The sequence below is a fragment of the Oncorhynchus mykiss genome, chromosome 6, assembly GCF_013265735.2.
Source record: "Oncorhynchus mykiss isolate Arlee chromosome 6, USDA_OmykA_1.1, whole genome shotgun sequence".
In the NCBI taxonomy this organism is placed as follows: Eukaryota; Metazoa; Chordata; class Actinopteri; order Salmoniformes; family Salmonidae; genus Oncorhynchus; species Oncorhynchus mykiss.
The window spans coordinates 28963493-29035581 of NC_048570.1; the positions used below are offsets into that span (position 1 = coordinate 28963493).

General features: G+C 44.1%; 2 protein-coding genes across 4 annotated transcripts in view; both read right to left on the reverse strand.

The window, feature by feature from the left end:
• Window positions 1-25914: 25914 nt before the first annotated feature.
• On the reverse strand, window positions 25915-47224 carry LOC110525678 (transcriptional activator MN1). 2 transcript variants are annotated; one of them, XM_036979788.1, is made up of 3 exons: window positions 46349-47224; window positions 42552-46214; window positions 25915-27573 (listed from the first exon to the last, which is right to left on the reverse strand). In XM_036979788.1, exons 2-3 carry the CDS (start codon window positions 46135-46137, stop codon window positions 27362-27364), a joined length of 3798 nt encoding a protein of 1265 aa, XP_036835683.1. In that variant the 5' UTR covers window positions 46138-46214; window positions 46349-47224; the 3' UTR covers window positions 25915-27361. The 2 variants fall into 2 exon arrangements, with proteins under 2 accessions (XP_036835683.1, XP_021461696.1); XM_021606021.2 differs by having other exon boundaries at window positions 42552-47224.
• Window positions 47225-59715: 12491 nt separating this feature from the next.
• Window positions 59716-72089, reverse strand: part of LOC110525679 (phosphatidylinositol transfer protein beta isoform) — a 46805-nt gene continuing 34431 nt past the window's right edge. The window contains exons 8-12 of one of the 2 annotated variants that reach the window (XM_021606024.2): window positions 70555-70632; window positions 67888-67998; window positions 66141-66263; window positions 64298-64376; window positions 59716-62518 (exon numbers count right to left, since the gene is read on the reverse strand). In XM_021606024.2, the coding sequence (XP_021461699.1) occupies window positions 64329-64376; window positions 66141-66263; window positions 67888-67998; window positions 70555-70632 (360 nt within the window). In that variant the 3' untranslated portion in view covers window positions 59716-62518; window positions 64298-64328. The remainder of the gene's footprint in view (window positions 62519-64297; window positions 64377-66140; window positions 66264-67887; window positions 67999-70554; window positions 70633-72089) is intronic. The other variant, XM_021606022.2, reaches the window with a different exon arrangement.

Below are 72089 nucleotides of genomic sequence, written 5' to 3' on the forward strand. Positions count from 1 at the left end.
TCTACACACTGAACTCCTGATCCACAACAATTGAAGCACCACCTCTAATTCCAGCCCTTGGGACTGACTAGAAGGTTGTATCTGAGCAAACATAGTTCTGAGATAATACGCTTTCACATCCCAGAACTGTTTTGTAGTGAATTCTTCTTTCATAACTCATCACGGTCCCCACCTTTAAAGGTACCTGAAGTGTAGTATCAAAAATACATTTGGAAATCCGTTTTTTTAGGGGGCGGCTGCAATCGCAGATAGAACCTTTTGGCTCTGAAATGTTGACGTGGGTTCAGCCAAAGTTCTATCTGGCACAGAATGCTACAATTAATTCCATTTCAATAGAAAAGCACAGACGTGCTTCCTTCTTTATAATCACATCATCAAATACATTCATTCATGTTCATCACTCATTTGTTAAAGCGATAGTGTATTTGTCATTTGATGGAACTATAGTCTATGCAGAACTAGCAACATTGCTAAAGCTCAGCTCTGGATGATATACTTCTCTGACACCCAAAGTCAGTAAACTACTTGCTAGTTATCAATAACATGTGGTAAGTTTGTCATTTCTGTGAAATACCCCTTCCATGGAGGTTTTCGTATTGATAGAGAACAAGACAAAAACAGCAGTGCCTCTCCTAAGGGCCTTAAACAGTCTCCAAGGCCCCTGTATTTATTTATTTTACTATAAAGATCTGACGTTATTGTTATTCTTCTAAAAAAGTGGTGAAAAAAATATATTTAAAAAGAGGACCAGAACCTACGATATGAATAATCAAGGACTTGGAACTATAAGGTTGTATCTGCAAAATGTATAGTTTTGAGATAATAATTAGTCCCAGATCTCAGAACTGTTTTGTGATGTCTTTCTCTTTCATGACTCAATGAGTATATCACCTTTGTGTGATTGGATTATAGAACCAAGTTAAAAGGTGTTCGTGCAGATAGAACTTTTCTGATTTTTCCATCTTAATTTGAATAACACATTTTTAACCAAAATGTCAGATAGAATCTTATAGTCCCAAAGTCAGGAATTTCTAATAGACCATCAGGGACCCAGCGCAGCCAATCACATCACAGCTCATGCTGTTTAGTGGAGAGCAACACACATCTCAGTGAACAGAGATGGAGAGGGAATTAAAAGAAAGCAGAGAAACTCATTCACCAGCAGTGTAAACTCCTGTTTCCATGACACCTTGGTAGAGTTCAGGTGCATAGAAGCCCCCCACCCCCCCCCGTCTCAGCCCCCCTACACCCACAGTCACACGCCTCAAACTGCACTTGGCGGAGCAGATCCAGAGGAAAGATGCTCCACAGGCAGAGTGGAGAGACAACTCCAGCAGGATGCTGAGATCCAGGGGAGAGGCACTAGAATTAGCCCCAGCGTGGGGTGCAGGAGCAGGGGGGGGGGGGGGGTATAGCATGGAGTGGGCGGCTGCGGGGGCTGTGAGAGCTCGAGGGTGGTGACAGCACACATCTACTGAGACACCATTCTGCACACTCACCAGGCTGTGTCAAATTAAACTTCTCAGCTCACACTTCCTAAACACACGTCTCTTAACACACAAACATAGACTAAGCATGCACACATAACTTACACTGAGTGCATAAAGCATTAAGAACACCTGCTCTTTCCACTGACCAGGAGAATCCAGGTGAAAGCTATGATCCCTTATTGATGTCACTTGTTAAATCCATTTCAAACATTTTAGATGAAGTGAAGGAGACAGATTTGTAAGCCTTGAGACACTTGAGACATAGATTGTGTATGTGTGCCATTCAGAGGGTGAATGGTAAGACAAAAGATTTAAGTGACCATGAACGAGGTATGGTAGTAGGTGCCAGGTGCACCGGTTTGTGTCAAGAACTGCAACACTGATGGGTTTTTAAACACTCAACAGTTTCCCGTGTGTATCAAGAATAGTCCACCACCCAAAGGACATCCAGCCAACTTGACACAACTGTGTGAAGCATTGAAGTCAACATGGGCCAGCATCCCTGTGGAACGCTTTCGACACCTTGTAGAGTCCATGGCCCAATGAATTGAGGGTGTTCTGAGGGCAAAAGGTAGGGGTGCAACTTAATATTAGGAAGGTGTTCTAAATGTTTTGTATACTCAGTGTACATTTATTAGCACACACAGACACATATACACACACTCAAGCAAGCACACTTGTCTACACTTACAAACCCTTAAGTGATTTACACATTATGAGACCATTGGGAGCCTCAGCTCCTTTCATGAATGGCCCAGTGTCACTACGGAGCGTATGTGTCTCAGTGTCCCATTTAGACTCCTGCAGAGCAAGGATCCCAACCTGCCGTTGTGAGTGTGTTGGAGCAGAGGGCAGACGGGTAGAATCAGATTATAGAGCTGTCTGACCTCTCTCGCAGGCCGCTCACTTTGGCCTGTGCCCAGGGCCAGCACAGAATGAGTGTTTGTTGTCGGTATTAGGAGCTAAACGGCTTAACGGTTAGCAGACGTGCTTCTGGAGGGTCCAGCACAGTCTTGACTAGCTGCCAGAGTCTCTGAGCCAAGGCAATTCAAGGGACCTACACAGAGTGAAAGGGGAGGAGAGAGAGGGTGGGAGAAGAAAGGGATGGAAGAATAATTTGATCATAAAGAGTAGATACAGGTGTGTTAGACTTGGCTGTGGGAATGTGGGAATAAAAGCTTAAATGCAATAAAATGTGAATGGCTAAAAGCATTACATTTGACTGCCTAATGCTTGAACTAAACAGTTGAGAAGAACTGGGCCCAATTCAATCAAAATCTGTAACAGATTTGTGGAATTAAATAGAATACATTTTTCAAAATAAATTAAGAACAACATTCCTACAAACTTCCTACAAAACAAGAACACACAGTAACTAACTAAGTGTAAATACATTTTCATACATGCCTCTTTACATGTATGTTTGTTTCCCACAGAAAAAACAACTATTTTATTGAGTGGATGGATCCAAACATTCCTTCTTGTGGTGTAAAAAATAATGATGCTTCTTTGCTTATTCCGGAAACCTGTTTTCTGGGTTTCATTGAATTGAGACCAATGTCTTTGTCTTCAACAGGGACCAGCCATCTTGTAGCCTCTTCAGTTCCAGCTCAATGTCTAGTAAAGCAGTTTTTTATTACCTGTGGGGCACCACAGCTAGCATTTAACCTTCCATAAACATCACTGTGAAGTTGTGCACTCTGTGGCGTTGCGCTGTGACCGCTTCCTGCTGTGTCCTGGGACCAGACTGCCCTGTGTTTCACTCACTCCACTGACTTCCTGTGCCATTTCTCCTCTTCCTGTCTGGGTTTGATGTCTCTGTATGAAGAGAAGGAGAGAGAGAGCACACTGCTCACAGGGGATAGACCACTGGGTTCAGTAGCAGCTCCTCTTCTGTGTAGATGATCCTATTTCTCAAATGAGGACTATAAAACTACAGGCTTGGAGTATACTTACTCTCATAGCATTACATCAGAGTCAATATTTTAGAAGTATCTTTGTTACTATTGGCACTGACCTGGGTACACAAAAACAAGGTTAACGTGTACACAAACTAAACCAAAAGCAAACCACAGAGACAGATTAAGTTGAACCACTACTAATACACTGTGTCAACTCTGCACACAAAGATGAAAAAACCTTCAGTAATCCTCACATGGGCCCTAGATTACCCTAATCTCCAGCTTTTGTTGTTGCTGGAGCCCAAGGGAGGGTGTGACGGGGTCAGGGTTGAAAATTAAGAGCCTGGATGGATAGAGGGAGGGAGCCGTGCATTTGGCCGAAATCCACGGCCCTCCTCTCCAAGCCAGTGATAAGAGAGGATAGAGGAGGGAGGAGACGAGGGCCCCTCTGGAAACATAAACAGGTCTCAGACACACAGAGGTCAAGGGTCAATGCGGGAACTTCCAACAGTGTAACACCTATCCCTGTTCTAGAACTCCTCACACACTCACACACACACACACACACACACACACACACACCACTGGACTCACACTAATGGAATTTTGTTGTTCATCGTACAATCTCAGGAAAGGGTACCCAATCCAGAAACCCTAATACATGTTAAACTGGTTTTTTTTGCAACATTCTTTTAGTTTCATGCTGGTATAAACCTTGTTGACCTGAGTGGATGACTAAAGATCATGCTTTATTGCACAGTACCTTCCTGGGTCTTGCAGTAACTGTCCTGCTCCCCTCCCTGAGCAGCACTGTGGTAGAAACATCCCCTGAATGCAGACGGACAGGAACCTGAGAGGTACAAAGAGCAGTGTGAGTAAGACGTACTTCTTCACCTAGCTACTACCTCCCTCCACACCCACGCTCTCCATCTCCACCCACACCCACACCACCATCCACAGACTGAGGTGTGAAGATTTTCCCCCTCCAGACAAATACCTGTAGGATTATAAAGGCAGGCTCTGAAACAGGCCTGGCCAATTGAGCCGTGGCTGTGTGTAAAAACAACAGCCAAACCAGAGCAGAAATCCCCTTGCTTTATGTCAGAGGAGACTGTGGGAGATGAGGTTGCACTAGCATGTCTTCTCCTCTGTGACCCTGGGGGGTGATAGGTGGAGAACACTGGCATTCATTGTTTGCCCATCCCTCCCCCTCCTGCCTTCCCCTCCAAGTACCCAACCCAGCTGAAGAGTGAGTTAACTCTTGCCTGCGGTCACTCCACCTTGCTGGAACCCGATCCTTCTCTCCTCTGTGTCTCCTGGGCCAGTCGGCAAGAGGTTAACGCTGCAGTCTCTGCCTGTCTGCCTGCCTGTCTGTCTGTCTGCCTGGATGATTCATTGCCATAAGGCCTACAGTAAATAGGTCCAAAACATCATGGAATGCTATAGGTGTTAGCTGCAAAATATGTATTCATGTGTTTGTCAATGGGTCTGCACGTACAGTAAATGTGTATTATTGTAAGCTATCTGTATGTCTTTGTGGTCTGTCTATGTCTTTATTTATGCATGTATGTTTGTACCCATAGGCACGTGTGTTTGTGTGTTTCCCTGCACACGTGTGACTGTTTGTGTTTGTGATAGAGTGTACAGAGAGAGCACGTCTCTTTGTCTTGTCCCCTGTGCTAAGGGGCAGAGCAGGGGAGCAGGGCCTGGCCATTGACTCATAAATCACAGGAGAGGATGGAGAGTAACAGCTCAAATTAAGATAAAACCTCCTTAATTATCACCTAAACAGCCTGGCGTCCCCTCTCTCCCCAGGCTATCTGTCACACACCCAGCAGGCCCAGGCACCAGGGGACAAGCTGCTCTGACAGACAGACAGAGTGGAGGGAGCTGGCCCCACACACACAAAGACTGGGAACACAAGACTGCACAATATCAGTACACAATGGCCCACAGCAGTAATACATGAACACACAAACTCATTAAAATGTACAAACATACACTGGAGTCAAAAACACAGTTGTAAAAAGACTCATATGAATAATGACAATTCAAAACAATCTTTCCCATCTAGATTCAGCTGTCAACAAAACAGGTCACAAATCATCCCTCATTGTCTCTCCCCTCCCTACATCCCCTCCCCCTTTCTCTCTCTGCTTATTCACCGTGCCAATTATCATTAGCCTAATGACTTCTCAGTGGTACTCACTCCTCTCCCTCTTCAAAGACTATCTCTACCTTGCCCTCCTCCCTCTCCCTCAATTTGTTTCCCAATGAAAAGTCCTTAAATTCCAGGTGACTGCCCCCTGTCACAAACACACATAGTGCAGGAAAAAAGTATTTGATCCCCTGTTGATTTTGTACATTTGCCCACTGACAAAGAAATTATCTGTCTATAATTTTAATGGTAGGGTTATTTGAACAGTGAGAGACAGAATAACAACAACAAAATCCAGAAAAACACATGTCAAAAATGTTTTAAATTGATTTGTATTTTAATGAAATAAGTATTTGACCCCCCTGCAAAACATGACTTAGTACTTGGTGGCAAAACCCTTGTTGGCAGTCACAGAGGTCAGACGTTTCTTGTAGTTGGCCACCAGGTTTGCACACATCTCAGGAGGGATTTTGTCCCACTCCTCTTTGCAGATCTTCTCCAAGTCATTAAGGTTTTGAGGCTGACGTTTGGCAAACCCGAACCTTCAGCTCCCTCCACAGATTTTCTATGGGATTATGGTCTGGAGACTGGCTAGGCCACTCCAGGACCTTAATGTGCCTCTTCTTGAGCCACTCCTTTGTTGCCTTGGCCATGTGTTTTGGGTCATTGTCATGCTGGAATACCCATACACGACCCATTTTCAATGCCCTGGCTGGGGGATTTGACAGTACATGCCCCGTCCATCGTCCCTTTGATGCGGTGAAGTTGTCCTGTCCCCTCAGCATAAAAACACCCCCAAAGCATAATGTTTCCACCTCCATGTTTGACGGTGGGGATGGTGTTCTTGGGGTCATAGGCAGCATTCCTCCTCCTCCAAACACGGTGAGTTGAGTTGATGCCAAAGAGCTCCATTTTGGTCTCATCTGACCACAACACTTTCACCCAGTTGTCCTCTGAATCATTCAGATGTTCATTGGCAACCTTCAGACGGGCATGTATATGTGCTTTCTTGAGCAGGGGGACCTTGCGGGCGCTGCAGGATTTTAGTCCTTCGCGGCGTAGTGTGTTACCAATTGTTTTCTTGGTGACTATGGTCTCAGCTGCCTTTGACAAGATCCTCCCGTGTAGTTCTGGTCTGATTCCTCACCGTTCTCATGATCATTGCAACTCCACGAGGTGAGATCTTGCATGGAGCCCCAGGCCGAGGGAGATTGACAGTTCTTTTGTGTTTCTTCCATTTGCGAATAATCACACCAACTGTTGTCACCTTCTCACCAAGCTGCTTGGCGATGGTCTTGTAGCCCATTCCAGCCTTGTGTAGGTCTACAATCTTGTCCCTGACATCCTTGGAGGGCTCTTTGGTCTTGGCCATGGTGGAGAGTTTGGAATCTGATTGATTGATTGCTTCTGTGGACAGGTGTCTTTTATACAGGTAACAAACTGAGATTAGGAGCACTCCCTTTAAGAGTGTGTTCCTAATCTCAGCTCGTTGCCTGTATAAAAGACACCTGGGAGCCAGAAATCTTTCTGATTGAGAGGTGGTCAAATACTTATTTCCCTCATTAAAATGCAAATCAATTTATAACATTTTTGACGTGTGTTTTTCTGGATTTTGTTGTTGTTATTATTCTGTCTCTCACTGTTCAAATAACCCTACCATTAAGATTATAGACTGATCATTCCTTTGTCAGTGGGCAAACGTACAACATCAGCAGGGGATCAAATACTTTTTCCCCTCACTGTACACCCTCCTCTCCCACTCCCCAAGGATGCCTAATGGAGTAGTAGGTTGAGACGTTAGGTGGGCTAGGCCTCCTGCTCAGGGCTGGAGAAGACCAGTGAAGTGTGTGTGCGTACAAGAGAGAGAGAGAGAGAGGGTGAGAGAAAGAGAGAGAGAGAGAGAGAGAGCGAGAGAGAGAGAGGGTGAGAGAAAGAGAGAGAGAGAAAGAGAGAGAGAGAGAGAGACAGAGAGACAGAGAGAGAGAGAGACAGAGAGAGAGAGAGAGAGAGAGAGAGACAGAGAGAGAGAGAGAGAGAGAGAGAGAGACAGAGAGACAGAGAGAGAGAGAGACAGAGAGAGAGAGAGAGAGAGAGAGAGAGAGAGAGAGAGACAGAGAGAGAGAGAGAGAGAGAGAGAGAGAGAGAGAGAGAGAGAGAGAGAGAGAGAGAGAGCACATCATTACAACACTGTATATCGCCATAATATGACCTTTGAAATGTCTCCATTACTTTTGTGTGATGTTATTCATTTTGTATTGTTTATTTCACTTTTGTTTATTATCTATCGACTTGCTTTGGAAAATGTAAACATGTGTTTCCCATGCCAATAAAGCCTTTTTAATTGAGTTGAATTGAGAAGGAATTAGAGAAATAGAAAAAGCGAGCGCGAGAGAGTTTGCAGTAGACCAAAGACCCCGTTTTGGCATTCAGTGTCTGAATGTTCTTTTTTCTACCTTATCTCCTTTTTTTCTCTTGAAGGGAGAGTATTGATTTTATATTAGGCCTGAGATGCTTTTTATTTCTCTGTTTTTACAAAGCAAGTGAGTAAGAGAGAGGGGAAGAGAGAGGGACGGAGTGAAATTTGTTATGCATTAAATAAAGTGTGGGTGAAACAGAGAAGAATACCTCCCCGCTCTCCCTCCATAGAAAAAGACCATTCCCTAGGGAACAACCTGAGTCATAGTGCTCTATTCAATCTGTAACGCTGAAGCGTTACATATTGCGCACTATACATTCGAAGGTCATTTCTGATTGAGTCGACATATGCAGTGTTAACCATGACTGCAGTCTCCACTAAAGCAGGAACATTGCCTTTAAATTTCAATCACGCAGTAACGCTGAACTTCTGCGATACGGATTGAATAGAGCCCCTAGTGAGCCAGGAATCGTGAATTTCTCTCCACCAAACAATTTCTCTCCTCACTCGCTCTCTCTCCCTGAGGAACAGGGTAAGCAAGCAGCAAGCAAGCATGCAGCCTGGTCTCATGCCTTCTTATAATTTATTGATTGGTTCCATTGATGTGTGATCGTCTGATGACAAATATTTAACATCCTGCTCCATTATTGATTAGAATACTCAGAGTGAATGAGAAATTCACACTGAAGCTTGTTGTTTGAGTTAGGATTCAGCTGCCCCCTAGTATTTCATCTTACCATCCACTGGCACTGTCCAGAAAACTGAATTTCTGGCCATTGGAATGTGGAGAATCAAGATGAAAGTGAATGATAAATCAACATAATTATGGTAGGTTATGTATGTGGGTGTTTATTTTGGCAGCAGGCTACACAGAGAATGGAACAGCTGGATAGGGGAAACAGTTGAAGTCGCACAAAATGTAATATAAGGTTACATATATAGTTGGAATGATACAATTTCATGTACAACAACTAAGGACCTACATCACTAGACTGAGAGCGCTTCCGTTTTTTTTTAAATGTCAGTTTTTGGAGGATTTGTTCATGTTTTTTCCAGAGCCCCCATACTGCACAACGAGGACAAGGAAATAAATAGCGAGTTGCCGTATGATTCTCAAAAACAAGTGAAATCGCAAAAAAAAAAAAGTGTCTGGACCGTTCTGTAACATAAAGGTTTTCAGAGACATGTGCTTGGAAGAAAGCAGACTTCTCCTTAATGGTACAGACACTGAGAAATGGGACTGCTGATATTTTACTTATCACAGGACGCCACGTTCCTTCTCCTGCTAGAACAAAAGATGTCCCATCTGTGCACCGACCTGGTACCAACAAACCTGCTGTTTCTACTTGTAGAATTGCAACGCTCTTCAGCGGCAGAGAACTTGACTTTGAGCCAATCAGAGAGCACAAAACTCCACGTGTCGGAGCCGACAGATGTGACAAAATACAACACAGCTACATAATAGATCATTTTTCATAGAGCAAGTCTTTACATACTTTACATCTAGCTAAGGAGTTTTGTGCTTGAAGGAGGGTTTTTCTTGTTGGGTTCAATTTGATAATGTGCACCTGCTCATTAGTTATTTAGCTAGCTAAAGTTAGGTTGCTAACTGTCACACACACTGCAGCACAATGCACACAACACTAAGTACCAAGATAGCTATCTAACAAGATGAAGAAACTGCCAGTGCCAGTTTGCTTGCTAGCTAATGGTAACATAGCCATTTAGCACAACATTTTATTATAATGTTGCTAGCTGCACTAGTTATCTAGTTGTGGCAAACTGGTTAGTATCAACAAGAGCTTACTATAAATTCTAGCTAGCTAGCAACAACATGAGCACAACTTGCTAGTTAGCTTCCATTAACTACAGTATGCACAAGCCAAACAGCTACTACCACATTGTGGCCTGGAGTGTTTAAACAAAGCAAATTGGAGGTGAAAACAGTTCTATGTAAACAACAAAAAGTTACCTACCGACACTCTGGTCAGAGGTGCGAAGTACGTATCATATTTCTTGGTGTGCCTGACAGTTTAAAGTTAGTCTTTTTTGGAGCAGACCATTGGTATGTGGGTGCTGTCCCAGCAGTGAGTGAGTGGATATGAGATTATGAGTGGGGTCCTGAGCCAGCTCGGAGGTGAGGGGGTGAGGTGGTGACAGCTAGGCTTGGACGGTATCCAGATTTTCATGCCATCAATCCGGGATTTACCAGCATAGCAAAAGTAATAGCGAAATCACACAGACACTATAAACTAAATGCTAACGAGCGAAACTAACAAACTAATTTCAAAGACAGGCAAATCCAGCTCATAAACTTACACAAGCATATCTAGTAGCTACCGAATGTAATTTGAACAAAGTTGTGATGCATGCTTATCTGAAGGACGAGTAGCCTGTGTACAACTATAACTTCATCACCTCATGTGCACCGCGCAACACAGAATCGGCAATATTTATAGAACACTATGGACTCCCACCTTCTCACATTATGCACTTTACAACGAACACTTGACTGGCTCAACTGTTCTGGGGAACTACGGTAAGCTTCATAATGTAAAATAATGTGACAGTGAAATGAAGAATGAAATCGTCTTTATCTCCTAATATATTGCACAAGTTGACTGCAGTTATTAACTTAAAAAGTAGCAACAAATATTGAAATTTTAAAACTTAACGGAAATAGCTTTGATGGTATTGACTATATTGAAAAACCGTCCTGTGGCCTTTTCCAAATACCCCGGTATACGGTATACCGCCCAAGCCTCGTGGCAACGGCGGCAGCAGTAGCGTCAGTGCAGTGATTAATGGTAGGGGACGTGCCCCACTAATTGTGGTCCCTGACACAGGCACACTTCCCCCACACAAAGCCGGACAAGGCTGGAGCATGGTGCCATGCTCAATCACCTTCCCCTGGAACCCTCTGTTATGTGGTGTGGTACAGGGTTCAGCTAGAGGAGAGGTCACCCAGGATATCATCATACAACCACAGTTAGACAAAGGAGGGAACAGAGGAATCCGCCCTTACACACTTACACGCTCACGGTTAAGGCTTTAATAAGGACATTAACAGACCTAAGTGGCCATGCCGGCTACCTTCAGTGCTTTCATCAGCTCTCTCTCCTAACATCAACTAACCACACTATAGACTCCCTCTCAGTAAACGGTGCATAAATTACCCTTACATGCAAATGCTGCGTGTTTCTTTCCGACCTGTCAGACATCTTTTGTGAGAGCAGACAGATGGAAGTAGTCATGAATCCCCTTTAGTGGAGGGATCCAGACACTGAGCTCCATCATGAATCCCCTTTATAGGGGGATCCAGGCAGCCAGCTCCCTCATCCCAGCCATAGGAGGTGAAGACCACAGCGGAAAACACTCCACAGAGCGCTGGGCTTCTATCATTTGTTACCAGCTGGTGAAGTCTGGAATGATGGCCTAAGGTGATGGGAATATTGTACTTTCAGTATTATGCCTCAATGTTCTCTGCTGCTAAACTTTACTTTATTTTACTTTTTGTATTTATTTTAGATCCGGTATGAATTTTTGACATTCTCATAAAGCCTGGCTATATTCTATATGGTCCGAAGACTGTGTGATCTTTACACCGCTGTACCCCATCTCTGTCCCCCTCTGTGTGTATGTGCGTGTATGTGTGTGCGTGGGTATAATAAATGAAGTAATAGTTAATAATTGTGTGGGTGCATGGGTGTATGGCGATCAGAACATTCCAGTGCTGTACCTTCGTCCCGCCAAAACCCCATGTTCCTCAGTCAAGCCATTCAAGCCTGTGCCCCCCTGTGTCCCAATCTGGCCCCCCAGGCCCCTGTGTGCCTCCCACAGAAAGTCCACAATGCTGTTCAAACAATAGGCCAAGGGACAAAGAGCACATTTACACAAGTAGAGCTTTCTTGAAAGCAAAAAGGCACCGTTTGGAAGAAGTCCAAACCTCTCTCCCGAAAAACCAGAGCCCCCCCCCTCAATGATGGAGACGTGGGAGCCAAATATACAACGCCAAGCCCCAGCCCACTCCTCCAATCCAAAGCACCCCAAATCAGCCAAACCCCCTCTTTACAGGACAAAGACCCTTAGAGCCCCAGTGTATGTGAGTGCTCTGGTGGATGCCATAAAGACCGTGGAGACCTCTGAGAGGACAACTCTTTCTCCATTTCTCCCCCTCTGCCTGGTTCTACCCTCGACCTTGTTCACTCTTATTTTATTCATATACATATTGTCTTCATAGTCCCTCTCTTTTTTTTTCTCCTCAGTGGTTGAGCATTTGTCAGGCACTGGAAGGTTCAAAAGTTGGAGAGGAGATAGGAGAGGGGGGCCAGGGAGGCTGAATTTATGTCAACACAGTGGTATTTTCCCAAAGATGCATATCACCTCTATCCAAATAAGATGTATTTATAGGAGTGCATGGAGAGCTGCCTGAGAGCAGAGCGCTTGGCTCTGGTCTGTGGCCATGGCCCCCCGGCTCCATGGATGGTCTTCATGGCTACTGAAATTGTTATTCTTTAGATGCATGTTGGCTGGGAAACTCATGAGTTCTCAGGCTACCACACAGCATTCTCTCCCTCCCAAGATGGCCGCTATGCAGCCCAGACCATTGAAGGAAACCCATACATCTTGACATCAGCCAATATCCCAAGCTCCTCTCCCACAGGGATAACGTCAGTGAGACATGAGGCATGGTCTGGCCTACTGTGTTTCCCTCATCTACCATCAGCTGGTGACATATGTATTTCAGTCTGCCTCTTGAAGCATATAGCAGTTTGTGTTTCATTTCATGAGATCTTACCTTCATCTGGAGCCATGAAACATCACAGCCTTGGCATTTAGGGGCCATCACAACAATAGACATAGACCTTCTCCTGGGGGGGGGGGGGGGGGGGGGGGGGGGCAGCCTGGGCAGTGAGACATGTTATGGGCACCATGCAGTTCCTGTACTGCCACTTGAGGACAGGGAGGTAAATCAGACAGACAGAGACAGAGACAGACAGAGACAGAGACAGAGACAGAGACAGAGACAGAGACAGACAGACAGACAGACAGACAGACAGACAGACAGACAGACAGACAGACAGACAGACAGACAGACAGACAGACAGACAGACAGACAGACAGTAAGGTGAGACAGGTAAACCAGACAGACATACAGGTACAGTAAGGTGAGACAGGTAAACCAGACAGACAGACAGACAGACAGACAGACAGACAGACAGACAGACAGACAGACAGACAGACAGGACAGACAGACAGAGGTACAGTAAGGTGAGACAGGTAGACCAGAAAGACAGACAGGTTCAGTAAGGTAAGGCAGGTAAACCAGACAGACAGACAGACAGCCAGACAGGTACAGTAAGGTGAGACAGGTAAAACAAGCAGACAGGTACAGAAAGGTAAGATGGATAGTTGAAGTCAGAAGTTTAGATATATATATATATATACAGTACCTTAGCCAAATACATTTAAACTCAGTTTCACAATTCCTGACATTTAATCAAAGTAAAAATTCCCTGCTTTAGGTCAGTTAGGATCACCACTTTCATCACATTCCCAGTGGGTCAGAAGTTTACATGCACATAATTTTCCTGCCTCATGATGCCATCTATTTTGTGAAGTGCACCAGTCCCTCCTGCAGCAAAGCACCCCCACAACATGATGCTGCCTCCCCCTGTGCTTCATGGTTGGGATGGTGTTCTTCAGCCTGCAAGCCTCCCCCTTTTTCCTCCAAATATAACAATGGTCATTATGGCCAAACAGTTCTATTTTTGTTTAATCTGACCAGAGGACATTTCTCCAAAAAGTATAATCTTTGTCCCCATGTGCAGTTGCAAACCGTAGTCTGGCTTTTTTATGGCGGTTTTGGAGCAGTGGCTTCTTCCTTTCTGAGCGGCCTTTCAGGTGATGTCGATATAGGACTCGTTTTACTGTGGATGTAGATCATTTTGTACCTGTTTCCTCCAGCATCTTCACAAGGTCCTTTGCTGTTGTTCTGGGATTGATTTGCACTTTTCGCACCAAAGTACGTTCATCTCTAGGAGACAGAACGGATCTCCTTCCTGAGCGGTATGACGGCTGCGTGGTCCCATGATGTTTATACTTGCGTACTATTGTTTGTACAGATGAATGTGGTACCTTCAGGTATTTGGAAATTGCTCCCAAGGATGAACCAGACTTGTGGAGGTCTACAATTTTTTTGGCTGATTTCTTTTGATTTTCCCATGATGTCAAGCAAAGAGGCACTGAGTTTGAAGGTGGGCCTTGAAATACATCAACATTTACACCTCCAATTGACTCAAATTATGTTAATTAGCCTATCAGAAGCTTCTGAAGCAATGACATAATTTTCTGGAATTTTCCAAGCTTTTTAAAGGCAATGTCATGTATTGTCATGTTGTGTCTTTCTGTCCTTTCCTTTCACCCTGTCTCCCTCTGCTGGTCGTATTAGGTTACCTTTTCTCCCCCGCTTTCCCCCAGCTGTTCCTTGTCTCCTCTTGACTACCTCGTCACCCCTTCTCCCACCTGTTCCCCTTTTCCCTCTGATTAGTCCCCTATATCTCTCTCTGTTTTTGTTCCTGTCCTTGTCGGATTCTTGTTTGTTGTGTTTCATGCCTGAGCCAGACTATCGTCATGTTTGCTGTAACCTTGTCCTGTCCTGTCGGAATCTGCCGGTCTATCTGAGCCTACCTATGTTTGGTTATTAAAGAAGCTCTGTTTAAGTTAGTTCGCTTTTGGGTCCTCATTCACTCACCGTAACAGAAGAATCCGACCAAGAATGGACCCAGCGACTTCGGATCCTCTCCACTCAGCCGTCGAGATCCAGGGAGCGATGCTAGGCAGACACGAGCAGGAATTGTCTGCTGCTCGACATGCCGTTGAGACCCTGGCCACCCAAGTCTCCAACCTCACAGAACAGGTTCACCATCTCCGCCTCGATCCACCGGCCACTTCCAGGGCTTTCGAATCTCCGGAGCCCAGAATCAATAACCCGCCGTGTTACTCTGGGGAGCCCACTGAATGCCGCTCGTTCCTCACCCAGTGTGATATTGTGTTTTCTCTCCAGCCCAACACTTACTCCAGGAGCACTGCTCGTGTCGCCTACGTCATATCTCTCCTTATTGGACGGGCTCGTGAGTGGGGCACGGCAATCTGGGAGGCAAGGGCTGAGTGTACTAACCAGTATCAGGACTTTAAGGAGGAGATGATACGGGTTTTTGATCGATCTGTTTTTGGGGAGGAGGCTTCCAGGGCCCTGTCTTCCCTATGTCAAGGTAATCGATCCATAACAGACTACTCTTGAGTTTCGCACTCTTGCTGCCTCCAGTGGCTGGAACGAGCCGGCTTTGCTCGCTCGTTTTCTGGAGGGTCTCCGCGCAGAGGTAAAGGATGAGATTCTCTCCCGGGAGGTCCCTTCCAGCGTGGATTCCCTGATTGAACTCGCTATTCGCATTGAGCGACGGGTTGATCTTCGTCACCGAGCTCGTGGAAAGGAGCTAGCGTTCTCCGTTGACCCCCTCTCCGCATCACTACCATCTTCCTCTGCCGGCTCGGGAGCTGAGCCTATGCAGCTGGGAGGTATCCGCATCTCGACTAAGGAGAGGGAACGGAGAATCACCAACCGCCTCTGTCTCTATTGCGGTTCTGCTGGTCATTTTGTCACTTCATGTCCAGTAAAAGCCAGAGCTCATCAGTAAGCGGAGGGCTACTGGTGAGCGCTACTACTCCTGTCTCTCCTTCAAGATCCTGCACTACCTTGTCGGTCCATCTACGCTGGACCGGTTCGTCAGCTTCCTGCAGTGCCTTAATAGACTCTGGGGCGGAGGGCTGTTTTATGGACGAGACCTGGGCTCGGGAACATGACATTCCTCTCAGACAGTTAAGGGAGTCCACGGCCTTGTTCGCCCTGGATGGTAGTCCTCTCCCCAGGATTCAGCGTGAGACGCTACCTTTAACCCTCACTGTTTCTGGTAATCATAGCGAAACCATTTCTTTTTTGATTTTTCGTTCACCTTTTACACCTGTTGTTTTGGGCCATCCCTGGCTAGTTTGTCATAATCCTTCCATTAATTGGTCTAGTAATTCTATCCTCTCCTGGAACGTCTCTTGTCATGTGAAATGTTTAATGTCTGCTATCCCTCCTGTTTCCTCTGTCTCTTCTTCACAGGAGGAGCCTGGTGATTTGACAGGGGTGCCGGAGGAATATCACGATCTGCGCACGGTGTTCAGTCGGTCCAGGGCCACCTCTCTTCCTCCACACCGGTCGTATGATTGTAGTATTGATCTCCTTCCGGGAACCACTCCCCCCCGGGGTAGACTATACTCTCTGTCGGCTCCCGAACGTAAGGCTCTCGAGGATTATTTGTCTGTAGCTCTTGACGCCGGTACCATAGTCCCCTCCTCCTCTCCCGCCGGAGCGGGGTTTTTTTTTGTCAAGAAGAAGGACGGGTCTCTGCGCCCCTGCATAGATTATCGAGGGCTGAATGACATAACAGTTAAGAATCGTTATCCGCTTCCTCTTATGTCTTCAGCCTTCGAGATCCTGCAGGGAGCCAGGTTTTTCACTAAGTTGGACCTTCGTAACGCTTACCATCTCGTGCGCATCAGGGAGGGGGACGAGTGGAAGACGGCGTTTAACACTCCGTTAGGGCACTTTGAATACCGGGTTCTTCCTTTCGGCCTCGCTAACGCTCCAGCTGTCTTTCAGGCATTAGTCAATGATGTCCTGAGAGACATGCTGAACATCTTTGTTTTCGTTTACCTTGACGATATCCTGATTTTTTCACCGTCACTCCAGATTCATCTTCAGCACGTTCGACGTGTCCTCCAGCGCCTTTTAGAGAATTGTCTTTTTGTGAAGGCTGAGAAGTGCACTTTTCATGCCTCCTCCGTCACATTTCTCGGTTCTGTTATTTCTGCTGAAGGCATTAAGATGGATCCCGCTAAGGTCCAAGCTGTCATTGATTGGCCCGCCCCTAAGTCACGCGTCGAGCTGCAGCGCTTTCTCGGCTTCGCGAACTTCTATCGTCGTTTCATCCGTAATTTCGGTCAGGTGGCAGCTCCTCTCACAGCCCTTACTTCTGTCAAGACGTGCTTTAAGTGGTCCGTTTCCGCTCAGGGAGCTTTTGATCTCCTCAAGAATCGTTTTACATCCGCTCCTATCCTTGTTACACCTGACGTCTCTAGACAGTTCGTTGTCGAGGTTGACGCGTCAGAGGTGGGCGTGGGAGCCATTCTTTCTCAGCGCTCCCTCTCTGACGACAAGGTCCACCCATGCGCGTATTTTTCTCATCGCCTGTCGCCGTCGGAACGTAACTATGATGTGGGAAACCGCGAACTGCTCGCCATCCGGTTAGCCCTAGGCGAATGGCGACAGTGGTTGGAGGGGGCGACCGTTCCTTTTGTCGTTTGGACTGACCATAGGAACCTTGAGTACATCCGTTCTGCCAAACGACTTAATGCGCGTCAGGCGCGTTGGGCGCTGTTTTTCGCTCGTTTCGAGTTCGTGATTTCTTATCGTCCGGGCTCTAAGAACACCAAGCCTGATGCTTTATCTCGTCTCTTCAGTTCTTCAGTAGCCTCCACTGACCCCGAGGGGATTCTCCCTGAGGGGCGTGTTGTCGGGTTGACTGTCTGGGGAATTGAGAGGCAGGTAAAGCAAGCGCTCACTCACACTCCGTCGCCGCGCGCTTGTCCTAGGAACCTTCTTTTCGTTCCCGTTCCTACTCGTCTGGCCGTTCTTCAGTGGGCTCACTCTGCCAAGTTAGCCGGCCACCCTGGCGTTCGGGGTACGCTTGCTTCCATTCGCCAGCGTTTTTGGTGGCCCACCCGGGAGCATGACACGCGTCGTTTCGTGGCTGCTTGTTCGGTCTGCGCGCAGACTAAGTCCGGTAACTCCCCTCCTGCCGGCCGTCTCAGGCCGCTTCCCATTCCCTCTCGACCATGGTCTCACATCGCCTTAGATTTTGTCACCGGACTGCCTTCGTCAGCGGGGAAGACTGTTATTCTTACGGTTGTCGATAGGTTCTCTAAGGCGGCTCATTTCATTCCCCTTGCTAAGCTTCCTTCTGCTAAAGAGACGGCACAAATCATCATCGAGAATGTTTTCAGAATTCATGGCCTTCCGTCAGACGTCGTTTCGGACAGAGGTCCGCAATTCACGTCTCAATTTTGGAGGGAGTTTTGCCGTTTGATTGGGGCTTCCGTCAGTCTCTCTTCCGGCTTTCACCCCCAGTCTAACGGTCAAGCAGAACGGGCCAATCAGACTATTGGTCGCATCTTACGCAGTCTTTCTTTTCGCAACCCTGCGTCTTGGTCAGAACAGCTCCCCTGGGCAGAATACGCCCACAACTCGCTTCCTTCGTCTGCGACCGGGCTATCTCCTTTTCAGAGTAGCCTCGGGTACCAGCCTCCGCTGTTCTCATCTCAGTTCGCCGAGTCCAGCGTCCCCTCCGCTCAGGCTTTTGTCCAACGTTGCGAGCGCACCTGGAAGAGGGTCAGGTCTGCACTTTGCCGTTATAGGACGCAGACTGTGAGGGCTGCTAATAAGCGTAGAACTAAGAGTCCTAGATATTGTCGCGGTCAGAGAGTTTGGCTCTCCACTCAGAACCTTCCCCTTAAGACGGCTTCTCGCAAGTTGACCCCGCGGTTCATTGGTCCGTTCCGTATTTCTCGGGTCATTAATCCTGTCGCAGTTCGACTTCTTCTTCCGCGATACCTTCGTCGCGTCCACCCGGTCTTCCATGTCTCCTGTATTAAGCCCGTTCTTCGCGCCCCCGCTCGTCTTCCCCCCCCCCCCATCCTTGTCGAGGGCGCACCCATCTACAGGGTCCGCAGGATTTTGGACATGCGTCCTCGGGGCCGTGGTCACCAGTACCTCGTTGATTGGGAGGGGTACGGTCCTGAGGAGAGGAGTTGGGTTCCCTCTCGGGACGTGCTGGACCGTGCGCTGATCGAGGATTTCCTCCGTTGCCGCCAGGTTTCCTCCTCGAGTGCGCCAGGAGGCGCTCGGTGAGTGGGGGGGTACTGTCATGTATTGTCATGTTGTGTCTTTCTGTCCTTTCCTTTCACCCTGTCTCCCTCTGCTGGTCGTATTAGGTTACCTTTTCTCCCCCGCTTTCCCCCAGCTGTTCCTTGTCTCCTCTTGACTACCTCGTCACCCCTTCTCCCACCTGTTCCCCTTTTCCCTCTGATTAGTCCCCTATATCTCTCTCTGTTTTTGTTCCTGTCCTTGTCGGATTCTTGTTTGTTGTGTTTCATGCCTGAGCCAGACTATCGTCATGTTTGCTGTAACCTTGTCCTGTCCTGTCGGAATCTGCCGGTCTATCTGAGCCTACCTATGTTTGGTTATTAAAGAAGCTCTGTTTAAGTTAGTTCGCTTTTGGGTCCTCATTCACTCACCGTAACAGGCAAAGTCAACTTAGTTTATGTAAAATTTTGACCCACTGGAACTGTAATACAGTGAATTATAAGTGAAATAATCTGTCTGTAAACAATTGTTGGAATAATTACTTGTGTCAAGCACAAAGTAGATGTCCTGACCGACTTGCCAAAACTATAGTTTGTTAACAAGAAATGTGTGGAGTGGTTGAAAAACAAGTTTTAATGACTCCAACCTAAGTGCATGCAAACTTCCGACTTCAACTGTAAATCAGAGAGCCAAGTACTGCAAGGTGAGACAGGTCTGAGACGGGTCTTCTGGCTGGTACACACAGACAAAAGTGACTGTTGGAGGAAATCTGGCACCTTGGCATGAAGCAACACAAAGCACAAAAGCGGCGTTTAAGGTTTAGTCAATAGAGCAGCACTTGAACTGCTTTGTGTTCTGTAAGTAGTCACCCAACCCTGACAAAAAGGTCTGGATGTATCAAGCGTGTGCTATGCACTCATGTGTCAACAATACTGCCAAATCCCAGTCAAACCAGTATCATCAAGGGCTGACGGGAGAGCTTTGTCTTAAAGACACACACATCTAAAGATGCATAAGGTTGAGTAGTCCCCCTTTTTATACAAGTCAAAATAATACAATAATAAGTTGTAATGGGCCTTGGGCTGTATTGTAACATGTAATGTGGATTGACACTGCTAAAAATAATACATATGCCAATGCCCAATAGCGCATGAATGCATTAAATGTCACTCTTACCCAAACACGGATAAATATCTCCACATGACATCTATCCGTGTGTGTGTGTGTGTGTGTGTGTGTGTGTGTGTGTGTGTGTGTGTGTGTGTGTGTGTGTGTGTGTGTGTGTGTGTGTGTGTGTGTGTGTGTGTGTGTGTGTGTGTGTGTGTGTGTGTGTGTGTGTGTGTGCGTGCGTTCATGTGTATCTGTGTGCATGTATACGTTCGAGCATAGTACACATTCACACCTCCCACTGGGCACACACTGGTTGAATCAATGTCGTTTCAACCTAATTTGTCAACGTGGAATGTACAGGGAAAATACAATGGATTTGCAAGAAGAAGTCTAATTGTTTTGAGGGTAAAATCTTTACCGTAGAATTATGTCATCATGGTTACCAATTTTCAACATAGACAAACCTTGTTTAAAATATGTTGAGTTTGTACCTTTGTAACAACGTCAGATCGTCAACGATATATTCACTATAAGAAATATATATATATGTTGAGAAGCACCTCCTACTGGAGAGTTGATCTTATCTACAGCTATCTATTTGGCTTCCCGTTCAGGGTTTTAACCAAGACCAGCCCAGCCCAGCCCAGCTTAGCTTTCATACTTGTCACTGACTACTACCAATGTGCTATTGTGAGAATGATTATTGAAGGATATCTTATTAACTAAATAGATTCGCTGCTATGGAAGTCATTCTAAAGGGTAGGTTTGACAGAGCAAATGAAATGGAACTATACTTTAGAAGTCATATATCATCAATTATACTAGGCCTATATAGCATCTGCTAAGTAACTAACTGCTATTGTTTCAATTCAACCCAGGGTTCAACAACAAATACACAATACATATAGGCCTAGTGTTCAACAACAAATAGACAATATATTTAAGCCTATGGTTCAACAACAAATAGACAATACATACAGACCTAGGGTTCAACAACAAATACACAATTCATATAGGCCTAGGGTTCAACAACAAATACACAATACATATAGACCTAAGGTTCAACAACAAATACACAATACATATAGGCCTAGGGTTCAACAACAAATAGACAATACATACAGACCTAGGGTTCAACAACAAATACACAATATATATAGGCTTATGGTTCAACAACAAATAGACAATACATACAGATCTAGGGTTCAACAACAAATACACAATACATATAGGCCTAGGGTTCAACAACAAATACACAATACATATAGGCCTAGGGTTCAACAACAAATACACAATACATATAGGCCTAGGGTTCAACAACAAATAGACAATACATACAGACCTAGGGTTCAACAACAAATACACAATATATATAGGCTTATGGTTCAACAACAAATAGACAATACATACAGATCTAGGGTTCAACAACAAATACACAATACATATAGGCCTAGGGTTCAACAACAAATACACAATACATATAGGCCTAGGGTTCAACAACAAATACACAATACATATAGGCCTAGGGTTCAACAACAAATACACAATACATATAGGCCTAGGGTTCAACAACAAATAGACAATACATACAGACCTAGGGTTCAACAACAAATAGACAATACACATAGACCTAGGGTTCAACAACAAATAGACAATACATATAGACCTAGGGTTCAACAACAAATAGACAACACATATACACCTAGGGTTCAACAACAAATACACAATACATATAGACCTAGGGTTCAACAATAAATACACAATACATATAGACCTAGGGTTTCAAGCTTTGGTTGAGTTCAAATGTGAACTATTTAGTCAGCCACCAATTGTGCAAGTTCTCCCACTTAAAAAGATGAGAAAGGCCTGTAATTTTCATCATAGGTCCACTTCAACTATGACAGACAAATTGAGAAAAAAAATCCAGAAAATCACATTGTAGGATTTTTTATGAATTTATTTGCATATTATGGTGGGAAATAAGTATTTGGTCAATAACAAAAGTTTATCTCAATACTTTGTTATATACACTTTGTCGGCAATGACAGAGGTCAAACGTTTTCTGTAAGTCTTCAAAAGGTTTTCACACACTGTTGCTGGTATTGTGGCCCATTCCTCCATGCAGATCTCCTCTAGAGCTGTGATGTTTTGGGGCTGTTGCTGGGCAACACAGACTTTCAACTCCCTCCAAAGATTTTCTATGGGGTTGAGATCTGGAGACTGGCTAGGCCACTCCAGGACCTTGAAATGCTTCTTACGAAGCCACTTCTTCGTTGCCCGGGTGGTGTGTTTGGGATCATTGTCATGCTGAAAGACCCAGCCACCTTTCATCTTCAATGCCCTTGCTGATGGAAGGAGGTTTTCACTCAAAATCTCACGATACATGGCCCCATTCATTCTTTCCTTTACACGGAGCAGTGGTCCTAGTCCCCTTGCAGAAAAACAGCCCCAAAGCATGATGTTTCCACCCCCATGCTTCACAGTAGGTATGGTGTTCTTTGGTTGCAACTCAGCATTCTTTGTTCTTTGAGTTGAGTTTTCATCTGACCATATGACATTCTCCCAATCTTCTTCTGGATCATCCAAATGCTCTCTAGCAAACTTCAGACGGGCCTGGACATGTACTGGCTTAAGCAGGGGGACACGTCTGACACTGCAGGATTTGAGTCCCTGGCTGCGTAGTGTATTACTGATGGTAGGCTTTGTTACTTTGGTCCCAGCTCTCTGCAGGTCATTCACTAGGTCCCCCCGTGTGGTTCTGGGATAATTGCTCACCGTTCTTGTGATCATTTTGACCCCACGGGGTGAGATCTTGCGTGGAGCCCCAGATCGAGGAAGATTATCAGTGGTCTTTTATGTCTTCCATTTCCTAATAATTGCTCCCACAGTTGATTTCTTCAAACCAAGCTGCTTACCTATTGCAGATTCAGTCTTCCCAGCCTGGTGCAGGTCTACAATTTTGTTTCTGGTGTCCTTTGACAGCTCTTTGGTCTTGGCCATAGTAGAGTTTGGAGTGTGACTGTTTGAGGTTGTGGACAGGTGTCTTTTATACTGATAACAAGTTCAAACAGGTGCCATTAATACAGGTAAGGAGTGGAGAACAGAGGAGCCTCTTAAAGAAGAAGTTACAGGTCTGTGAGAGCCAGAAATCTTGCTTGTTTGTAGGTGACCAAATACTTATTTTCCACCATAATTTGCAAATAAATTCATTAAAAATCCTACCATGTGATTTTCTGGATTTTTTTTTCTCATTTTGTCTGTCATAGTTGAAGTTTACTTATAATGAAAATTACAGGCCTCTCTCATATTTTTAAATGGGAGAACTTGCACAATTGGTGGCTGACTAAATACTTTTTTGCCCCACTGTATATAGAGAACAAGTATTTGATACACTGCCAATTTTGCAAGTTTTCCCACTTACAAAGCATGTAGAGGTCTGTAATTTTGATCATAGGTACACTTCAACTGAGACGGAATCTAAAACAAAACTCCAGATACGGTAATCACATTGTATGATTTTTAAGTAATTAATTTGCATTTTATTGCCTGACATAAGTTGATACATCAGAAAAGCAGAACTTAATATTTGGCACAGAAACCTTTGTTTGCAATTACAGAGATCATACGTTTCCTGTAGTTCTTGACCGGTTTTGCACACACTGCAGCAGGGATTTTGGCCCACTCCTCCATACAGACCTTCTCCAGATCCTTCAGGTTTTGGGACTGTCGCTGGGCAATACGGACTTTCAGCTCCCTCCAAAGATTTTCTATTGGGTTCAGGTCTGGAGACTGGCTAGGCCACTCCAGGAACTTGAGATGCTTCTTACGGAGCCACTCCTTAGTTGCCCTGGCTGTGTGTTTCGGGTCGTTGTCATGCTGGAAGACCCAGCCACGACCCATCTTCAATGCTCTTACTGAGGGAAGGAGGTTGTTGGCCAAGATCTCGCGATACATGGCCCCATCCATCCTCCCCTCAATACAGTGCAGTCGTCCTGTCCCCTTTGCAGAAAAGGATCCTCAAAGAATTATGTTTCCACCTCCATGCTTCACGGTTGGGATGGTTTGCTTGGGGTTGTACTCATCCTTTTTCTTCCTCCAAACACGGCGAGTGGAGTTCAGACCAAAAAGCTCTATTTTTGTCTCATCAGACCACATGACCTCCTCCCATTCCTCCTCTGGATCATCTAGATGGTCATTGGCAAACTTCAGACGGGCCTGGACATGCGCTGGCTTGAGCAGGCAGACCTTGCGTGTGCTGCAGGATTTTAATCAATGACGGCATAGTGTGTTACTAATGTTTGTTTTTTTGAGACTGTGGTCCCAGCTCTTTTCAGGTCTTTGACCAGGTCCTACCGTGTAGTTCTGGGCTGATCCCTCACCTTCCTCATGATCATTGATGCCCCACGAGTTGAGATCTTGCATGGAGCCCCAGACTGAGGGGGATTGACCGTCACCTTGAACTTCTTCCATTTTCTAGTAATTGTGCCAACAGTTGTCGCCTTCTCTCCAAGCTGCTTGCCTAATGTCCTGTAGCCCATCCCAGCCTTGTGCAGGTCTACAATTTTATCCCTGATGTCCTTACACAGCTCTCTGGTCTTGGCCATTGTGGAGAGGTTGGAGTCTGTTTGATTGAGTGTGTGGACTGGTGTCTTTTATACAGGAAACCAGTTCAAACAGGTGCAGTTAATACAGGTAATAAGTGGAAAACAGGAGGGATTCCTAAAGAAAAACTAACAGGTCTCTGAGAGCCGGAATTCTTACTGGTTGGTGATCAAATACTTATGTCATGCAATAAAATGCAAATTAATTACTTAAAAATCATGCAATGTGATTTTCTGGATTTTTGTTTTAGATTCCGTCTCTCACAGTTGAAGTGTACCTATGATAACAATTACAGACCTCTACATGCTTTGTAAGTAGGAAAACCTGCAAAATCGGCAGCGTATCAAATACTTGTTCTTCCCACTGTATATACAGTATATACATGTATATATATATATATATATATATATATATATATAATCTGCTATGATAAAGCTGATCTATCACCTACATATATATTTATATTATACATACAATATCATTTATATATATTTTAAATCTCAACCAAATATTACCCATTGAAATTATGTGGTGTGCCCAATGGGCTATTTGTGTTCTACGTGCAGAGAGTGTGTTGGTGTACATGTGTGCATTCTTTCCAGTACAGAAGCTCTACAAGGCTGATACAGTGTTGTGTGTATGTGTGTTGTGTGGCAGGCAGGCATGCGATGGCGGGATGCAGGCTGATCACCAGCCCTGCTAGACAGCATTGATGTCTACACCTCGGAGGTGGCCCAAGGGGGAGCTATTGATTACCATTAAGCATCCATGCAGATGACCCATAAAGGGCAGGTGAGTGAGAGGGGGAGAAAAGCAGATGGGGGTGGAGTCCGAGAACAGAAGGAGGTAGACCTATAGAACATGCAGAGGAGAGGGAGAAAGACACTGAAGTAGTACTGTAGGCTAAATCATTATTTGGCTTGATCGTAACTACCACCTTCCGATAAAAAATACTATATAATATCTTTCTGCCAGTTTACTTTGTTGTTGTTTTCTGCTGCTATACTAGTCCTCCCGAAACAAACTTGTCACAATGAATATCCCTGTGTAATACAGTGTATGAGATATCTTCTGAGTAGAGCCATATTTCCATTATTCAATTATTTTAAGTCATAAATTGTGACTTTATTGATATGACTGCTAAATACAAGGGAAGGGAAAGGTGATACCTAGTCAGCTGCACAACTGAACGCATTCAACGGAAATTTGTCTTCCACATTTAACCCAACCCCTCTGCACAACATTAATAAAAACAAGCAATCATCAAATTCACCATTAACGTCATATTTATTGTTATTTAGTTACTCAATAAAACATATACAGATATATACAATATGCAGGAAAACAGACGACTGCACTTTACATATTATTAAAAAAAGAAAACAAAAAAGAAACTCAGTTCGCACGTTGCCGTCACAGTCCTCCATCTATTGTTTCAGAAATTCAAATCCAACAGAAGCTTTATTTAAAGATTACAAGATTGCCTAACACACAGCAAATGTTCTCTTATTTTACATGTGCAATACCAATATTTTTTTTTCCATTTCCCTTATTAAATTGTTCTTTGACATCCCCTACTATTTCCACTGGCTGTATTGTATACCTGTGTTGGAGCCCAAGCTCAATACAAGAGGAAGGAAGTGAAAGAGAGGAATATGTATAAAGAAATCCCTTTTTGCTGATACCTTTTCCAACCCAAAAACAAAAAATGTATCTCTCCATCTCCCTCCCCCTGCTTCAGGGTTCAGGTCAGTTCTATTGAACCAGGATTTTGATTTGATTTGTAGCCTGCTGAGGCTGTGAGGTTTGGTGTCTCAAAGGGCCAAAATCTCATCAGGTTCCTGTGTCTCTGGCTGACAATGGGCTTCCCAGGCCTGAGGTTTGGTTGGAGGGGAGAGGTCCTGGTGACAGGGCTGCTCTCCTCCCTCTATTCACCTGAGAGCCATGGGAGGGAGGAAGGGCTGGTTCACACATCCTCCATATTCTGGCTGACAAAGACCACCAAAGTCCCTCAACGGGTCAGTATGGGTCAGGGTGGCTCTGCCAGACCGAGGCCTGGGCTCAGTGATCTATACGCTAGTCTGGGGGCAGGCATAGTGGGTAGTACCATCTCCAGGCCGCAGAGAGAACCATGGCTAGAGGGTAAAGGTACAGGGGACAGCTCTAGTGGTGAGGATGATCACAAAGGTCCCAAATATTATGAGGCTATTTTTATCTAGAGAATATAACCAAACGGAGATTCAACACTGGTATTCCAATACAGCCAAGGTCATTTTTGTCTTATTGTTTCTTCAGTTTTAGTTTTTTATTTTCCTCCATTGACATTTCTCCTTTTTTCTTAAAAATAAAATAAAATAAAAATAGATTGATTTGTGGTTTTCCAGATGTGGTCACCACTGACTAGAGCCCAAGCTGTATAGTCCAGCGATGCATGAGTGAGTGTGTATCCAAGATTGCTTTTGTGTGTGAGTGTGTATGCGAGCATGAGTGTGTATGTGCGAGTATGAGTGTGTATGTGTTGATGTGTGTGTACAAGTGTGTATGGGTGTGTATATGTCTTTCTCTCCCTGAACAGGCGAGAGCCGATGCAGTGGCCTCATCATCAACACCATAGTTGTCATCTGCCACTGACTCTGACTCTCCCTCCCTCCCTCCCTCTCTCCCTCTCTCTCTCTCTTCATCCGATGTTCCCTCCATCTCCTGGCCTGGTTGTGTTCAGGTCAGGGCCGCCACAAAGGTCCCAAAGCGGTTGGAGATGTCGGAGTGCAGGGAGCGCCAGGAAGAGACGGGCCCCCCTCGGCCCTTACTGTCCCCGAGCTCATCTGTGCAGTGGACGGACAGGCACTGCAGGTGGCTCCCCCCATTGCCCCCTCCGGGCCCCTGGGCCCCCACCCCTACTCCAGCCTTACTCTGAGACAGCTCCGACTCTGCACAGGAGAAACAAACAGAGAGAAGAGAGGGTTAGTGAGTTGGCCAGCACTGAGGAACACAGATTTAGCATCAACAACCAAAATAAACATACTTGGTTAATATGTAGATCACATTAGAATTAATCATGAAAGCCCCTTTATAAATGAAATAATAATTCTCACATCCCACTCAAAATCTGTCCAGTAAAATGACCTTAACAACCCCCCCCCCCCCCCCCCCCCCCCTTTCCCACTCCTCGTACTGCTGGCTGGAAAAGGACACTGCTCTAAACCCATGCCCCACCTTCTCCTTGCCTGTGGTAACCACACAAACACACACACACACAAATTCAGTCCTGGTCCCCCGTGCAAATGTGGAGCGCTCTTCAGTTACCTCTGGTTGTGAGGTCAGAGGGCTGACCTCTAACCCTACTTGACCCAATTTACTGGTATAATGACCCTGCTGCGGTATCGACCCCACGTCACCATGGTGTCAAAGCCCACATTAAATGGCCGCACCAAGCTTACGGAAAATCCATACATAGGTTTATCCAAGGTCGTATAAAAATCACCCGTGCGATTCTAGAGGAACATGGGGAACGCTGACTGTAGAGATGTACAACCCATCCTCCAAGTCAAATCGCTTGTGCCGTATAAGAACAAATGAACGAGAGCAAGATTGACGAGGACAGAACGTGCTAGGCTAAACTATACATAAAAGCAATGGCGTCACGTGTCATCTGCCATGATATAGACCCACAACATACTGAGAGAGAGAGAGGCGAGGGGAGAGACGGAGAAGAAAAAAGAAGAGAGAGTGTAGGTAGTCAGACTTTTACTCTCACTGGTTTCAGAGAGCCCTATTGGTGACTGCAACATTACATCATTTGTTTAGGGTCTGCCTCCAAGCACGCTCTGAGCATTAAATAAAGAGTGTGTGAACATGGTGGGATACCTGCTGTGAAAATCTATCAGGTTATTTCCATCTGTCCTTAGCACTCAAAACACTGTTCTGCTGTGTTCCTCAGCCACCCCTGTTATGTTACTACTGCAACGACAAAGGCGTTTGTCTGAGGCCTTTGAGTGGGAGCGTAGCTGTAGAGACAGACAGGCTCTAAACAGCTCAGACATGCTGAGGTTCAGGCGCCAGAGACGGGAGAGACTATGATACACACTCTGGGCACAGTGCCTGAACATCACACCACCACTACTCCACAGATCAGCCCACCTCACTGTTCAACAAAGACAGAACGGAAGGAGAGAGAGAAGAGAAAAAATATGACCTCTCTGTGTCACACTCTCTTTTTAGCTCTTCTCTCTCTTCCTAATTACTTTTTTGTTTCTCTTGCTCTCTGTATATATTTCTCCCTCACTTTGCTTCCCCGGAGCAGCTATGACGTAATGTTAACAACACACAGCCTGAGAAGCAAGGCCAGGGTAGGACAGAGTGGCAAAGAGGGCAGGTAAGGAGGCAGGGTGGACAGGCTAGGGCCTGGAAGGCAGGGAGGCAGGGTGGACAGGCTAGGGCCTGGAAGGCAGGGAGGCAGGGTGGACAGGCTAGGGCCTGGAAGGCAGGGAGGCAGGGTGGACAGGCTAGGGCCTGGAAGGCAGGGAGGCAGTGAGGCAGGGTGGACAGGCTAGGGCCTGGAAGGCAGGGAGGCAGGGTGGACAGGCTAGGAGCTGGAAGGCAGGGAGGCAGGGTGGACAGGCTAGGGCCTGGAAGGCAGGGAGGCAGGGTGGACAGGCTAGGGCCTGGAAGGCAGGGTGGACAGGCTAGGGCCGGGAAGGCAGGGAGGCAGGGTGGACAGGCTAGGGCCTGGAAGGCAGGGAGGCAGGGTGGACAGGCTAGGGCCTGGAAGGCAGGGAGGCAGTGAGGCAGGGTGGACAGGCTAGGGCCTGGAAGGCAGGGAGGCAGGGTGGACAGGCTAGGGCCTGGAAGGCAGGGAGGCAGTGAGGCAGCTTTGCCCCCCAGCATGTCTGGGCCGTGACCACTGGAATGGAAAAGCGGAGGGATTTGGTAAAAGGTCAGGCAGCCAAGCTCCCGCATCTCTCTCCCTCCTCCTCCCCACAAATCACCCAGGGACTCAGGAGACTGAGTGGAGCGACGGTGGGGGAGAGAGGAAGGCAGCGGGGAGAGGGAGGTATGGGGATTAGTGGTGATTGTGGCAAGGGTTGGCGTTTGCCAGAGGGCCCTGCCATACACCACTGAACGGACGACAATCACACTGGGTGAGCCTGGACCATAACTCCTCCTCCCTGTGCTTCCTCCTACCCCCCTCCAGCCCCCGCTGACAGCCCCCGCTGACAGCCCATGGTAGCTGGGCACAGCAGGGTCCACACCGGCCCGGATAGACATCCAAGCGTTCCCCTGGCTCTTTGCTGATACACAGCAATCTGACAACACAACCACAAAACACACCGCCAACCACCGCCACTGCCAAATCCACACCACCTCTCAGCTGCCGCTACACACACACACACACACACACACACACACACACACACAGTCTGCGTGGTCCCAAAACAGACAGACATGGCCCCCAGCCTCATACATGCAAGGACAAGGACTGTAAACATCAAAGCAAGTGCACAGCTTACACATACTCGATACACACACACACACTGTCATCCACTCCCACTGTCCCAGAGCCATGCTCAGATGTGAGCTCACGTGACAACGTTACTGACATTTAGCAAAATAAAAACATCCGCATTACCAGTGATTACCATCTATTTCACATAAAGAATAATTTACCATGTAGTGATTGTCCACCGGTTTACTACTTTAAAAATAGATGTTTTTATAATCAAAACACTGTGCCTCTCAAATGGTGTTATTAAAAGCAGAAAAATAGTGCTCTTTATCATATTTATTGAAACATGATAAAGCTCTCCAGTTCAGGAGTAAGCCAGGTAATTGACAAGGCCGTACTATTACAATACAAATGGCATTAGAGTATCTGTGGATATTTCTAGTTAATACCCTGGGAGCCGAGAGAGATGGGATTTTGGTGGAAAATCGACACGCTACACTTAAATATTAAGCATTATCCATGGCAGCGTACTTGTTCAAAAGTGGAAACAGCAGTGTGAAATTTTACATCACACAGATCTAAATCCCAAATCACTGTGACATTTTACAAGATGTGGAATCTTGCTTTCAATAAAAACGTACAGGTATCTTGTTAAGGCTGTTCAACGACTCACATTATATTGCCAAGCAGCATACTGTTCATATCCACAGTAATATCTCAAGGATAGGCTATTCATCTCGGAGAATGAGTGTTTAGCTTCAACACACAGGGGGGAATACCTAATAAAGAAGAAAACAATAATACCCCAACCAACTAAGCTGAACTGCAAATACAGTTACATCCCTAACCATATTACAACATCAGAAAAGATTACCATGGCAATTGAAATGCTCAATTTGATATGATACACCTCTATTTCTCGCCTGTTTCTAAAAGTGATGTAATTCTGTGTGATTTACAGTGGGACTCCTCCACGTAGGCTTGTAGAGCCGTCTCACAGACACACAGACACAGCTAGTGATGATTTACACAACAATGCTTTCCACTAGTGTCATGAAGAGAACATGCACAGTAACAGCACACCGCTCAGTTTGTGCTTCTCTGTCTGGCTGACACCAATGTTTCGCAGCACTGACGGCCTGACACTAGCACACATGTCATACCAGCAGTTCTCCACGTCTATAAACAACACTGGGAAGTTTCCTTATTGAACAAAAATAAATATCATATTCTCTGAATCGAAATATAATTGTCAAAGTCAACAAATGATTCAACTTTATTGTAAATTGATGAAGATAATGGTCATTATTATGTTTTAAATGCATTTGTAAATTAAGTATTATGATAGCTAAATATGTATTATGTGCCCGCCTTTGTGTAGGGTGCATTGAAGTAAATATGAGAATACACTGTGTGTGTGTGTGTGTGTGTGTGTGTGTGTGTGTGTGTGTGTGTGTGTGTGTGTGTGTGTGTGTGTGTGTGTGAGCGCCTTGGCGTTCACTGGCCTCGCTTTCGGAGCCGAAGAGTTCCGGCCGTCCCATGCGGTAGCCCTCTGCCCTTTCTATCCCAAACTATACTTCCATGACGACACTTCACCTTTAACCCCTTGCTCTCCAGGGCTCGACCCCATCCTCACTGAACACAAACCAGCCCAATCAGCCTCTGCACTCTCTGACAAAAACACCCAGAGGCCTCTGCTCCTATGACAGTGAGTGAATTCAGGTCAGATTCCTTTAGCATAACAACTAACACTAAAGCCATGAGAGAACATTCTATGTCCAGGAGCACAATGCACACATCACAATGCATAGATACAACGTCTGGTTTTCGACAATGTGAGGAGTAATGGTAAAAAAAAAATGTGCCTAATTTCCACTACAACAAGGCTTAGTTTGGTCGTTTAGGTCTTTTACCACTTTTCCTGAAGGTTTACAGTGCCTAAGAGCAGGACCTGTGCTCCGGAACCTCAGGTACTAGCTACTGCGCTAAGCAGATCACCCAGCTGAGCAATGACAATGAGACTGTTATGTGACCGCTTAAAGTCAGAATGACAAAACACACCAAATAATTTGTCCTACGTTCTCTGCTTCCAACTAGGTGTGTGAGTGTCTACAGGAATCCCTGTTTGAGAAATAAGAGGACAACCCCAGGTATCTGATGGTGGCCTGGGGGTTGGTGATTGGGGTGGGGGAGTATGGCATGGGAGGCCTTCTACAACCCCCCACCACCACCACCACCACATGGTGACCTTTCCCTCAGAGTAGGGAGGATATGGAGAGGAGGGGTTACATTTCACAAGCGAGGGCACAGGGGTTATTTTGGATTGAATTTCCTCTCTGTTCCCTGGCAACAAGAAGGACAAAAACTTGCCCAGGCAGGCAGACCTTGGCTCGGTCTCTCCTCCTCAGCCATTCTCTAGTACACACACAACTCCCCCTTAGGCCGCAAGACGCGCTTAGGAAACTAGACACAAATGGGAACACGGGAAGTGATTTAGTACCCCCTGCATAAATCAAAACCATGTCCAGGACCTGTCATCCATGTCATCCAAGTAGGTGACATATTGATCTACGTCTCGCTCTCTATTTTGTTTCAGCCTGTCACTACACACTCTGTTTATGTATATTTGGCCATTTGGAAACACCAACCACTCATGACAATAGTGGGAATTTAGGGATTATGAGCATCTGTTAGGGAGGGGCTGGGAGGGGGGGTGCTGGGGGTTATCGAGGCTGACCTGCTCAGCCCCACAACACTTAACATGCAATCTTTATTTCAAGCTAGTCCTCAGTTGAAGAAGTTAGGTTGCCAATTTACAGAAAGTTACATTTTATTTTCACATATCTTTCTTTTCATGTGATAGAAATTGTTTACAACTTGAAATCAAATGACTGATTAGAATTGACTGAAATAATAATTGACCTTTGAATAAAGAAATACATTTACCCTTGATTGAAGAAAATAATGATATTTACTTAGAAATTAACATAATATGATCTTCAAAATCATAAGCACCAGTTGCACAAAAAAAGATGTCAAATGTACTATTTTTTCAATTTTCAACTAAGCAACAAACCTTAAAAGAGTGCAATCAAAATGTCTATAATATCGAGGTAAAAGCAGTGGTGTAAATTAACTGAGTAAAAATACTAAGTAAAGTACTACTTAAGCAGTTTTTTGGAGGTAACTATACTATATTTATACTATATTTTTGATAACTTTTACTTTTATTCCACTACATTCCTAAAGAAAATAGTATGTACTTTTTACTCCCATACATTTTCCCTGACACTCAAAAGTACAGGTTACATTTCGAATACTCAGGCAGGACAGCAATATGGTCCAATTCATATAGCATGTTGTCATCCCTACTGCCTCTTATCTGGTGGACTCACTAAACACAAATACTGCGTTCGCAAATTATGCCGTTTGGTTTGCTTAAAATAAGGAATTTGATGTAAAGTATTTACTCACAGAACGGGACCGCCGAGTGCTGAAGCGCGAGGCACATAAAAATTGTCAGTCCTCAGTTGCAACACTCAACTATCGAGTTCCAAATTGCCTCTGGAAGTGACGTCAGCACAAAAACAGTTTGTCGGGAGCTTCGTGAAATGGGTTTCCATGGCCGAGCAGCCGCACACAAGCCAGAGATCAGCATGCGCAATGCCAAACGTCGGCTGGAGTGGTGTAAAGCTCACAGCCATTGGACTCTGGAGCAGTGGAAACGTGTTCTCTGGAGTGATGAATCATGCTTCACCATCTGGCAGTGCGACGGACGAATCTGAGTTTGGTGGTGCCAGTAGAATGCATAGTGCCAACTGTAAAGTTTGGTGGAGGAGGAATAATGGTCTGGGGCTGTTTTTCATGGTTCAGGATAGGCCCCTTAGTTCCAATGAAGGAAAATTTTAACGCTATAGCAAACAATGACATTCTAGACGATTCTGTGATTCCAACTTTGTGGCAACAGTTTGGGGAAGGCCCTTTCCTGTTTCAGCATGACAATGCCCCCGTGTAAAAAGCGAGATCCATACAGAAATGGTTTGTCGAGATCGGTGTGGAAGAACTTGACTGGCCTGCACAGAGCCCTGACCTCAACACCATCGAACACCTTTGGGATGAATTGGAATGCCGACTGCGAGCCAGGCCTAATTGCCCAACATCAGTGCCCGACCTCACTAATGCTTTTGTGGTTGAATGGAAGCAAGTCCCCACTGCAATGTTCCAACATCTAGTGGAAAGCCTTCCCAGAAGAGTTGAGGCTGTTATAGCAGCCAAGGGTGGACCAACTCCATATTAATGCCCATGGTTTTGGAATGAGATGTTTGATGTCCACATCATTTTGGTCATGTAGTGTATCTTTACTTTTACTCAAGTATGACCATTGAGTACCTTTTCCACCCCCACCCCTGGTTTAAAAGTATAGTTCTGTGTGGTATAATGACAGTATTCAGCCTTAGTCCCTCAAACTCAGCTGTGGACCTCAAAGCCAGACTCCAAACAGACTCCAAACTATTGTTTCTAACATCTGAATGTCTAATGTCTGACCTGAAAAATATAAAGAGTCCAGGAGAATGGAACTGGGTAGAAAAGGAAATATTTATTTTCTCTCTTTCTCGCTTTAAAATTATGCAAATGACAGCCATTAACATCCTGCTTGCCTCGACAGTGAAACCTCAGATGTTCCCAGAAAAAACAGAAACTTATTTTCATCTTGCTCGCTTTTGCTATCACTCCATCAGTCTCTCCTCCTCTCTCCCAGGAGAAACAGCTATCACTCCATCAGTCTCTCCTCCTCTCTCCCAGGAGAAACAGCTATCACTCCATCAGTCTCTCCTCCTCTCTCCCAGGAGAAACGGCTATCACTCCATCAGTCTTTCCTCCTCTCTCCCAGGAGAAACAGCTATCACTCCATCAGTCTCTCCTCCTCTCTCCCAGGGGAAACGGCTATCACTCCATCAGTCTCTCCTCCTCTCTCCCAGGAGAAACAGCTCTGGTGTCATAACTCATTTGTCAATTTGTCAATACAAATTAAAGACGCCTGACGACTGACTACCTGTATGCCAAATAGCAAAACTGCTGCTGGCGGCATGACAACACCTCCACGCACACTAACACACACACACACACACACACACACTGACACAGACACTAACACACACACACTGACACACACACACATACACTGACACAGACACTAACACACACATACACACGGACAGACACTAACACACTGACACAGACACACACACTAACACACACACACTGACACAGACACTAACACCCACACTGACACAGACACACATTGACACAGACACACACTAACACACACACACTGACACAGACACACACACACACACTCTGACACAGACACACACAATAACACACACACACACTGACACAGACACTAACACACACACTGACACAGACACACACTAACACACACACACTGACACAGACACACACACACACACACACACACACACTGACACAGACACACACACTAACACACATAAACTGACACACACATACCCATCCATTCTACGCGCTATCCAAGGAGAATATTCACCACACGCACGCTGAGACAAGTTTGAGTTCATTTCAGTGCTCTTCCCCAGGGAAAGCTAAATACCGGATGAGCTGCTATTTTGAAGAATCAGAAACCAGCGAGCAAAAGGCCTGACACCTTTGTTTATACTTTCCTCTCTACCCCAGTAAGAAAGACGTTTTTTAACACGGCTCCTTTGACTGTCAGTGGTTGTAAATGTCTTGCAAAGCAAAGACCTCAGCATACAGTGGATACACACATTCACACAATCATCTAGAAACAACATTTTCAAACTAGATTTTACACACTCTAAACTACAGGCAAAAAATATGAAAAGTATTGTTCTAAGCTGCAGTGTCTATAAGACAGAAGACTACACAGCTAAACTATGCTGCTACTGCACTTGCCTGGCACTCAGATGGACCAGTATTATAAGTGCTAGCAGCTCATGGAAAAATTGCAATGGTTTTGTTTTCATTGCATGCCATCAGTACTGATTACTACAAATCTATTGGGTTTTACTGTGGATTACTACAACCTAGTAGGGGTTGTCCTTCAATCAGACCAAACGGACTGCAAGCCGGCTTTCTGCCGTAGAGCTAAAACAAGTTGTGGTGAACCCTGACATAACTAGTCAGATACTTTAACCATACTGTGATGAATTATCAGAGCTGGAGCTGAGAGTAGTGTGAGAACCAGCACAAGAGTTTATTCCAGCATACAAGACACCTGAGAAAAGAGTTTATTCCAGCATACAAGACACCTGAGAAAAGGTCTGAAACCACAAGCCTGTGATCCAAGTCTGCATAAATCAGACATGATGTTTACAGCTAAAAAACCCACACTGTTAACTTTCCATATTTTCATCTCTCTCACATACACACACTCACACAAACACACACACACACTTACATGGTAAAAGCAGTCCTAATGCCCTCTGATTCGTGCTGATAGTGTAGGAATTGTGTGATATTCTTTCAACCCTAGGGATTCATCCAAAAAGGAAGACAGAAAGGACTTTGCGAAGAGACAAAGGAAGAATAAACACATATTCCAAAAAAAGGTAGAAAGATCCAACTTTACATTTCTCAAAGTCTACACTTTCCTGATATTTACAGCTAACTGTAATATGATCCTCACATAAGAAAGTCTAACACCTCATTTTTCTTCATTATCTGTCAATAACCATGTCAACTGACAGGTTGGCACTTTTTGGCAACAATATTACCAGGACTAATTTCTGTGATTATGATAACTATTATTATTACTGCAGTATGAGAAAGTGCAGGCAGTGCTACACTGTCTGGCCGTGTGTTATTGAGGAAGTCAATACGGAACACCTTGTAATGATGAATCTGGAACACGGACCTCCCCAAGCTGTTTTCTCTTCATTCAACCAAATGTCAATCACATCTTTAAGAAATCACATCTTTAAGAAAGGAAATACAGGAAATGAAAATGAGTCATGTGATTTGAGAGTTGTCCACGGAGTGAAATGTCAATAGACCAACAGAGATGGGAAAGTGGGGTGGTCTTTTAGGAATATTCCACTTTCTTCCCAGGTCGCTTTAGGTGGCCTGTTCTTTTTTATGCTTAGACACCCCTAATCAGGGTGTCTAAGCATGACAAGTCCCTTCTCTACCCACTGCTCTCCTACCTGCCAACAGCAAGCTGGAGCATCCTCAACCACAACTAGAACAGTGACTGTGTTTCGTGGGAAACCATGTTCATTCAGAGGAGAGATCCTCACACTGTATGTACAAAGTGATAACACACCGTAAATAACAAAACCAACACAACTTTCACTGTGTGGTCAAAACGGAAGCAAAAACTCTAAAAATAAAAATACAACCAACTGAATCATTTCCTAGGGCGACAAGTTGCCTGTTATCAAGAGTGTGCATGTCTTTCAAAACAAACCGTCAGGTCCTGGCTATGATATAAGGAGCAGAGAGGGAGAGAGGGTGAGGGAAAAAGACAGATGAAAAAGAGGAGGGGGAAATGTATTCACTCATCACTTTGGTGAAAATTCAGCCAAGTTCCTTCACTTCACGGACAACGGGCATCTTTAGTTAAAGCAGGGTCTAAAGGCCCCATGCCTACAGCAGACATTACTGTGTCTTAGTGACTAGCTTTGGCTGCTTGGTATCACACAGATCGGATACGCTATGGATGGGTCCAATTTGGGCCGTTACTGCAGAACATATCACTTTGTAAATAACCACAGTGGGACCTCATACAGGAAAAGCTGAGACACACTGTGTGAACAGACATCAACACATAAAATACAACAAACACATTTTTGTTCATTTTGTTCTTTAACAGTATCATAATTAAGCAATAAGGCACGAGGAGGTGTGGTATATAGCCAATATACCATGGCTAAGGGCTGTTCTTCTGCACGACGCAACGCAGAGTGCCTGGATATAGCCCTTAGCCGTGGTATATTGGCCATATTCCACAAACCCCCAAGACGCCTTGTTGCTATTATAAACTGGTTACCAACGTAATTAGAGCAGAAGAGACACCAGGGCTAAGGGCTGTGTCCAGGCACTCTGCGTTGTGCATAAGAACATCCCTTAGCCATGGTATATTGGCCATATACCACACCTCCTCGGGCCTTATTGCTTAATTATCCCATAGAAGCTACTATAGAATGACCTGTACAATGCATTAATTGCATTATCAAATTCCATATTCCTATGAGGCACTTATGGCACCAAGCTCTGGCCTGAAAACATCACCTATACATCCACTGGCTCCATTACCAATATGCCTGATAATACAGTCTGTTCTGTGATCTCCAACTCCTGCACTGGCTGAGACCTCACCTATAGTCACAGAGCCCCAAACACCACAGGTCCTTTCCTCCCAGTGGCACTACCACTAGTATCCCTGCTAGACACAAGGAGGCTTATTACCAAATGTCACTGCAACCATCCCCCTCCCCAAATAAACACAGGCCCATAACCCACCTGTCTCAATTGGGCGGTTAAACTCAACTTCCTGTAAAAACACTGAGTGCAGCCTATAAAGCGCCCAATTAACACAATTACTCAGGACTCCCACTATTAAAGGCCCAGTGCAGTAAAAAGGGTTTTCCTTTGTTTTATGTGATATTGTACAACAGCTGATGAAACTAACACTGTAAAAATGTGATCAGTCTTTTTTCCTGATAATTGAAAATACAATGTACACATGACCTTTTAATCAGCAGGTTTCCATGAGCGGGTGTTTCGGCTTTCCATGGTGACATCACCATGAAGTAAATTGGTTAATAGACCAATAACAAACGGAGTTCCAAACCTCTCTGCCCAATAACAGCTAGTTTTCAGTTTCCCCATTCCCAGACAGTGCTAGTAAAATTATTGCTTGAGAAATAGTTTTTAGCTAAAAAGCTATATTTGCCCATTTAAATGGAAATCTATTACAGTAAGGTACTTAATTATTACCCAGAAATAATTTGATATTGATCTAAAAATGGCTGCACTGGGCCTTTAAAGCTGCTCCCAGGATGTCAGGACCTATGCAGACCCCCACCCCATCCCTAGCTTCAGGACACTGTGATGGGAGATAGGACAGAGGCATGAGGACAGATACCAGGAGAGAGGGTTGCCAAAACATTAAACTAAATTAATGTGATACACCCCTGGTGCACAACACCTAAAAGGGTGTCATATGATCAACTCCGAGGGTGACATGGAAAAATGATCAAAATGCGTGGATTTTTTTTTACTTCAATACAAATTATCCATATGATCAAGACCGTGCTGCTTAGGAAAATGTGCTGTGTATTCAATCAAAATGTGTGATCTTAAAACGTTTTAATTGATTAACCACATCATACGGGAATAAAAAAGTAGCATGATCAAATTCTGATTTTTAAAAAATATATACAAATTGTTCTATTTCTAAATTGTAGACCAGTTATCATTAGCATTAAAACATTATTAGTATTATTATTACTATTACATGCTACCTATAATTTATCTTGTGAATAGTAGGAATACTGATAACCTTGATATCTAACAAGACAATTTAAAAAGAAAAAGAAAACGACATAACTATGTTAAACTTTCACTGTAACTTAGCAATAGGGCAGAATCCAGGCACAGGCAATGACCATGTTAGGGTTCACCTGTTAACCAGCTGGTAGACTTGCAACAAGACATTAGAAACAAAACAAAATGACTTGCAAAAACAGACAAATGCCTACATTCATCAATATTTGTATTCCACTTCCACACAGCTCAATTTCAAAGTTCCATGAAATCTTTAAAATATGACTTTTAGAATTCAGGGATTTAGCATTTTGCAAGAGAATATGTCAAATAATTTCATAACTGATCATTGATTGTGCCTAGGTGTACTATTTAGGTTAATACATAAATGCAACTAAAACCATAAGGCGCTATTTATGTTTATCTGAAACGTATGGTTTCATTTGACTGCAGAGACATTTGCGCGTCTCTGAAACACATCCAATTCAATCTTAAAATCAAGCAACACATCTTAACCCTTTTTCATATTTTCCGTCTGCAGCACTCAAATGAGAAACTGTCAAGAGACATGGTTTGTGCTAACTAGCTATCGATTTCGCCCAAGCGACCTGCGTTTCATGCTTGCAGGGAGGGGAATTGGAGAGGGGAAAATTTGCGGAGATAGTGAGGAGAGACGGGAGAGAATAAATACTTTAACAAAATCGAGATGGCCGCTGTTGCTGTGCATTTTCTGTAAAATAGCCTACGTGCGCCTATCTAAGACATATGGGTCTTGAAAAAAATGGACAGAGGGAGAATGTGGCCGGTCTGGTTGACCTCTGTCTCCTAAACAATGCGCCTTGATCACAGATTCCGTGCATGGAGCCCCCTCCCCTCTCTGCTCCCACAGTTAGTCAGAACAAAGGGATATTGAATAAATATGCGCTGGGGGCTACCTATTCACGTGAGAAAAGGCGTTTTGGTGGCTTGTCTCTGGCCGTGGCGATTTAATTATGCGTGTTTCACTGCTACCCCGCCGCCTTTTGCAGCACTGACTGACTACAATTTATATTTATCTATAGCTTTTGTAATGTCCCATACAAAAAGTGGCCTAACAAAATACATCAAGACACAAGAGGACATTTGGACAGAAACATATCCTACCGTACGCTTAAAAGAGGACATGCACCATAAATATTCAATTAATAACTTGAATTTAAATATGAAGTAGTCTTACGTTTGTTCTTTGATTAATGGATTGGTGGAGCAGTCAACTAAAAGTCACTTCAGCACTGAATTAAATTGAATGTGCTTGTTGTAGCTATAGCCTAGTCTCAATATAAACAATATAGGAAATTATAATGGGAAATAATAATAACCATAAGCATTATTCCCACATTTTCTTTAATTACCTGTTTATGAACTAAAACAAACCAGAAGACTTAGGTATGACCGGTAATGTATAGTCAGTAGAAAATGATTTGTGTTGTTTAATGTCAAAAGATGATTGACAGCCGTTTTCAAACCGCTGACATAAAATGTAAAGCGCCAGCCAGCGTTTCTAATCACACTATACCAATTTCAACAAGCACTTAAAATTATACAACAGTGTCGTGGTATAGGACACTAAATACATTTGTTTTTCAATTATTTACAGAAAGAACCATTTGTATACCGTGACCAACCATTTTTTTCCTAAACCAATGCAGGCAGAAAAACTGTCTGGCAATAAAATAGAACCCAAACTTTTAAACAAATGACAAAAACTGAATTAGACTTGCATTCTTCTTCTTCTTCTTACTCTTATAATTATTACTGTTATTATTATCATTGTCTAATAGTATTACCATTTTCAATGTAAATCTTTCCATTCGAGGACACATCATATTTAGGAAACATAAAGTTAATAAATAAAAGCTTAAGATACTCTTGTTTATAGTAATTTCACTTCCCTTCCCTTCTCAATATGGACTAATCTAAAATCAATCCAGTCTCCAATCACGTATTCTATCCTGTACTAATAACAAAAACAAACAGATATGTATGGAGGGGAAACATGCTGTTAAAACGCATCTCCTCAGAAACCTATTCATCTTCTCAGTGTAGTTGTTCACTCTGAAAACCCAGATAAAGAACCACAGGAAATGTTGACTTTTCTCGGGCTGTTATTTTGAAGTCACTCTACAAGAGAAGAATCTATTACAAGCAGTAAATAATAAGTTAAGGATTACTTAGAACAACAAATCTAACTACAAGTCAATGTTTTAAATGTTCCTGGTTAGTGCTAGGTATTTAATTTCTAATCGTTAAATAGCCTGTGGTCCAATAGCCTATCCCTTGTGTAAAAACGATTACAAGTCAGAAATTAATTATTTATGTTTCTACATGTAAAGCTCGATTCGAGTAAATACCTGATTTATATTTTTCAATAGAATATGTGAAACATAGAACAATGAGATTTTTGCCTCTCAAAGTCCACAAGACTCGAAGTTACGGAACAACCCTCCACGCTGTCTACAGTGTTTAGGCTACACTCAAAGACGGCAGTGCAAGAAGAGAGCCTGCTTGTCTCCAATTCAACTCATGCAAGTTAAAATACTAATCTTATCATATATAATCTTGTAGCCTCCTATATAATGATATTGTCCACACCACAATATTGTATTGACTTGAGATAATCATATTCTCAGAAACAGATTTCCAAATAACTGCAGACACAGGCTACAAGCACAAAGGAAGTCCTTCGTGACTTATTTTAGTCTAGAGTTTAAATCATTTTTTACTCATCTGAGAGGCAAAACAACACTATGTGCTGATAAGTTGATTGACTGACATAAAAGTGTGTGTGTGTGTGTGTGTGTGTGGACAGTAATAAGACACTAATAGTCAGATAGTAAAACAATGTGGCAAATATGATCATAGAGCATATTGAATTACCTTCTTTGCTGTTATTCTGGCTCTTAGTCTTTTCCCAGGGTGCCATGGCCTTGTCATCCTCTGGCCCATCCATCATGGCCTTGTCGCTGGGCACATACCAGGTGGCGTGCTGCTCTGCCATTAGAGTGTCAAGGTCAATAGTGCCCATTGAGCCCTTCCCAGCATCCGGGCTGCAGCTCGCCAGCTCATTGTCTTCGTTCTGTGAGGGACAGTCGCCACTCTTTTTACCATTCTTCATGGCCAGGGGCTGGTCCTCTGAGATGCTGAACTGCTGGCGCTGCAGCTGGATCTGGGCCTGCAGTATCTCCAGAGGGTGGATGTCATCCTGGCCAGAGGTGCTGGATGGGGTGCGTACCTGCTCCATCCCAGGTGTGCCTGGGTGACCGACTCCGTTGCCCACCGTGCCCCCACCAGCACTCAGTCCATAGCTGTCGGGTGTCGAGGTAGTGTGATTGGTAATGCCCTGCATGCCTAGGGGCTTCTGCCCATTCATCAGGCCATGTTCCCCCCTCTGCAGCTTGGGTGAGACGGTGATGTGCGGACTGCGGTTGGGCTTGGTGACAGGAGCACCTCCTGCATCTGAGCTAGAGGACACCTCATCCTCATTGACGTAGTGGGCGCTGACATCGTCAGGAAGGTCCACGTGCGGTGAGCTACTGTTAGATTTGGTGACACTCTGAATGCCACTGTCCAGAGAAGACATCAGGTCTGCCTGGTCCCCCAGCATCTGGTCATCTCCCTTTCCCCAGGAGGGGGACGGGAGGGGTTTCTCATGGGGCGTACCCCCACCCCTCTCCCCAACGCCAGCTGAAGGGGGTTGCTGGCCTGGACTTACAACAGGGTTTCCGCTGTCAGAGGAAAAAAAGATCCCAGGGCTCACATGCCCGCTGTCCCTTTTTCTCCTCCCTCTCCCTCTCCCGTTCCCTGTTGCTGCTTTCCCCTCACTGCATGGGGTAGCGTCCATGTTGTAATTTGGGGAGAGGGCACTGGCTTCCCCCTGCAGCGTCTGGTTTTGACCTGCAGGCTTTATGATGCTATTCCCATTGCCAGGCATCTGGCTGTTCTGGGAAGTGCCGCTCTGAAAATACTCAGGACCAGCACTGCCAGTCCCGTTACCTGTGCTGCTATTAATGTCCTGCTCCGTCTGACTCAGTTTTCGCTTGCCCTCATTTTGGTTCTTCTTGTTGAATGTTACGTTTAGGTTGGGGGCCCCTAGGCTAGCTATCATGTTCTGGCAGGCTGTGGAAAGGGCTGCCAGGCAGCTCTGCCCGAAAACATTGTCTTTAGTGCTGGTTTTGCTAAAGTTCCCCAGGGAGAGTGCCCCAAGCTTACTGACAGAGGACCGCTGGCCTGGGGGGAACTCAGATGGAGTAGGGTAGCTCCCTGGTGAGGTGTTCACCCCCTGGGGATTGCTATGTGGTGGCCCTTGACGGTTTGTCCCTCCGTAAGGAAACGTTGGTTGAGCTCCCATGGATGGCCCAGCGGGGAAGTCAGCTGGCCGCCTATCTGATGGTGCGTTGGGGTGTCCTACTCCAGCTCCGGGGGACTGCATCTGGGAGAGGTTGCCCATGTTGTTGCCAAACTGGGGGTGCATACGAGGGGAGTGGAGGGCCTGTACATGCCCATCTCCAGGTATCCTCATTGGCTCCTGCATGCCCATCCCATTCATGCCCGGCCTGAACATCATACCAGCTCCGTTCTGCTGCAGCCCCATGTCGTGGGCCCCAGCCTCCCCGCCCGTTCCCCCCATACGCCGTGACATGATCTCTCCTGGTGGGTGGGACCCGGGGAACCAGTTCTCCTGAGTTATATGAGGGTTCTGACCCTCAAAGTTTGGCATCCTGCCTCCATTCTCCCTGTCAAAGTTGGGCTGAGGCATGCTCCCCACTGGGCCTCCATGAACCATGGGGCCCGGAGGCACGTCGCCGTGGTGACCTAGCTGCTGCAGGCTGGGCTGCCTCATCCTCTGCTGCTGGTTCCGAGAGGCCATCTGCTTGATCATCATGGCCGCGTTCTGCCGCTGTTGCAGAGACTGCTGCTCAGGCCCGGCATGCTGGAGTGGACCCGGGGGGAAACCGTCTGTTACAGGTGGGGTGAACTCACCAGGAAGGCCAGGGTAGGCCGAGGGAGAGAGATGGTTCTCCATGCCCTGTGCATTGTGCATGCCACTGCCCCACGTGCCACAATTCTCCCCTCCCTGTGCGTTAGAGAACTCAAATCTGGGCCTTTTTGCCATGTTCATATAAGGACTGTCAAAGTGTTGCAGCCTCTGATTCGGAGGCTGTTGGGCGGGAGGAGGGGGAGCCGGCTGTTGCATATTAAACATGGGGTCCCCATAGGGGTGCTGGCCCCTATTTTCCAGTCTGTGAATAGGATACTCAAACTGGTTGTGTTGGCCAGGCATCATGACGCCACCATCCAGCATGTTGGTGTTGGTGGAGCCCGACTCAGACTGGGGAGGCCGGGGGAGGCCTGGGGGGCATGAGTTCTGTCGTGCTATCAAACCAGCCTGCTGCTGCATGAGAGTGTGTCTGGCACTGACACCCGGGTCCATCCCCACTGGCATCTTACGGCCATTCCCAAAGCGTTCAAAAAACACTCCATGCTGTGGGGGAGGCTGAGGCTGCTGGGGCTGTGGGGGAGGCTGCTGGTGCCCTTTGGAGATGCCCTGTATACCCGGTGTCCGAGCCATGGCAGGGTTTCCAGGGAAACTGCCACCAGCCACCGGCCTTCCTGGCCCAAAGTGGGGCAGCTGAGAGTCTGATTCTGATGGAGAAAATACAGGTACGTCAAAATGTCCAGTTGGGGGCTCGCTTGGGAAATTATACTCTAATCCCTCCACAGCACCCTGATTGGGCATCCGTCGAGGCTCCAGACCATGGGTCTCCGAGGAGGAAGAGGAGGAGGAGGGAAGACCATGGAAGGATGCTGCCCGGTTAGGTGACTGGTCCAAGGGTAGACAGGGGGCAGGGACAGCGTGGTTGCCGCTTGGGGGGCCGTGGTGCTGGAACTCAGGCATGTTACTGGATCTTTGCTGCTGTTGCTGCTGCTGCTGGGAGAAGCTGTCCCCTGCCTGGCCCTCAGCAAGGGGGTCAAACCCCTCTCCAAAGCCCTGCTGGGGCCCCATGCCGTTGTTGTTGTAGCCCATCAGCCTGCCACCATGCAGGCAGGATGAGGCTGGGTCTGGGCCTCCAAAGTTCCCACTGAAATGAGGATGGTGTTGATGAGGGTGAGACTGGTGGCCATGGGGATGGCCTTGGTGAGGTTGCTGGTTGTTAAAAAATCCATGCATTGGTCCTTGCTGCTGCTGTTGCTGCTGGAGTCCGCTGCCTGCATGCATGTCTGAGTGGCCCCTGGGATGAAAGCCACCATACTGCTCACCGTTCATGTTCATATTGAGCCCAAGCATCGGAGGCTCGTTCAGAGGGCCCATGCCCGGCTCCACTGCACCAGGCGGGCCTCCTGCATGAAAGCCAGGGCTTTTGTAATGGGAGCTCATGTTCAGTCTTGGCTGGTTTATGTTTCTCTCTGACTGGCCAGGGTTTCTGCTATTAATCTGAGAACCAAACTGCTCCAGCCCAAACATACTTCCCCGCTATCAATCCCGCATGACAGCCAGCTCAGCTGGCATAGGCAGTCTATCGTTAGCCTCAGTTTTCCTTCCTCTCCACACAAAAAAAGAGGACAAAAAACGAAAAGAGATGAGAAATGCCTCAATAGGCCAGATGGGCTATTTTGATATCTTAAAAAGTTCTGATTTAAAAATTAGACAATGGATCTTAAATCTATTCACTCACCCAATGAGTACTCATTGTGTTTTCCAAAATCCAATTTGCACCTAAAGTGTTGCGAGGAAAATAAAAGGGAGAGAACACTACACGTATGTCCAATGAAGCACGTACATAGGCTACAAGTCTGTCCTTGCTCGTTCCCGTGTATTTCTACAGGCGTTTGGTTTGCATTAGTTTACAAATAATACAAAATATCTTTCACTTGCAATGTGACTTCGATATAATATCATATTCCAAAATTTTTGAGCACATTTCTTCTTTGCAAACTTGATCAAACCCGTTATCTAATTTATGACAGAGATCACAAGGCGTATAAACATTTAAATAAAAACATAACCATTTTCTTCGTCAACTTCATTATTCCAGCTGTTGTGAAATGTCATAGGACGCACAGTTTGGAGTGTCCTTTCAAGATCCCTTTCTTGAGAAATCCACCGGCAACCTGCACAAGTACAATTCTAATTGGTCGTTGTTGTAAAATCAAAAGAAACAATTTCCCACAGTTCTGGGTGAAATGTATTATAACTGCACTATTAACAATTCTACCATTACAAGTCTGAGACAAAGTCCGGAGGGAAAATGCAGCCCAGTCATGAGGCTATCAGGAAAGTCGCTTTTGCTCCACCGTGTCCCCGAGCTTCCGGCACGCACTACTCGCGGCTTGACAACATAGTCCAACTGGTCCTGGTCATGTGCCCTCCAAGCACGCATAAGGCGCGGAACCTCTATTGGCTCTTTCCCTCACTCTCTCACACTATATAACGCACTCCTTCTGCTCCTGACTCTGGTTTGGTCTATTCCAGCTGGGAGCGATTCACAGATAGATCACACTCTTGTCCGGCGCTTGGCGCTGTGTGAGATCAACGCGTTCAGGGAACCAGCAACAAGTTTTGCATTCCGCAACCATTTCCATCCACGAGGACCTAGCCAATCGGAGGCTGCGGAGTGCCAGTGCAGAGGGAGGGTCCATCTTTTAAGGTGGTCCAAGATGTGGATGAACGAGAGAGTAACGCTAGTGTATTGAAAGAGCACTCTTCTCCCCAACTAAAGTGTATTCGAGTCTATGCCAGGTGTGTTACTTGCTTCATTGTATTTTAAATGGTCTATGGCCATTTTTGCTTTTTGTTTTTTATTTGAGATCAATCTATTTATTTGTTATAGAGCACATACAAATCTGAATGAATAAACGCCTTTATGTTAGTATATTATGTTATTTGAATAAAGGCCTTTATGTTAGTATATTATGTTATTTAAATAAACGCCTTTATGTTAGTATATTATGTTATTTGAATAAACGCCTTTATGTTAGTATATTATGTTATTTGAATAAACGCCTTTATGTTAGTATATTATGTTATTTGAATAAACGCCTTTATGTTAGTATCTTATGTTATTTGAATAAACGCCTTTATGTTAGTATATTATGTTATTTGAATAAACGCGTTTATGTTAGTATATTGTGTTATTTTCTTGATAGAAATGGAGATGTAGGAAATTAAGCTACGCTCAATCAAAGAGAGATGATCTCACAATAGCATTGGTTAAACAAATGCCAGGGCGCAATCACTGGCCCGGAGTTTGTAATGTTAACGCACTTTAAACAGCAAATTAACATTTCCATTCACATTAACTGTACATGGCCATAATTCGGTTTACCTTATAAATTAACAAAGCACATTTATGTGATGTTTATTGGCATGAAGGGGAAGGGGCAGGCAAGAGAAAACACCAAGTCAACCTTTCTTATACTTAGGCTACTGTAAGATTCAAGCTATGTTATTAAAACAAATCTGAAAATAATGAAATGTAGGTTATGTGCATCATGCTATTTTCAGAAACGTAATATAGGCCTATCTAGGCTAATCCTAAAACATTGCCCTCTGAGGTGTTTTAAACGGACTGGCGTATCGTAGCAGAAGAGGTGCTGTTCTTTGATTTAAAGCCTGCTGCTAAGAGATAATATGTAGCAGATCAAAATACGAGCACCAGTGATAATAGTGATATATTGAGATAAAATAAGGTTTCACATACGACCCAACCACAGGGCCGCAGAACTGTTCAAATGATTATGGACTTTATAGACGATTGCATGTTTACCTATTTTAGGTGATATAGTCAATATTTTTAGAGATAGAGTGTTTTTTTGGGGGAGGTGGAGGGGGAAGATATATATATATATATGAGAGAGAGAGAGAGAGAGAGAGAGAGAGAGAGAGAGAGAGAGAGAGAGAGAGAGGAGAGAGAGAGAGAGAGGGGGGGGGGGATAGAGAGAATTGGTTGGTTACCCCACAAAAATAATCCCCCTTAAAAGATCAATAGCATCGGATCTACTGAAAAGATACCATAATCGATAACAGTCTTTAACAATTATTTCACATAGAAGTGTTTTTACATTTGGGCTTTACATCTGCAGAATTGAAATGGTATCAACTAGCCCTAGATTTTATAAAAAGCAAAGTAACCCACTGTGAACTGTGCATAGTTCACATTGGGTAAAGCACGGGAAATAGATCATGGACCACAGTGAACATCATGTAATCCATAAGAAATTAACGAGTTATGAATTAACCTGGCTATAGTTTTATGTTATTTTACGTGTTGCTAAATATATTGCGGCAATTCAAATGGAATGTCTTTATCAACTTTTGTAGCCTATATATAAGTATATTAACAATGTGCTCGAAAGAAGTCTTCAAGATTATTTACCTTTGCTTTTTTCATCAAATTTACTTTGCAATTCAAATGACATCCAGCTAATTGCCTCAATTAATGGCTTATCTAAATATCAATTTAGACGCGCGCTTCTGCAATTACACAGACTGCACTTTGTCGATCATAAACGGCTTCGTCCGACAAATTATGATGATTAATGGAAATAGTTAATGATGAAAATAAAAACAACTCCAGATTGTGCTTTGTTTCCTGTGGAGAGCGTGGGCTCTGATCTGGCGCTTTTTGACGCGTGGCATCTGAAAAGTCACACTGGAACTGAAAGAAGTCAGCCCATTTGATAAGTAGCCTATACAAGTGATTTTGTAATAAATGTATGGTCTGACACTCTCTCTCGTTCTCAGAAACACACAAACACACACACACACACGTGGAAATGTTGTGTTTTTCATTTGCCATTTAAGAATTATGCTAGGTGATTATATTTTGTACCATTTGCCAACCAATAGGCTCATCATGGTTTTAATATAGAGAGTGGAAAACATACCACATATGTATGCCTAATAGATCCATCCTTGTGACTTTCTCGAGGGTACTGTGATTCTTGAGATTTTTGTCTCCATAGGACTAGTTCCTCAAGGGGTGAATAATAGCAAGTATTTAACTTTTATCAAAAAGGCACAGTGCCACCTAGCGCTAGATATCAGAACATGGTAGGGAGACAGCGTCAAGAGCGTACGAGGTGAAGGCAGGAAATAATAGCCCTAGCCGAGAAATGAGGTATAGCCTAAGATAATGTTGTTAGTGCTTGGCCTATATCAAATAATCTTTTAAATAATTTTGATATCAGGCTTCGCGTGGTATCTACACAAAATGTATTTTACATCAGTATTAGGATATTAAGGGGTAAATTATAGGCTATAAACTTGTATAGATCTCATAAAGACTAACACACTTCATCTTATCAAACTTGGCTCTGTTTTCAGCATGTGTGTGTGTGAGAGAGAGAGAGAGAGAGAGAGAGAGAGAGAGAGAGAGAGAGAGGAGAGAGTGAAGACAGGAGCGAGAGAAGACAGGAGAGAGAGAGAGAGAGAGAGAGAGAGAGAGAGAGAGAGAGAGAGAGAGAGGGAGAAGCAAGCCGGGGAGTCAGTGCTATCAGATTTCCTGCTCATTTTGAACATGCCACTCCCCCCAAACAAAGAGAGCATTTGTCAGGGGGTGAACGCACAGATACATTTCATACAAAGACTTGTAATTTACCTTGCTAAATGATTCAGATATTATATCATTAACTCATTTTGAAGTGTTTTCACAAAAGCAGACTTTTTTTCTAGGGAAAGCTCCCACGTCATTTTATTCACAAGAGGATTTGCATCATCATGAGAAAGTCTTAATCCTCTCCCACAAACTTGACCCCTAACCCAAAACTTAAGTCAAAGCAAATGTTTGCTTGTGTCTGAAATGAAAGTGAGTTACAAAAGGTATATCAACACACTGAAAGCTAGGATGTTGACTTACTTCCTGCACCGTCATCACCATTTTCTCTCCCCTCTGAACCCCCTAGTTCAGAGATCATCAACTAGATTCAGGCACAGGCCAATTTCTCTTGAGCGGATGGTCAGTGGTCCGGAACATAATTACAAATAATTTGTAGACTACAGAAGAAGCCCAAACAGATATAATATTTGACTAAAACAAAATGTCAAACCTTGCTTACATTTGTACACAATCACTTCTCTTTATTATGCATGGGAATACTTTGGCTTTCTCAAATAAAAATCACATGGAGCTGATTTGCTCATGTTTTTACAATATTTTATGTCCAACAATAAAACAAAATAATATCTATCTATCTATATATATATATATATACATAGTACCAGTCAAAAGTTTGGACACACCTTCTCATTCAAAGGTTTTTCTTATTTTTTTTGTTGCTATTTTCTACATTGTAGAATAATAAGTGAAGACATCACAACTAGGAAATATCACATATGGAATCATGTAATAACCAAAAAAGTGTTAAACAAATCTAAATATATAAAAATGTGAGATTCTTCAAAGTACCCACCCTTTGCCTTGATGACAGCTTTGCACACTCTTGACATTCTCTCAACCAGCTTCATGAGAAAGTCACCTGGAATGCATTTCAATTAACATGTGTGCCTTGTTAAAAGTTAATTTCCTTCTTAATACATTTGAGCCAATCAGTTGTGTTTTGACAAGGTTGGGGTGGTATACAGAAGATAGCCCTATTTGGTAAAATACCAAGTCTATGTTATGGCAAGAACAGCTCAAATAAGAAAAGAGAAACGACAGTCCATCATTACTTTAAGACATGAAGGTCAGTCAATATGGAACATTTCAATAACTTTGAAAGTTTCTTCAAGTACAGTCGCAAAAACCATCAAGCACTATGATGAAACTGGCTCTGATGAGGACCGCCACATGAATGGAAGACCCAGAGTTACCTCTGCTGCAGAGGATAAGTTCATTAGAGTTACCAGCCTCAGAAATTGCAGCCCAAATAAATTCTTCACAGAGTTGAAAGAAACAGACACATCTCAACATCAACTGTTCTGAGGTGACTGCGTGAATCAGGAATTCATGGTCAAATTGCTGCAAAGAAACCACTATTTAAGGAGAACCAATAAGAAGAAGAGACTTGCAAGCAATGGACATTACACCGGTGGAAATCTTTCCTCTGGTCTGATGAGTCCACAGTTGAGATTTTTGGCAAACCTGGTTGAGAGAATGCCAAGAGTGTGCAAAGCTGTCATCAAGGCAAAGGGTGGCTACTTTGAAGAATCTAAAATATCAAAAATATTTTTATTTGTTTAACACTTTTTTTTGGTTACTACATGATTCCATATGTGTTCTTTCATAGTTACGGTGTATTCATTACTATTCTACAATATAGAAAATAGTAAAAATAAAGAAAACTCCTTGAATGAGTAGGTGTGTCCAAACTTTTGACTGGTACTGTAAATTGGCAGCGCCAAATAAAATCACCTGCGGGCATAGGCAGGTCCTCCATCAGACCCTGCCTTCCGCCCAGGGCAGAGGGCTGGGTGCCAGGGCAGGGGTTACAGGCAGAGTGGTGGACAGGCCAAGGGGGCGTCGGGTAGGGGATGGGGCAGGCAGGCTCTGGGGTGCTTGGGGAAAATGCCAATGCAGCTGACAGGATGTTATGTGAAGGAGAGGAGCACAGCGCTCGGAGAGAGAAATAGACAGGGAGCAAGAGAACTAGAAAGAGAGAGATGTGAGTGTAAGAGGGAAAGTGCAGCTGTATACTAGAGGCAGATCTGAAGGACTGCTTGTCAGGGAGTTTGGAGTATGGTTAATGATGAATACACTACAGAGTGAAGATGTGTTTCCTGAGATGTTGTTCTCTTATAGTATCACCTTTCTGCAGGATCCTCTCAGTCATTACCATATCTGAGGGTTGGCGGGATCCATTCTTATTACTGGATTTTATCACAGAAAACACTATACATGGCTCACTGCACGCATTGTAATTAAAGTGAGCTTAGAGCACCTTGGAAATATTGTTCTATAAAAATGGTTGATTCACAATTAGTTATTCTCAAATTCCATAAACTTGGATTTATTAACATTTTCCATTTGTATTTATTTCTAACATGCTTTACAACTGCTCAAAATAATTGTAACTGTGACCAAACCAAACACAAACAAAAAGCGCCATGAGTAGTCAAACAAACTAAACTCCCCTTTCCCCTCAGAGGTCACTGTGATGATGAATACTGCTCAGAGCCCCTGCTGAGGTCATATCATGACAATGGACAGTCCTGAGGCTGGTCACCACTGTCACACTATTAAACTCCTTTTTTATTGTGATTTAATAGTCAATTTGTCTCAATATTTTCCTCAATAAGACAAGATAGTTGAAGTAAATGTCTCCCCCCCCTAATCCATGGTGTTAACACAGCTCTTCCTTAGATAGACATATATCACCAAGGGGCGACACCTAAAAGACAGTTCCTTCCTTTTTAGGGCCAGCGTCCTGTGCAGTGGGGATCTGTGTAGTAGAGTCTCTCTATGTCCTCGGCTGTTCTGTCAGTCAGCGCGGCCATCTCAGAACACAGGGTCATGAGGGTTAAGCAGCATCTGTCATCCAGAGGAACGCCATTGTGTTGGTGGGAGGAGGTCAGAGAGATCTTCGTCTGTCTGAAGGTCCCCACCTCTTCCACCACTCTCTGCACAACAGGAGGGACTCAGAAAAATCTCTGGGGCTAGGCTCAGTTCAGCTCGGAAGATGAGAAAACAGTGACATCATTGCCATCTAATACAGGCCAAAAATAACTTCTCAAGACCTGTGGCCCCTGCACAAATCCGGTCCCAGAGGGGTCACACGAACAGTGCATGATGCAGGGACTGAGCCAGCAGTTAAAAGGCTCACCCACCCTGCTTCTTTCTCCTAAACACACCCACTCACCCTTCATGGAGAGCATTGGAGGCTGCTGAGAGGAAGACGGCTCATAATAATGGCTGGAACGGAGCAAATGGAATGGTATCAAACGCATAGAAACCATGCGTTTGATACCATTCCACCTATTGATACTTATCATCCTTGCCATAATTCCGCACCAGCCATTACCATGAGCCCATCCTCCCCAAATAAGGTGACACCAACCTCCTGTGATGGAGAGTCTTGTGGAGGCATTAACCATGTGATGCAACTCACAGCAAGCTTCTTAATCTCGCTTTAGAATGTATTAATAATATCTAAACGACCTGTGTAAGCATACATACAAACCTACATATACTGTATACATACATACCTACACGTACTGTATACACACACACACACACACATATATTTGGAGTAAAAAAAAGCACATGTTTTGTCCATTAAAATAACATAAAATTGATCAGAAATACAGTATAGACATTGTTAATGTTGTAAATGACTATTATAGCTGGAAACGGCAGATAATGGAATATCTACAGTGCCTTGCGAAAATATTCGGCCCCCTTGAACTTTGCGACCTTTTGCCACATTTCAGGCTTCAAACATAAATATATAAAACTGTATTTTTTTGTGAAGAATCAACAACAAGTGGAACACAATCATGAAGTGGAACGACATTTATTGGATATTTCAAACTTTTTTAACAAATCAAAAACTGAAAAATTGGGCTTGCAAAATTATTCAGCCCCCTTAAGTTAATCCTTTGTAGCGCCACCTTTTGCTGCGATTACAGCTGTAAGTCGCTTGGGGTATGTCTCTATCAGTTTTGCACATCGAGAGACTGAATTTTTTTCCCATTCCTCCTTGCAAAACAGCTCGAACTCAGTGAGGTTGGATGGAGAGCATTTGTGAACAGCAGTTTTCAGTTCTTTCCACAGATTCTCGATTGGATTCAGGTCTGGACTTTGACTTGGCCATTCTAACACCTGGATATGTTTATTTTTGAACCATTCCATTGTAGATTTTGCTTTATGTTTTGGATCATTGTCTTGTTGGAAGACAAATCTCCGTCCCAGTCTCAGGTCTTTTGCAGACTCCATCAGGTTTTCTTCCAGAATGGTCCTGTATTTGGCTCCATCCATATTCCCATCAATTTTAACCATCTTCCCTGTCCCTGCTGAAGAAAAGCAGGCCCGTACCATGATGCTGCCACCACCATGTTTGACAGTGGGGATGGTGTGTTTAGGGTGATGAGCTGTGTTGCTTTTACGCCAAACATAACGTTTTGCATTGTTGCCAAAAAGTTCAATTTTGGTTTCATCTGACCAGAGCACCTTCTTCCACATGTTTGGTGTGTCTCCCAGGTGGCTTGTGGCAAACTTTAAATGACACTTTTTATGGATATCTTTAAGAAATGGCTTTCTTCTTGCCACTCTTCCATAAAGGCCAGATTTGTGCAATTTACGACTGATTGTTGTCCTATGGACAGAGTCTCCCACCTCAGCTGTAGATCTCTGCAGTTCATCCAGAGTGATCATGGGCCTCTTGGCTGCATCTCTGATCAGTCTTCTCCTTGTATGAGCTGAAAGTTTAGAGGGACGGCCAGGTCTTGGTAGATTTGCAGTGGTCTGATACTCCTTCCATTTCAATATTATCGCTTGCACAGTGCTCCTTGGGATGTTTAAAGCTTGGGAAATCTTTTTGTATCCAAATCCGGCTTTAAACTTCTTCACAACAGTATCTCGGACCTGCCTGGTGTGTTCCTTGTTCTTCATGATGCTCTCTGCGCTTTTGACGGACCTCTGAGACTATCACAGTGCAGGTGCATTTATACAGAGACTTGATTACACACAGGTGGATTGTATTTATCATCATTAGTCATTTAGGTCAACATTGGATAATTCAGAGATCCTCACTGAACTTCTGGAGAGTTTGCTGCACTGAAAGTAAAGGGGCTGAATAATTTTGCACGCCCAATTTTTCTGTTTTTGATTTGTTAAAAAAGTTTGAAATATCCAATAAATGTCGTTCCACTTCATGATTGTGTCCCACTTGTTGTTGATTCTTCACAAAAAAATACAGTTTTATATCTTTATGTTTGAAGCCTGAAATGTGGCAAAAGGTCGCAAAGTTCAAGGGGGCCGAATACTTTCGCAAGGCACTGTACATAGTCGTACAGAGGCCCATTATCAGCAACCATCACTCCTCTGTTCCAATGGCACGTTGTGTTAGATAATCCAATTGATCATTAGAAAACCCTTTTGCAATTATGTTAGCACAGCTGAAAACTGTTGTCCCGATTAAAGAAGCAATAAAACTGGCCTTCTTTAGACTAGCTGGGTATCTGGAGCATCAGCCTTTGTGGGTTCGATTACAGGCTCAAAATGTCCAGAAACAAAGACCTTTCTTCTGAAACTCGTCAATTTATTCTTGTTCTGCGAAATTAAGGCGTTCCATGCGAGAAATTGCCAATAAACTGAACATCTCGTACAACACTGTACTACTCCCTTCACAAAACAGAGCAAACTGTCTCTAACCAGAATAGAAAAAGGAGTGGGAGGCCCCGGTGCACAACTGAGCAAGAGGACATTAGTCTCTAGTTTGAGAAACAGACGCCGCACAAGTCCTCAACTGGCAGCTTCATTAAATAGTACCCGCAAAACACCAGTCTCAACGTCAACAGTGAAGAGGCGACTCCGGGATGCTGGCCTTCTAGGCAGAGTTGCAAAGAAAAAGCAATTTCTCAGACTGGCCAATAAAAATAAGAGATTAAGATAGGCAAAATAACAGATACTGGACAGAGGAACTCTACCTTGAAGGCCAGCATCCCGGAGTCGCCTCTTTACTGTTGACGTTGAGACTGGTGTTTTGCGGGCACTATTTATTGGGTACTGTTGATTGTGTATGTGTGTAAATATAAATATAAATATATATATATATATTTATATATACACACACACACAGAAGTTTGGACACACCTACTCATTCAAGTGTTTTCTTTATTTTTACTATTTTCTACATTGTAGATAACAGATATGGAATCATGTAGTAACCAAAAAACGGTTAAAACAAATATTTTTTTTCTTCAAAGTAGCCACCCTTTGCCTTGATGAAAGCTTTGCACACACTTGGCATTTTCTCAACCAGCTTCACCTGGAATGTTTTTCCAACAGTCTTAAAGGAGTTCCCAAAAATGTGGAGCATTGTTGGCTGCTTTTCCTTCACTCTGCAGTCCAACTCATCCCAAACCATCTCAATTGGGTTGGGGTCGGGTGATTGGGGAGGCCAAGTCATCTGATTCAGCACTCCATCACTCTCCTTCTTGGTCAAATAGCCATTTAAATATATATATATATATATATTTCACCTTTATTTAACCAGGTAGGCAAGTTGAGAACAAGTTCTCATTTACAATTGCGACCTGGCCAAGAAAAAGCAAAGCAGTTTGACACATACAACAACACAGAGTTACACATGGAGTAAAACAAACACACAGTCAATAATACAGTAGAAAAATAAGTCTATATACAATGTGAGCAAGTGAGGTGAGATAAGGGAGGTAAAGGCAAAAAAAGGCAATGGTGATGAAGTAAATACAATATAGCAACCCTTACTCAGCCTGGAGGTATGTAGGGTCATTGTCCTTTTGAGAAACAAATTATACTCCCACTAAGCCCAAACCAGATGGGATGGCGTATCGCTGCAGGATGCTGTGGTAGCCATGCTGGTTAAGTGTGCCTTGAATTCTAAATAAATCACTGAGTGTCACCAGAAAAGCACCCCACCCATCACAACTCCTCCTCCATGCTTCACGGTGGGAACCACACGTGGAGATCATCCGTTAACCTACTCTGCTTCTCACAAAGACACGGCGGTTGGAACCAAAAATCTCACATTTGGACTCATCAGACCAAAGGACAGATTTCCACTGGTCTAATATCCATTGATCATGTTTCTTGGCCCAAGCAAGTCTCTTCTTATTGGTGTCCTTTAGTAGTGGTTTCTTTGCAGCAATTAAACCATAAAGACCTGTTTCACACAGTCTCCTCTGAACAGTTGATGTTGAGATGTGTCTGTTACTTGAACTCTGTGAAGTATTTATTTGCGCTGCAATTTCTGAGGCTGGTAACTCTAATGAACTTATCCTCTGCAGCAGAGGTAACTCTGGGTCTTCCTTTCCTGTTGCTGTCCTCACGAGAGCCAGTTTCATCATAGCACTTGATGGTTTTTGTGAATGCACTTGAAGAAACTTTCAACGTTTTTGAAATTTTTGAATGGACTGACTTTCATGTCTTAAAGTAATGATGGACTGTAGTTTCTCATTGCTTATTTGAGCTGATCTTGCCATAATATGGACTTGGTCTTTTACCAAATAGGACTATCTTCTGTATACCAACCCAACCTTGTCACAACACAACTAATTGGCTCAAACGCATTAACGAAAGAAATTCAGCAAATTAACTTTTAACAAGGCACACATGTTAATTGAAATGGATTCCAGGTGACTACCTCATGAGGCTGGTTGAGAGAATGCCAAGAGTATGCAAAGCTCTCAAGGCAAAGGATGGTTACTTTGAAGAATCTCAAGTATAAAATATATTTAGTTAGGTTATTACATGATTCCATGTGTTATTTCATAGTTTTGATGTCTTCACTATTATTCTACAATGTAGAAAATAGTCAAACTAAAGAAAAACACAGGAATGAATAGGTGTGTCAAAACTTTTGTTTAAATATGAGATTAGAGGCGAGGGTTCAGCCCATTACATTTGTGCCAGACACATATATTCTGGACTGGGCAATCTAAATGACGGGTAGGCCATTACTGTAAATAAGAATTGGTTCTTAACGGACTTCCCTAGTTACATAAAGGTTATATAAAAACAAAAATAGGGGCTATGGCCTGGCACCAATCTCTGGTCCATTCCTGTTCGCCCGTGCATTTGGGTGTGAGCTGTCTTACAGAGTGTGGTTGACTCTGCCCATGTCCCCTTTTAGAAAGAGTATTATTTGCCTGTTCTGGTGCAGATATGACTTGTTTCCGTGCACCGTGCACATGTGACCATTCTTCACAAACAAGAATTAAAGAGCGGATATCTCAGCCCGCAGACTTACTGCTTTTCCTGCACCGACTCGGTTGTTGTTGTGTGACTCTACTGACCTCTAGGAGACGGATGGGGAGTCCTTCTGGAGTCACAAATACACTTTCTAACACTCAAGGTCTGAGTGAAGATGTGACTGCCAAGGTGTTTGAGCTAACTTTTTGTTTGCGAGTTGAGAGAAGGAATAATTTAGGTGTACTGCTGTAAATGAGAGCACATGACTAGATTAGACATTGCAATCTTTGAACACAATCTTTCTTTTCTCCAGTTGAAACTAGATTACACCGGAAAGTGATTGTCAATTTACTCCATCTACAATATTGGAAAATATTAAAAAAGGTTGTAGAACTACTCTTTTTCTAACCTGAACCATCTCATTCATGGGACCAACAGAACCTTCACATGTACCACAGGCAGCTCTTATTCTCCGCTGGTCTTGTGAGATGGAGTGACTTAAAAGAGGAGAAAGACAGAATGAAAAAATAAAAGACCCAAATAAAAGAAAAACAGACTTCAAACAATAAACACTGTAGTCCCACTATTTGGATAGTGCCATATAGATGATCATAATATTAACCAACGATGTTGCTTGCTAAGGTTACGGTTAGAGTAAGGTTTAAGTTTAGGACAGTTAGGGTTAGTAGATATTTTAAATGTTGAGTTATTGAACATCTACTTGGGACTATCCAAATAAAGTATGACCAACACTGCTACAGATGGCAATATCCTCTATAATTTCTTACCATGTACAGTGTGCATTAGGTTGCAGCAGCTGATTGGATGTGCAACTTGTGGTCCTCTGTAGCTCAGCACACAACACTTGTAATCCCACAATTTCTGTGACCACCCATACGTAAAATATATGCATGCATGACTATGTCACTATGGTTAAAAGTCTGCGCTAAATGGCATGTTATATCCATGCAATCTGAACACGCTAAGGAAAATTATTCAATACTGCACACCGTAGCAAAATGCTGTGCAATGAAAGCAAGTGTTTCTTGTTGGACAAGTTCAGGTAGTCCATCCCGGTTTGTCCGTTATCTAGTGTATATGACCCAGTTCTCATTTCATTTACATAGCCTTCAGATTCAGAAGAACGCTTCCAAGACAAAGAGACCAACAGAAACAAAACCTAGCCAATATCAGATCAGAATAAAGAAAGCAGAAGCAGTACGTTGACATTTAATTCAGTAATTAGATGCATTATGTAGACTTCCCGCGGCACAAAACTCTACAAATGGAAAAGGCTAAATTAAATACATTCACTACCATGTCCCCTGAATTTCAGATGATCAGAAACATTTAAAAGCATTTTCTTCTAGAAACTTAACAGTACATTTCATAAATCATGACCACACTGTACAGTTTCTTGTAAAGACTACTTCCCCGCTGTCCTTTGCCCACAGTGCAGATATCATAGAACAATGGTTCGCTACAAGAGTGGTGTTGCATTATGGAGTTTTAACAAGTTTTCTATTCAATATAAGGCAGAGGTTGTAGACAGATCTTAAGACATTAGTCATATTCAACACTCTTACAGTTTCTTTGACTGCATAAACCTGTCATTGATGGGAAATTGGACTTCATCAGTCCCATTATGGCCATGACTTTTCATGTCCTGTCAGTCACTCACAACTGAAACGGACATGAGTACTAATGATATCTCTACTCAGTTGTGGGGTTCAGGAGAGTTCAGTTGGCCATCTATCTGCTGGTGAGTCAGTATTGCCCCTGGGGAATTGTGTGTATAGTAAACAACACATGTAAACAAATGATATCACCCAGAGCCATGCACACTCTTTGGGTGAGCACTAAACCAATCACTAAGGTTCTCACATCCCCCTGTAAGGCTTTCCCAATAAAAATAGACCATCAAGGCTAAGCTCTTCATAAAAAAATATTCCATCCATCTTAGCTGCAAGCATGTCTATATATAAAAATAGGCAGAATGGCTGAGGTTGAATGACAAGGTAAGATACACATGCATTCTTTATTGTCCCACAAGCACGCAGACATGCACACAATAACATGAAGGCACTTTGGTGCTTAAACAGGAAGTAGCATTCGGGCTCCAGCACGGAACTGTCCGACCGGCTTGCTGCTGGGGAGTGCTGTTGCCTACATCAGTACAGTATCACGGCAGGGAATAATCACCCCACCACAGTTCAATAGAACAAACATGCATTAGGACCTTGAGCACATTGTGTGGTTCAACTAAAACATATCTTAAAGCCATTGCAAACCAATCAAGCCCTTCATCTGCCCCAGGGATGGGCAACTCCAGTCCTCAGGGGCCAGAGTAGTGTCACCCCCCATCCCTAGCAAGCACAGCGGATTAAACAAATTGCATTCTAATTCTTGCATGATTAGCTGTTTAGTGGAGTCAGGTGTGTTAGCTGGTGCAAGTGAGAGACCAACTCAGGCCCCCAAGGACCATCCCTGTTCTACCCTCTGTTGATCAGTGTCCCTGTAGTAAATCCTAAAAGACTACGGAGTGGTTCCTAACTGGTGCCCGTGTGGAGCCAGAAGGCATGGTGGTGCTCGTTAGCACCCAGAAGCAGACCCCCAGTCTGGCAAATAGGTAAAGGGGTAGATGACAGAGTGGAGGTACAGTATGTCATGTGGGGGTACTGTATAGGTACAGTAAGGCAGTGTAGTGCTGAGTGAGTAGGTAGGGAGGCAGCTGCGACGGTAAACAGGCCCAGTCAGGTGTGGCCTGGTCTGGGGTGGTGGCCTGGTCTGGGCTAGGGTGGTGCTGGGTGTCTGTTGACCTGATGCTCCTGTTCAGCAGGATACAACCTGCAGCAGAACACGGTCCCAGAGATCCACAGGAATAAGGCAGACAGACAGGCAGGCTACTGGGGTGGTGGACTGCAGGGTGGGGTGAGCAGTGCGTGACAGAGACTGGAAGGGTGTAGCGCCATCTGTGACTGTTTTTCAGTGCGGTTTCGCTCTGGGGACATCCGCTGGGGAGGAGCGGATTGACTGAGTGTGAGCGTATGGAGAATGGGGAGTGTGGGAAAAACAGTGACAGCTCCAAACACTCCAACAGCCACTTCCCTTCAGTTGAAGGATCCTGCAGGGATCTGCCCAGCTTGAGCTTAGAAGAAATCAGCCACCACAAAGGCATTCACACCTACATGTGCATATGAGTGTGTGTTTGTGTTAATTTGCATGGGAGTGAGTGTGAAATACCTGTGTGGACAAGATCATCAGAGTGTTAATAAGATGCAGAGGGAGGGGGAAATATTAGGATGGGCACAGGTGCCAAGGGTGTCAGTAATCTCTTAATGAACGCCATGGCAGGAAGGGACACGTTTTTGGAGAACACACTGACAGGATCTCTTTCGCCAGCTAATGGAAAACCATAGAGTTATGAACAGCTAGAAGAGGACATGAAAGGAATGATCTGGGGAAAATATCAACGAATACAAAGGAAAACAAAAGAAATGGGCAAGGCAACAGACCACAGAGGAACGATCCTACTCGACTGGAATAACAAAACACAGGTCCAACACCTGCCATAAGGGAATCATGCCAATTAAATGCTTTGAAAATATTAATCTCTCAACAACCAAGCAGCCCTCAAAGCGTCTATCAAGAGAAGATAGAGGGACTAGTCTATCAACAACATGGTGGTGGTAGCTGGCTTTACTGAGGTCATTGCTTCTTGATAATGTCTTTAGGAGATCAAAATTATAAGCTATGATCGTGTCACTTTCTACAAATCAATTATTCTGTGGATAGAATGTCTATAATTGGATGCAGGTAGGTCAGGGTGCTGGTCTATTGAGCGATTGGAGCAGAGCCCTCGTCCTCCTCATCCTGAATCAGTAAGATAAAAAGGTGGCACGCAGGGAGCACACGTCGAAATTCTTCATCATCTTCACTCTTCATCTCTGTTTAAAACCCTCCATCTCATTCGGCATCGGCAGCACTGGTTCCCCGTACTTGACCTTGTTTGCGAAGCTGAGGTAGAGAAAAGGGGATAGGCAGCGAGAGAAAGAAATAAACAGACATTTACTACGTCTCTACAGAGACCAAACAAGTGGAGGCAGGTTCTGTGAGAGCATGCGTCAACAAGTGGAATTCTGCGAGAAGAAAGGCTGCTTGTTACTGTGAAAGAAACTGGGATGGCTGTGGCTCAGAAATTCCAGCATTCTGTTCACCGAGAAGCAATCAACATTTAGAATCTTCAAACGTTCTTTTTTTAAGAACGTCTAAAAATTGTTCTTATTGAGCCCTTGTTTATCTTGTAGGTAGATAAAGGCATTGGTTTCAGGTCCTCACACCCTAAGGCTGATGACTTTAGAAAGTCAATTCATTTGGCTGAATTTGATAGCAGAATACCTTAATGGAAGAGTTCAACCGCACCATGCTGGCCCTAAACAGAGGACTAGTCCTCTGATATAATGACATGAGGATTCTACCTTTCACTTCTCCCTCCCTCAATCTCAGCACAGGCTCCTTTTCAACTGCAGAATTCCATTTGTATGTTAATGAGGCAGAGGAAGCCATCTTGAAGGATTTTTCTCCCCCACCACCACCCCACCCGTGTTAGCACACAAGCAGACAGGCCTATTGGTGCATCATCTCCAAAACATGGTATTTCTCACTCACACAGTGTAGTCCAACCACAACACTTTTGGTTTAAGATCCTGATACATAAATTACTACTCAACCTCATTTCACCTGAACTGAAGCACATGTTCAAAGTCTATACATAAGGTGATAAAGCTCTCTAGGAGACTGAGCTTAACCATCTACAGGAGCTGGGGGTGTATGGGTGTTGAACTGGTAAAACAGCAGAAACTGTGCTTGTCGTTATAAATGGTATTAGACGCCAACCCATGGGTGCCGCCCTGTAGAGCCCTACAGTACTGGCACAGTGTAACCCTGGCGACCCCTCAGCTCAGAAGCCCAGGCCAAGCACTCCTCCATGCCGAGGGCCTCTTTGATGGCACTAGTCTGTTTACATAGTCCAGGGGAAAATGAGAAACACATGTAGGATTGGGCGAGATGTCGAGTGGGAAGAAGCAGAGCTCCAAATGATCAGCTTTGGTGCCAGGCCAGGAATGCTTGAGACCGCCCCACTTCGGCCAGTCCGGCCCAGATTCCTCCATGTACGGCCAAAAGCGCTCAGATTGATATTCAGAGTGGGGCCAACAGGGTGTGATTGGTAAGGCCTTACTGAGAATGTGATACAAACAGAAGTCTGCAGTGCCAGATGAGCGTTTTTGTGTGTGTTTGTTATCCATATTCTGTATGGCCTTTCTTTGGACTATAGATACAAGGCCAGAAACCTGTGCTGACTTTTTGTTAGTTGGGCTTTACCTGAATACCATGGCCTTTTAAAAACCTGCTCTCTCGCCTTGGCTCTGAAAACAGGCTGAACAGATGTCTGCCCTCACATGGGGAGATTGAGTAGACACACACACAGCTTTTCGCGATGTCAGCAATACACTTAACGATCTGGCAAATGCTTCATTTCTCTGAGATCTGGTGTTATTGATTAACTAATACAAGTCAGAGTTATGGAAGTTCACGTGACAAGAACACACACACAGACACCCACACAAACCAGACCATAAATCCTTGTTACGACACCACTGTATATGGAGTGAAAGCAGTGTAAACATGCAGCAATACCAAGAGAACCCAGTGGGAGAAGACAGACAAGGAATCCATGAGAGATAGTGGAGGAGGAACCAACATGTCTGCTATTGGCCCGACTCTAGTTGCACTTACACAGCCTTCCTCAGACCTACACCTGGAGCAGCTACTCGTCTGAAGCCTTCGTGCCTCGAACAGAGCCCTTCCTACGCATCTAGATGCAAAATGATAGAATCAGGAGGCCTGTAAGGGCAGAGGTAGAGATTGGGGGAAAGGGAGGGAGGGTTCCCACACAAGTTACCCATCTAAATGTCTGACTTTTTAATGACTTCAAGGATGAAGGTTTTGTATTATAATGAAAAATCACAATGGACCAAGACTAGGCTGTCTATTCCAAAATGTAGGCTCGACTGTGAAAAGAGTGACAGGCTATACAGTGCATTCGGAAAGTATTCTGACCCCTTGACTTTTCCGCATTGTTACTTTACAGCTTTATTCTAAAATGGAATACATTGTGTGTGTCCCCCCAATCTACACACAATACCCCATAATGACGAAGAACATTTTAAAGAAAATGGAAACTGAAATATAACATTTACTTAATTATTCAGACCCTATACTCAGTACTTTGTTGAATCAGCAATGGCAGCGATTACAGTCTTCTTGGGTATGACGCTACAAGCTTGGCACACCTGTATTTGGAGAGTTTCTCCCATTTCTCCCCAAAGCGTCCCTGCCGCTGAAAAACATCCCCACAGCAAGATGCTGCCACCCCGCTTCACCATAGGGATGGTGCCAGGTGCCAACAACATTTAATTAATTCATTTTAGAGTAAGGCTGTAACGTAACAAAATGTAGAAAAATTCAAGGGGGTCTGAATACTTTCTGAATGCACTGTATGTGATTACAATTCTCTCACAGTTGAGATGGATTTCTTTGACTTTTCCAGAATAAACAATGTGTGGGAACCCTGGGAGGGGGAGACAGACAGGCTGGAGAAGGGGATAGGGGCAGGAATGTAGAATTCCACCCCCATATCCCTTTGGACAGCATTGTGAGTACACATGGTCGAATCAAACAAACACGCTAAAAAGAAAAGTGAACCCTCTACTGATAAGAAGACTAGGACTGATGTTCCTTTCAATATTATTATTTTGCAAAATTATGACAAGCAGTAAATAAAGTCACATAAGATGGGAAAAATGACAATGTCATAAAATCATACACGTTTTAGTTTGTCATAAAACACAAAAAGCTGATTTATTTACATTAAAGTATAAGAGGGGATCATTGATTTAACAGATTGAAATAAATTAAACAGGGTGTTTAGCTCAGATTTTCTATTAAAAAGTCTAAATAATAATCAGAATTCTAGGAAAAGGATCTAGGGAGGGATACGAAGTGGGGCGGCAGGGTAGCCTAGTGGTTAGAGCGTTGGACTAGTAACCGGGAGGTTGCGAGTTCAAACCCCCGAGCTGACAAGGTACAAATCTGTCGTTCTGCCCTTGAACAGGCAGTTAACCCACTGTTCCCAGGCCGTCATTGAAAATAAGAATTTGTTCTTAACTGACTTGCCTGGTTAAATAAAGGTAAAATAAAAAAATAAAAATAAAATTTAGAGTAAATGTTGTGTGTCTCAGCACCACTAATGAACAGACCAACCAGCATCCCTTCCAGAGATCCTGATGACTCTTCCAATGAGCTTCCTAACATTACCACTGTCTCTGAGGGATGACACCACAGACAGGCTAAGACAGCCTGCTATCCAACCATGGCCAGGACCCACAAGGCAAACACCAGACCGACACTGCCAAGCACATAGGGCAGCACTGCAGTGATCTGCCGCCATGACAACGCTAAAGAGATGATGCCTAAAAACGGCACACTCGCTCTAATGGTTTTGGAGGTTTAGTGTAGTAAGCCTTGGTAAGTATTGAACCTTTCTCCCGTTTGTAATCCACTATGTTCCTTTACATACCTCCTCCAGCTCCTTCTGGGTCTCCGCCTCCATCCGCCTGATGTCCTCCATAGTCAGCTCCACCCACTTGTCAATCCAACAGAACAGCTGGCGATGGAAGTTAGTGAAGATGCGCTTCTCTTGCTGGAGGAGAGAACATGGATAGAGGCATACAGAGGTAAAGAAAAGGGTACCAGGAAGCATGTGTCAGATAGTGACAGAATAAAAAAGGAAGGTACACATCTTGGTCAGATGCTATACAGTCTAGTCCTGGATATCAAAAGACTGAGCATAAACAATATAACCCAGGTGTTTGAGGTGTACCTACAGATTCATTTACAGTGCTGCTTGGATTATTATATTCACTCTTGATGACTCAGTAGGCAGGTTTCCTTTGACCCAGGTTTATTTTACAAAAGCAATGTCGCAAAAAAACAAAAAAAAAACAATGTGACATGTGGAATGGAGACACAGCTATAGGAGAAATGTTCTAAAGATGAATACAAATTGCATCATTCGACAGAGGTGGATTGTTCTTTATTGCGAAAAATGACTACGTTGTTTTTGAATAAATTATGATTGCCGAATAATCAAGAAGGTACAATTCGCACGTGATGTCATCACAGAACTATAAAGCTCCCCTCCAAGTTTAATTCTAAATACCAACTGATTGCTAAATCTAATTTTTTGACTATAAAAAAAAAAATGTCTTGACTTTCAAGAATGCATGACTGGCGACGCCTTGCTTTTCTGGATGCAAGTTATACCATAAAAGTATATCAGATCTAGGCTACAGGAGTGTAAGTTTCAACATGACACTGACTTCGACTCTGAGTTGGCACATATTCTAATAATTATGGCAAACAGTCAACTCTTGCATTCTATCCATGCTGGCTTTTGCGGGCTACCTGAGACATGAAACAGATCGGTGGGAAGGCATGCACGACTTGCCTAAATGAATCATGGAAACACTTCAAACCAGTTCATTTTTATTCAACACTAGGTTTTTGCAGCTTAAATATACTTAACAAAATAATTAAAAAAAGGAACATGGGATAATTTCAACTATTTTACTGAGTTACAGTCCATAAGGAAATCAGTCAAATGAAATAAATTCATTAGGCCCTAATCTATGGATTTCACATGACTGGGCAGGGGCCCACATGGGTGGGCATAGGCCCTCCCACTGGGGAGCCAGGCCCAGACAGTCAGTTTTTCACCACAAAAGGGCTTGATTACAGACAGAAATACTCGGCTTCATCAGCTGTCCAGGTGACTGGTCTCAGGTGAAGAAGCCAGATGTGGAGGTCCTGGGCTGGCGTGGTTACACGTGGTCGGTCTGGAGTTGTGAGGCCGGTTGGACCTACTGCCAAATTCTCTAAAATGACGGAGGCTGCTTATGGTAGAGAAATGAATATTCAAATCTCTGGCAATAGCGCTGGGGGACATTTCTGCAGTCAGCATGCCAATTGCACACTCCTTCAAAACTTGAGACATCTGTGGCATTGTGTCGTGTGACAAAACTGCACATTTTAGAATGGCTTTTTATTGTCCCCAGCACAAGGTGCACCTGTGTAATGATCATTCTGTTTAATCAGTTTATTGATATGCCCCACCTGTCAGGTGGATGGATTATAACACATTGTGCACAAAATTTGAGAGAAATAAGCTTTTTATGCATATTTTCTATCACAACTTTAATGTCGACAGTAGTTAATGGAAACATAGCTAGTGTCTGATAACCTGAAGAAAAAAAACATGTCCTAACCTTGTGAATAAAGCTCTCCACCTTGTTCTGCAGGCCCCACCACTTGAACTTGACAGTGACCAGTTTGTAGGCACACATCCTCGGGCAGTCAGCCTTACTAACCAGCTCCTTCTGTTAGTAGCAACACAACAGGAGAACAGACACTGAGAAAACAATGCAAGAAGACACACTAAATAATTTATGTTGACAAGATATTACAAAAAAACTGAATATGCAAATGAGCAAAGTTTATGCAAACTTCCCAATAATGGAACTCACAAAGAGAAGAAAGCAGAGTGTGATTTGAGAACACAGAAAAATTCAACCGGTTTGGACAAATCTCTGCGGTATTCCAACCATTAAAATGTCATTAATACATCATGTTTTGGAAACGAAGCTTAGTAAAATAATTATCGATATGAGAATATGCAGTAGACAGATAAGTCTTCTAATCTACAAAACAGTTTTAAATCCATCTGCAGCTTGCACTCGGTCTCCCTGAGAGGAAGAGGAGAGAGAGCAAAGTGGATAAACTCCAGATGAAGGGACCATTTCTCTCGCTCCACCCTGACAGCGACACTGTTCCAGACAGGCATGCCTTTGTGGCCGGGGAAGGCAGATAAAACGCTGCTCGCATCACACAGCGATAACGGCATCTCAGCACAAAGCCAGTTCCATTATTAACACCCAAGACCTGCTTGCCCCCAGAACACACACGCGCACACCACTCCCAGAACACCAGTTTAATTAATCACTTCATTCTAGCGCTGCACACAGGGAGAAATGCCACAGACCTGCCGCAATCACACCCATCCCACCACCGTTTGATGCTCCCATCACAGAGGAGAGAGAGGGGGATGGTGGGAATGAAAAACATTCTAAATTTGCGTAGGGTTTAGCTAGAAAAGTTGTCACCGCTAAAGGAGAACTTCACATAAAACGGAAACCACATCAAAACATTTACGGTGACATTTCTTCTCTCCCGTCGCCCTGCTCAAAGGACCAGGAGTTTTCAGAAATACAAAGTGTGCCAATACGGAAGCATGTGTGCACGCAGAGATAGAAGAGTTCTACTGCTCTGAGAAGCTGGCACAAATAGTGTTCTCTGTTGTAACTTTAATTAAGATTCTCTCATTTTTTCCTCTCCAAAAAGTGTTTCCATGTCCAAGGTGAGGGGGGGGGGGGGGGGGGGGGGGATCTAAATGAAAAGTTGCTTTAGACTTTATAAAGCTGTTTAGCAGTCTCATCTGTGCAAGTTGTCGCAGAGCAGAAAAACTTTTCCACGTTGAACTATACTGAACAAAAATATAAATACACAACATCTAACAATTTCAACTATTTAACTGAGTTACAGTTCATTAGGAAATCTGTCAATTGAAATAAATTAATATGGATTTCAGATGACTGGGCAGGGGCTGGGGAGCCAGGCCCAGCCACTGGGGAGCCAGGCCCAGCCACTGGGGAGCCAGGCCCAGCCACTGGGGAGCCAGGCCCAGCCACTGGGGAGCCAGGCCCAGCCAGTCAGAATTAGTTTATCCCCCACAAAAAGGGCTTTAAAACAGAAAAAGATTCCTCAGTTTCATCAGCTGTCCGGGTGGCTGTCTCAGAAGATCCCACAGGTGAAGAAGCCGGATCTTTTTGGTCCTGGGTAGGCGTGGTTACAAGTGGTCTGCAGTTGTGAGGCTGGTAAGACGTACAGTCAAATTCTCTAAAAACAACGTTGGTGGCAGCTTATGGTAGAAAAATCAACATTCATCAACATGGTGGACATTCCTGCAGCCTGCATGCCGATTGCACACTCAAAACCTGAGACACTTGTGACATTGTGTTGTGTGACAAAACTGCACATTTTAGAGTTGGCCTTTGTCCCCAGCACAAGGTGCACATTTGTAATGATCATGCCATTTGATCAGCTTCTTGATATGCCACACCTGTCAGGTGGATGGATTATGTTGGCAAATTTGAAATGCTCACTAAAAGGGATGTAAACAGATTTGTGCACAAGATTTGAGAGAATTACCGTAATTTCTGGACTATTAAGCGCACCTGAATATAAACCGCACCCACTGAATTATTTTAAAAATATGTATTTTGTACATAAATAAGCCGCACATGTCTATAAGCCACAGGTGCCTACCAGTACATTGAAACAAATGAACTTTGGAAATTACGGTAGGCTTTTTATGCATATGGAACATGTCTGGGATCTTTTATTTCAGCTCATCAAACATGGGACCAACCCTTTACATGTTGCGTTTATATTTTGTTAAGTATATAAGGGATGTAAACCATTGCTGGGTGGAGATCTAACTAGTTTGACATCATGGGCCTGTTTGCAGGGCTGTAGATGAAGGGTTTGATGGGAAAACGGTATCTCTGGATGAGCTGTTTTCATCACCTCTCACTTTTTACAAACAAATATCTCGCAGACTCATTGTAAAACACAGAGCTGTTCCTAGCTCAAACTAAGAGGGATGACACACATAGTACATTCCAGGGCAGACAGCCACGTACAAACACACACACTCCTGGCTGGCTGAGAGCGTGTGAGCAGGGCTGAGACAGGAGGGGCTAATCTGACCTGATCACTTGCAATTTCTATTACGCCCAATTAGAGCAGAGAGAGGTGATTTGTCTTCATCAAACTGCAGTCTCCCTTCCTCCCTGGTGTTCCAGTGAGAGGTATACCTTCCAGTTGGGTCCCAGGGGTCCTCTACCAGTCTTAGCTGACTTGAACAGAGCAGGGTCCTCATCTGCCTTGTAGTCCTGGAGAGGGAAGAGAAGGATGACAATGAACACTTTAATAATCAAAACACAGAACAAATAATTTCAACACATATGTATTCCACATTAGCAGACCTGCCAACCTTAAACCTTTTTAAAAGTACCACTTCAGCATGGTGGTGTCACCCCCGGCCCTGCGCAACACCCACACTGCTCAAATTATTAGGCAAATGCATATTTTCTAGCTTAATAATGTTGCCTCAGAAGGAATGGCAGGCTATGGACTTATGGGTACTTGGTACTTGGCTGCTCTTCAGTAGCTAACTAGAAATGCATTTAAATGTAAAACCAGGGCTCTCCCTAGGATTTTCTGACAAGGTGGTGCTGATGTAGGCCTAAGGTTGGGTGGGGGGGGGGGTGGGGGTCAGTCAACTTCCCCCTATGGAAGCTGAAGTGTTTCGCCTTTTTGGAAAACCTGTAACGGCCATTTCCTGAAACATTGAGTTCAATTATATCAAACAACGTAGCGAACACAGAAGTCTTGTGTTTGATCCTAAATTAAATTGAGGCGGTCTCAATAAACACTGTTACATATAACACATTAAAAAAAAAATTAAAAAAAATTAAGAATTTTAAGTATTTGTGGATAGTAATAGTGAAAATTTAAACTGGCTTAATTCTGTTTGGGGAGAATATTCTGAATAATTCTATTACTGGATGAAATGCAAAAGTCTAGTTAACTGTAGGCTATTTGACATATGAAACAAATGAAATAGGCTAATATGAGCTTGTTTCAGATCTCCATCTCTGACCTAATCCATCAAGTTAGGTCTGACTACTAGGCTACCAGTCATTCAACATAGGGCTGGGCGATAGATCAAATTAATTAGATTAATCCTAATGCATGTTTTGCGTGATATTCCAAATGCCTGTATCACAATAATCAACGTTTTAATGAGCATTTATGGCCACATGTTCTCAAGATGTATTTTTGGTCTCGTCTCTTTAGCTCCTCTGTGCACCTTCCCACTTACATCAGAGATCTGTATATAATGACAAGATGCTCATGTCTCTGCCCTAACAATCGGAGCCGTTGTCTCAAAGGCGTGAAGGCAGGCGACAAGCGTCGGGTCCAAAATAAGCCCATAGAAACACATTGGCCTTATTTTGGACAGATTTTAGCGAGTGAAACATCTCGCTTTGCCTATTCCTCTATGGTTTACACACACCAAGACCCTCTTCCCTGTCTCTCACGCCAACAAAGTTGAGAGATCACCTCTTCCTCTCTGACAAGCGGTTTCAACTCGCTATTTTCGTTTGAGCTTTGGTCCACCAGAATCAGTCATATGGACACAAACACATTGAGACATTATTTTATTGTAATAGATACCCTTTTTGTCTCAACTACTCAAATTACGCGCAGAGCAGACAACTAAACCGAGTGTATCAACGAACATTGATTCTGTAAAATGAATGCTTAGGTTTGTCACACGCGGCAT

Excerpts from the sequence above, each read along its gene's own strand:
- LOC110525678 (XM_036979788.1), bottom strand. The coding sequence starts at position 46,137 with ATGTTTGGGCTGGAGCAGTTTGGTTCTCAGATTAATAGCAGAAACCCT. Across the intron at positions 27,574-42,551 it reads CCAGAATAACAGCAAAGAAG|AGTCGGAGCTGTCTCAGAGT; the intron begins GTAATTCAATAT and ends TCTCCTGTGCAG.